General features: G+C 45.0%; 3 protein-coding genes across 3 annotated transcripts; 2 read left to right on the top strand and 1 right to left on the bottom strand.

Moving 5' to 3' along the window:
- Positions 1–28,169: 28,169 nt before the first annotated feature.
- LOC109778910 (protein IQ-DOMAIN 5) lies at positions 28,170–33,926 on the bottom strand. The gene is made up of 7 exons (XM_020337499.4): positions 33,752–33,926; positions 32,514–32,667; positions 31,421–31,651; positions 30,763–30,990; positions 30,091–30,204; positions 28,834–29,335; positions 28,170–28,612 (listed from the first exon to the last, which is right to left on the bottom strand). Exons 2-7 carry the CDS (start codon positions 32,622–32,624, stop codon positions 28,482–28,484), a joined length of 1,317 nt encoding a protein of 438 aa, XP_020193088.1. The 5' UTR covers positions 32,625–32,667; positions 33,752–33,926; the 3' UTR covers positions 28,170–28,481.
- Positions 33,927–48,448: 14,522 nt separating this feature from the next.
- Positions 48,449–52,199, top strand: LOC109769754 (dnaJ protein homolog). The gene is made up of 6 exons (XM_020328478.4): positions 48,449–48,774; positions 50,430–50,595; positions 50,700–50,847; positions 50,938–51,214; positions 51,305–51,503; positions 51,591–52,199. Exons 1-6 carry the CDS (start codon positions 48,625–48,627, stop codon positions 51,914–51,916), a joined length of 1,266 nt encoding a protein of 421 aa, XP_020184067.1. The 5' UTR covers positions 48,449–48,624; the 3' UTR covers positions 51,917–52,199.
- A 537-nt stretch (positions 52,200–52,736) lies between these two features.
- LOC109769755 (large ribosomal subunit protein uL18z) lies at positions 52,737–55,856 on the top strand. The gene is made up of 9 exons (XM_020328479.3): positions 52,737–53,243; positions 53,819–53,888; positions 53,984–54,075; positions 54,183–54,309; positions 54,402–54,481; positions 54,566–54,682; positions 55,069–55,203; positions 55,312–55,481; positions 55,594–55,856. The coding sequence occupies exons 1-9, from the start codon at positions 52,752–52,754 to the stop codon at positions 55,706–55,708; spliced, it is 1,398 nt and encodes a 465-aa protein (XP_020184068.2). The 5' UTR covers positions 52,737–52,751; the 3' UTR covers positions 55,709–55,856.
- Positions 55,857–71,932: the final 16,076 nt, after the last annotated feature.

Below are 71,932 nucleotides of genomic sequence, written 5' to 3'. Positions count from 1 at the left end.
CTTGTCCATCACATCATTCTCCTAATGATGCGATCTCGTTCATCAAATGACAACACATGTCTATGGTTAGGAAACTTAACCATCTTTGATTAACGAGCTAGTCTAGTAGAGGCTTACTAGGGACACTGTGTTTGTCTATGTATCCACACGTGTATCAAGTTTCCGGTTAATACAATTCTAGCATGAATAATAGATTTTTATCATGATATAAGGAAATATAAATAACAACTTTATTATTACCTCTAGGGCATATTTCCTTCAGTCTCCCACTTGCACTAGAGTCAATAATCTAGATTACAATGTAATGATTCTAACACCCATGGAGTCTTGGTGCTAATCATGTTTTGCTCGTGGAAGAGACTTAGTCAACGGGTCTGCCACATTCAGATCCATGTGTATTTTGCAAATCTCTATGTCTCTCCTTGACTTCATCACGGATGGAGTTGAGGCGTCTCTTGATGTGTTTGGTTCTTTTGTGAAATCTGGAATCCTTCGCCAAGGCTATTGCTCCAGTATTGTCACAAAATATTTTCATATTGGACCCGATGCACTAGGTATTACACCTAGATCGGATATGAACTCCTTCATCCAGACTCGTTCATTTGCTGCTTCCGAAGCAGCTATGTACTCCACTTCACACGTAGATCCCGCCATGACGCTTTGCTTGGAACTGCACCAACTGACAGCTCCACCATTCAATATAAATATGTATCCGGTTTGTGACTTAGAGTCATCCGGATCTGTGTCAAAACTAGCATCGACGTAACGACGAGATCTTTGTCACCTCCATAAACGAGAAACTTATCCTTAGTCTTTTTCAGGTACTTCAGGATGTTCTTGACCGCTGTCCAGTGATCCACTCCTGGATTACATTGGTACCTCCCTGCTAGACTTTAGCAAGGCACACATCAGGTCTCGTACAAAGCATAGCATACATGATAGAACCTATGGTTGAGGCATAGGGAATGACTTTCATTTTCTCTCTATCTTCTGCAGTGGTCGGGCACTGAGTCTGACTCAACTTCACACCTTGTAACTGTTGGAAATATGCCCTAGAGGCAATAATAAAATGGTTATTATTGTATTTCCTTGTTCATGATAATTGTCTATTGTTCATGCTATAATTGTATTAACTGGAAACCGTAATACATGTGTGAATACATAGACCACAACATGTCCCTAGTAAGCCTCTAGTTGACTAGCTCGTCGATCAATAGATGGTTATGGTTTCCTGACCATGGACATTGGATGTCATTGATAATGGGATCACATCATTAGGAGAATGATGAGATGGACAAGACCCAATCCTAAGCATAGCTCAAGATCGTGTAGTTCATTTGCTAAGAGCTTTTCTAATGTCAAGTATCGTTTCCTTAGACCATGAGATTGCGCAACTCCCGAATACCGTAGGAATGCTTTGGGTGTACCAAACGTCACAACGTAACTGGGTGGCTATAAAGGTGCACTACAGGTATCTCCGAAAGTGTCTGTTGGGTTGGCACGAATCGAGACTGGGATTTGTCACTCCTTATGACGGAGAGGTATCTCTGGGCCCACTCGGTAATGCATCATCATAATGAGCTCAATGTGACTAAGAAGTTAGCCACGGGATCATGCGTTACGGAACGAGTAAAGAGACTTGCCGGTAACAAGATTGAACGAGGTATTGGGATACCGACGATCGAATCTCGGGCAAGTAACACGCCGATAGACAAAGGGAATTGTATACGGGATTGATTGAATCCCCAACGTCATGGTTCATCCGATGAGATCATCGTGGAACATGTGGGAGCCAATATGGGTATCCAGATCCCGCTATTGGTTATTGGCCGGAGAGGTGTCTCGGTCATGTCTGCATGGTTCCCGAACCCGTAGGGTCTACACACTTAAGGTTTGGTGATGCTAGAGTTGTTATGGGAAATAGTATGTGGTTACCGAAGGTTGTTCGGAGTCCCGGATGAGATCCCGGACATCACGAGGAGTTCCGGAATGGTCCGACGGTGAAGATCGATATATTGGACGAAGGGTATTGGAGTCCGGAAGTGTTCCGGGGGTACCAGGCTATGGCCAGCATGACCGAAAGGTGTTTCGGGAGCCCCGGCAAGTGTTGGAGGGCCTCATGGGCCAAAGGGGAAGGGGCAAACCAGCCCACTAAGGGGTGGTGCGCCCCCCACACCCTTTCCCATGTTACTTGGGGAGGTGGGGCGCCTCCACCTGACTTGGGAGGCAAGCCTCCACCTGCTTGGCTTGGGGGGCAAGTCTCCCTAGGATTTTCCCTAGGGAGATCCAATCTGCTTGGCCGCCGCCCCCTAGGGGAAACCCTAGGGCGCCTCCCCCTCTCCCCTTGCCCCTATATATAGTGGAGGGGTGGGAGGGCAGCCGCACCTCTTCCCTGGCGCAGCCCTCCCTCCTCATACACCTCCTCCTCCTCCTCCGTAGTGCTTAGCGAAGCTCTGCCGGAGAACCACGAGCTCCATTGCCACCACGCCGTCGTGCTGCTGGAGTTCTCCCTCAACTTCTCCTCTCCCCTTGCTGGATCAAGAAGGAGGAGACGTCCCCGGGCTGTACGTGTGTTGAACGCGGAGGCGCCGTCCGTTCGGCGCTAGATCGGATCTTCCACGATTTGAATTGCTGCGAGTACGGCTCCATCAACCGCGCTCTTGTAACGCTTCCGCTTAGCGATCTTCAAGGGTATGAAGATGCACTCCCTCTCTCTCGTTGCTAGCATCTCCTAGATTGATCTTGGTGACACGTAGGAAAATTTTGAATTATTGCTACGTTACCCAACAGTGCCATCATGAGCCAGGTCTAAGCGTAGATTCTATGCACGAGTAGAACACAAAGTAGTTGTGGGCGATGATTTGTTCAATTTGCTTACCGTTACTAGTCTTATCTTGATTCGGCGGCATTGTGGGATGAAGCGGTCCGGACCGACCTTACACGTACTCTTACGTGAGACAGGTTCCACCGATTGACATGCACTTGATGCATAAGGTGGCTAGCGGGTGTCTGTCTCTCCCACTTTAGTCGGATCGGATTCGATGAAGAGGGTCCTTATGAAGGGTAAATAGCAATTGGCATATCACCGTTGTGGCTTTTGCGTAGGTAAGAAACGTTCTTGCTAGAAACCCATAGCAGCCACGTAAAACATGCAACAACAATTAGAGGACGTCTAACTTGTTTTTGCAGGGTATGCTATGTGATGTGATATGGCCAAAAGGATGTGATGAATTATATATGTGATGTATAAGATTGATCATGTTCTTGTAATAGGAATCACGACTTGCATGTCGATGAGTATGACAACCGGCAGGAGCCATAGGAGTTGTCTTAATTTATTGTATGACCTGCGTGTCAATGAAAAACGCCATGTAATTACTTTACTTTATTTCTAACCGTTAGCCATAGTAGTAGAAGTAACAGTTGGCGAGACAACTTCATGAAGACACGATGATGGAGATCATGGTGTCATGCCGGTGACGAAGGTGATCATGCCGCGCCTCGAAGATGGAGATCAAAAGGCGCAAGATGAGATTGGCCATATCATGTCACTTTATGATTTGCATGTGATGTTTGTCATGTTTACATCTTATTTGCTTAGAACGACGGTAGCATAAATAAGATGATCCCTCACTAAAATTTCAAGAGATGTGTTCCCCCTAACTGTGCACTGTTGCGAAGGTTCGTTGTTTCGAAGCACCACGTGATGATCGGGTGTGATAGATTCTAACGTTCGCATACAACGGGTGTAAGCCAGATTTACACATGCGAAACACTTAGGTTGACTAGACGAGCCTAGCATGTACACACATGGCCTCAGAACACAAGAGACCGAAAGGTCGAACATGAGTCGTATAGTAGATACGATCAACATGGAGATGTTCACCGATGATGACTAGTCCGTCTCACGTGATGATCGCACACGGCCTAGTTGACTCGGATCATGTATCACTTAGATGACTAGAGGGATGTCTATCTGAGTGGGAGTTCATTAAATAATTTGATTAGATGAACTTAATTATCATGAACATAGTCAAAAAGTCTTTGCAAATTATGTCTTAGCTTACGCTTTAGTTCTACTAAAGATATGTTCCTAGAGAAAATTTAGTTGAAAGTTGATAGTAGCAATTATGCGGACTGGGTCCGTAAACTGAGGATTGTCCTCATTGCTGCACAGAAGGCTTATGTCCTTAATGCACCGCTTGGTGTGCTGAACCTCGAGCGTCGTCTGTAGATGTTGCGAAACATCTGACATACACGTTTTGATGACTACGTGATAGTTCAGTGTGTGATGCTAACGGTTTAAAATTGTGGCACCAAAGACGTTTTGAAACGTCGCAGAACATATGAGATGTTCCAAAGACTGCAATTGGGATTTCAGACTAGTGCCCACGTCAAGAGGTATGAGACCTCTGACAAGTTTCTTAAGCCTGCAAACTAAGGGAGAAAAGCTCAATCGTTGAGCATGTGCTCGGATTGTCTGAGTACTACAATCGCTTGAATCGAGTGGGAGTTGTCTTCCAGATGAGATAGTGATGGTTCTCCATAGTCACTGCCACCAAGCTATTAGAGCTTCGTGATGAACTATAACATATCAGGGATAGACATGATTATCCTTGAGCAACTCGCGATGTTTGACACCGCGAAAGTAGAAATCAAGTAGGAGCATCAATTATTGATGGTTAGTAAAACCACTAGTTTCAAGAAGGGCAAGGGCAAGAAGGGATACTTCATGAAACGGCAAATCAGTTGCTGCTCCAGCGAAGAAACCCAAGGTTGAACCCAAACCCGAGACTAAGTGCTTCTGTAATGAGGGGAACGGTCACTAAAGCAGAACTACCCTAGATACTTGGTAGATGAGAAGGCAGGCAAGGTCGACAGAAGTATATTAATGTGTACTTTACTAGTACTCCTAGTAGCACCAGGGTATTAGATACCGGTTCGGTTGCTAAGTGTTGGTAACTCGAAATAAAAGGCTACGGAATAAACGGAGACTAGCTAAAGGTGAGATAACGATATGTGTTGGAAGTGTTTCCAAGGTTGATGTGATCAAGCATCGCATGCTCCCTCTATCATCGAGATTGGTGTTAAACCTAAATAATTGTTATTTGGTGTTTGCGTTGAGCATAGACATGATTGGATTATGTTTATCGCAATACGGTTATTCATTTAAGGAGAATAATGGTTACTCTGTCTATTTGAATAATACCTTCAAATGGTCTTGCACCTAAAATGAATGGTTTATTGAATCTCGATCGTAGTGATACACATGTTCATGCCAAAAGATATAAGATAGTAATGATAGTACCACATACTTGGCACTGCTATTTGAGTCATATTGGGATAAAAACGCATGAAGAAGCTCTATGTTGATGGATCTTTGGACTCACTCATTTTTGAAAAAATTGAGACATGCGAACCATGTTTATTGGTAGATATGCATGAAGAAACTCCATACAGATGGATCGTTTGGACTCGCTTGATTTTGAATCACTTGAGACATGCAAATCATACCACATGGGCAAGATGACTGAAAGGCCTCGTTTTCAGTAAGATGGAACAAGAAAGCAACTTGTTGGAAGTAATACATTTTGATGTGTGCAGTCCAATGAGTGCTGAGGCATGCAGTGGATATCGTTATGTTCTTGCTTCACAGATGATTTGAGTAGATGTTGAGTATATTTACTTGATGAAACACAAGTCTGAATTATTGAAAGGTTCAAGTAATTTCAGAGTGAAGTTGAAGATCGTCGTGACAAGAGGATAAAATGTCTGTGATATGATCATAGAGATGAATATCTGAGTTACGAGTTTGGCACACAATTAAGAAATTGTGGAAATTGTTTCACGACTAATATCGCCTGGAACACCATTGTGTGATGGTGTGTCCGAACATCATAACTGCACCCTATTGGATATGGTGCATACCATGATGTCTCTTATCGAATTACACTATCGTTTATGGGTTAGGCATTAGAGACAACCGCATTCACTTTAAATAGGGCACCACGCAGTTCCGTTGAGACGACACCGTATGAACTATGGTTTAGAGAAACCTAAGCTGTCGTTTCTTAAAAGTTTGGGGCTGCGACGCTTATGTGAAAAAGTTTCAGGCTGATAAGCTCGAACCCAAAGCGGATAAATGCATCTTCATAGAATACCCAAAATAGTTACCTCCTATTTCAGATCTGGAAGCAAAAGTGATTGTTTCTAGAAACGGATCCTTTCTCGAGCAAAGTTTCTCTCGAAAGAATTGAGTGGGAGGATGGTGGAGACTTGATGAGGTTATTGAACCATGACTTCAACTAGTGTGTAGCAGGGCACAGGAAGTTGTTCCTGTGGCACCTACACCAATTGAAGTGGAAGCTTATGATAGTGATCATGAAACTTCGGATCAAGTCACTACCAAACCTCGTAGGACGACAAGGATGCATGCTACTTCAGAGTGGTACGTAATCCTGTCTTGGAAGTCATGTTGCTAGACAACAATGAACCTACGAGCTATGGAGAAGCGATGATGGGCCCGGATTCCGACGAATGGCTCGAGGCCATAAAATCCGAGAGAGGATCCATGTATAAAACAAAGTATAGACTTTGGAAGAACTACTTGATGGTCGTAAGGCTGTTGGGTGCAGATGGATTTTAAAAGGAAGACAGACAATGATGGTAAGTGTCACCATTAAGAAAGCTCGACTTGTCGTTAAGATGTTTTCCGACAAGTTCAAGGAGTTGACTACGATGAGATTTTCTCACTCGTAGCGATGCTAAGAGTCTGTTGGAATTATATTAGCAGTTACTGCATTATTTATGAAATCTTGCAGATAGGATGTCAAAAAAAACATTGTTTCCTCGACGATTTTCTTGAGGAAAGGTTGTATGTGATACAACCAGAAGGTTTTGTCAATCCTGAAAGATGCTAACAAGTATGCATAGATCCAGCAATCCTTCTAAGGACTGGAGTAAGCATCTCGGAGTTGGAATGTACGCTTTGATGAGATGATCAAAGATTTTGGGTTTATGAGAAACTTGTATTTCCAAAGAAGTGAGTGGGAGCACTATAGAATTTTTGATGAGTATATGTTGTTAACATATTGTTGATCAGAAATGATGTACAATTTCTGGAAAGCATACAAGGTTATTTGAAAAGTGTTTTTCAATGGAAAACCTGGATTAAGCTACTTGAACATTGAGCATCAAGATCTATAAGGATAGATCAAAAATGCTTAATAGTACTTTCAAATGAATACATACCGTGACAAGATTTTGAAGGAGTTCAAAATAGATCAGCAAAGAAGGAGTTCTTGGCTGTGTTACAAGGTGTGAGTATTGAGTAAGACTCAAGACCTGACCACGACAGAAGAGAGAGAAAGGACGAAGGTCGTCCCCTATGCTTTAGACGTAGGCTCTACAGTATGCTATGCTGTGTACCACACCTGAAGTGTGCCTTGCCATGAGTCAGTCAAGGGGTACAAGAGTGATCCAGGAATGGATCACATGACAGCGGTCGAACTTATCCTTAGTAACTAGTGGACTAAGGCATTTTCTCGATTATGGAGGTGGTAAAAGAGTTCGTCGTAAAGGGTTACGTCAATGCAAACTTTGACACTAATCCGGATGACTCTGAGTAGTAAACCGGATTCGTATAGTAGAGCAGTTATTTGGAATAGCTCCAAGTAACACGTGGTAGCTGCATCTACAAGATGACATAGAAATTTGTAAAGCACACACGGATCTGGAAGGTTCAGACCCGTTGACTAAAAACCTCTCTCACAAGCGAGATATGAACAAACCCCATGGGTGTTGGATTCATTACAATCACATAGTGATGTGAACTAGATTATTGACTCTAGTGCAAGTGGGAGACTGTTGGAAATATGCCCTAGAGGCAATAATAAAATGGTTATTATTATATTTCCTTATTCATGATAATTGTCTATTGTTCATGCTATAATTGTATTAACTGGAAACCGTAATACATGTGTGAATACATAGACCACAACATGTCCCTAGTAAGCCTCTAGTTGACTAGCTCGTTGATCAATAGATGGTTATGGTTTCCTGACCATGGACATTGGATGTCATTGATAACGGGATCACATCATTAGGAGAATGATATGATGGACAAGACCCAATCCTAAGCATAGCACAAGATCGTGTAGTTCGTTTGCTAAGAGCTTTTCTAATGTCAAGTATCGTTTCCTTAGACCATGAGATTGTGCAACTCCCGGATACCGTAGGAATGCTTTGGGTGTACCAAATGTCACAACGTAACTGGGTGGCTATAAAGGTGCATTACAAGTATCTCCGAAAGTGTCTGTTGGGTTGGCACGAATCGAGACTGGGATTTGTCACTCCGTATGACGGAGAGGTATCTCTGGGCCCACTCGGTAATGCATCATCATAATGAGCTCAATGTGACTAAGGAGTTAGCCACGGGATCATGCGTTACGGAACGAGTAAAGAGACTTGCCAGTAACAAGATTGAACGAGGTATTGGGATACCGACGATCGAATCTCGGGCAAGTAACATGCCGATAGACAAAGGGAATTGTATACGGGATTGATTGAATCCCCGACATCATGGTTCATCCGATGAGATCATCGTGGAACATGTGGGAGCCAATATGGGTATCCAGATCCCGCTATTGGTTATTGGTCGGAGAGGTGTCTCGGTCATGTCTGCATGGTTCCCGAACCCGTAGGGTCTACACACTTAAGGTTCGGTGACGCTAGAGTTGTTATGGGAAATAGTATGTGGTTACCAAAGGTTGCTCGGAGTCCCGGATGAGATCCCGGACATCACGAGGAGTTCCGGAATGGTCTGGCGGTGAAGATCGATATATTGGACGAAGGGTATTGGAGTCCGGAAGTGTTCCGGGGGTACCAGGCTATGGCCAGCATGACCAAAAGGTGTTTCGGGAGCCCCGACAAGTGTTGGAGGGCTTCATGGGCCAAAGGGGAAGGGGCAAACCAGCCCACTAAGGGGTGGTGCGCCCCCCACACCCTTTCCCACGTTACTTGGGGAGGTGGGGTGCCTCCACCTGACTTGGGAGGCAAGCCTCCACCTGCTTGGCTTGGGGGGCAAGTCTCCCTAGGATTTTCCCTAGGGAGATCCAATCTGCTTGGCCGCCGCCCCCTAGGGGAAACCCTAGGGCGCCTCCCCCTCTCCCCTTGCCCCTATATATAGTGGAGGGGTGGGAGGGCAGCCGCACCTCTTCCCTGGCGCAGCCCTCCCTCCTCATACACCTCCTCCTCCTCCTCCATAGTGCTTAGCGAAGCTTTGCCGGAGAACCACGAGCTCCATTGCCACCACGCCGTCGTGCTGCTGGAGTTCTCCCTCAACTTCTCCTCTCCCCTTGCTGGATCAAGAAGGAGGAGACGTCCCCGGGCTGTACGTGTGTTGAACGCGGAGGCGCCGTCCGTTCGGCGCTAGATCGGATCTTCCGCGATTTGAATCGCTGCGAGTACGACTCCATCAACCGCGCTCTTGTAACATCCCAAATTTTCAATTTGCTATGTTATACATAGATCATCATTGCATATCATATTTTATTGCATTTTGACAAATCCTCGATAATCCTAAGCAACTCAAGGACCCTCGGAGAGAGTTGGGGATTTTCTCGAATTTTCGTATTTGATTTTTATCAAATAATAAGACGAGGATTTTGATTTTAATTTTTTTCTCTCCGGAAAGTATTTCATTTTAAAAATAAACGAGAGGAGAAAATATGACTTCTCCAAAACAATTGAAATACTGGAGGTAAAATGTTAAAATCATTTATTGAAATTTATTTGGATTTTATTTGCAATTTTTATTGCATTAAAAATATTGCATGTTTTCAAAATATTTATTTTGTGTTAAAAAATGTTCACCCTATTCTAGATTTTCTAACTAGACGGGGAAATTTTATTTTATATTTTTCTGACTTTTATTTATTTTTCTACGAATTTTTCCGCGGAACGTATTTAAAAAAACGCGCGACGCCCGACCGGGCCGAAGCCCAGCCGAGCGCCGGCACGCCCGCGCCCCTCTCCTTCTCCAGCACGCGCCCGCCGCCGCCGGAGTTCGCCATGGCCACGGGAGCAGCCTCCCGCTCGGCTTGCCCCCTCCTCCAAGCTTGCTCCCCCCCCCTTATATATACCCCCCCCCTCTCTCTCCTCTCATCTCGTTCGCCGCCGCCCGCCTTGCCCTCGCCGCCGCTGCCGGAAGCTCGAGCCGCCGCCGCAGCCGTTCGCCGCCGCCTCGCCGCCCCCGAGCCCGCACCCCGCGCCCCTCGCCGCCCCTCGCCCGGAGCCCCGCCGGAGCACTGCCCCGACTAGGTACTGCCTCGCTGCCCGTTCGTCGTTGCCGGTTTTTGTTTAAAAAAACCCTTCGTTTTAAAAAAAACCCTAGATCGGTTTTTTTCGGTTTTATTATTTTGCGAGCGTTCACCGAACCGTTCGTTTTAACGAACGCGTTCGTCGGTTTTTCTCTGTTAACGAACGTCCGTTCTTTAACCGTTCGTCCGTTTTTTCTTTTTCGTCGGATTTGTCTGCGATTATCTCAGATTCGATTTCTGATCGAATCTTCGTTTTTGTTTAACTTCTCGCTCGTTTATCGGAATCAGGCGATTCAAGCGCCTAGAGTTTCGTCTCGAAATTCTCTTTCCGTTTAACCTACTCAAACAAGTTTTTGCTACAGTAAAATTTGACCTAGATCCAGATTAGTAAACGAAGCTTCTTTCTTTCGCCGTTTGACTTTCGTTGTTTCTTTCGAGTTGATTCTTTTTGCAAACCGGAGTTCTTAAGTTGAACTTTCTGGTTGGATCTTTCATTCGAGTTTTACCTGTGCATTAGATGAGTACTGATTTGTATGCTTGTTTGTTTGCGATGGAGTACCCGGAGTGTGCCGCTTGTTACTTCGAATCGCTAGGTTTTGCGGATCATCAGCAAGGCAAGTAACACTTTGATCATATACCTTCCATACCCAGTTTTTATTGCATTAGATCAATCCTCAAACATTGCATGATTAGGATCTAATTAAATTGTGGGTATTGGGAAGTAGTTGAGGTAGTACCTATTTCCTGTTTTATTATCAAACCCTTGGGAGTTACTTCTACGTTTGCTGTTACATTGCCATGCTATGCTCGTAGACGTGGATTGGGTTTGAGAGATTTTCATGACAGATGTGAGATTGTTAGTAATGGTTTACTTAAGGTGGCAACTAAAACTCACATCTGGGTGGATTGAGGTACCTGGGTATTCCAGGATTGCCTGTTTTTCTTTTGGACCGCCACCCAGGTTCAAAGGGATCATGAGATTTTTCATGCTAGAAACTTCCGTGTGCAGCCGCAAGCTATTATGGGCTCTAGCATAGTTGACTAAGTTGTGTGAACTCTTACAGTGGTAGACTAGCAGATGTAGGGGAAAGTAGGTGTAACTGTCTACCCATACGTAAGGTGCAAACACTTCTGAAAGACTGTGTCTCGGTCATCCGTTACTCAAACACCCTGTAGTGCGAGTAATCCAACGGAGGAGATCGAGTCTTGTGGGGAAAAGTGCACAAACCTCTGCAGAGTGTACAAACTAATCATGGTTAGCCGTGTCCCCGGTTATGGACGTCTTGAGTATCTAGTACTTGGATTATCATGTGAATCTCATCACTATGTTACTTTTAATTAATTTTGTTGGGTTATTGATGACATTTAATTGGGATTGAGATGCTGTCAACCATCTCAATGTTTCACAACCACCATGATAGTTAAATAAAATTTATTCCTTTGAAGTAGGATAAAATTTGCTTTTCGCAAAATTGTAACCATAGAGCTTTCCACCAGCCATATATGCATGTAGTATAGCATCATTATTGTTCATTATTCTCTATGTGTTACATTGCCAGCATATCCTATGTGCTGACCCGTTTTCGGGCTGCAACGTTTCATGTTGCAGACTTTTCAGACGACGAGTAAGGTGCCTTAGGTCGTGGTCTTATACTCAGTGATGCCGCTGGAGTTGATGGACTCACTTATCTTCCAAGTCTTCCGCTGTTATCGTTTTAGATGGCCTTAAGCCATGTTTATCATACTTAATCTCTTTGGAGATATTCGATGTAATAAGTGTGTGATTGCTACTCTGTTATAAATCCTCCATTTGTACTGTGCGTGTCAGCATTACTGATCCAGGGATGACACTGGTGCACAGCAGCACAGACCATTTGAGGTCTGGTCGCTACAAAGTTGGTATCAGAGCACACGCTGACTGTAGGACACGACCACTAAGCTTAAGCCCTAGAAAGCTTCTCTCTTCTCATTTCTGACCCCTCTCCACTTTCTACTCTTTTAGGAATGGCGAATGCAAGGAGCAAGTTTATGCAACCAGATGAAGACACGCCGTTTGGTCGACACTTGAAGGAAGTCACCAAGTACTTAAACATAGGAATACCAAGCATCACCGGGACCTACAACGCTACATTACCCGAAGGGGAGAGCTGGAAGATTCAAGTTATCATTCCAGGAAGGATGTTTAGTGCCATAAGATTGGTTTTCGAAGCACCAACTTGGAGTTTAGGGAAGAGCATGGCCGCACACATCGCCATGGGACGCATTGGAGATGTCTACCACCAGGAGCTAGGGATACTATTTACCAAACTTGTGGACGCCGAGACGCGCAATGGGAGATGATCAAGACCAAGAAGGATGGATCAATTGCAGCTTTCATCCAGGAGCAGAACCAACATATTCGTCGCCAGGAGAACCAGATGTGCACGGACAAGGAAGAACTGAAGAAGGCATTAACCAAGATCAAGGAGCTCCAAGAAGAACTCAAGGCTACACGCGAAGATTATTTGGAGGAAATCAACGCACTAGTAGGGAAGAATGACGACCTGGAGAAGAAGATTGGAGTATTCATGGGAAATCCAGTGCCAAAAGCAGAAGTCGACGAATGCACTTGTCCTGATAACTACATCATCATCGACGACACCGACTCGGAACCAAGTGAAGATGACTGGGTTGACGAAGCTGGAGCAGACATCATGGAGTCTTCAACGGATCAGAATTTCTAGTAGACCACCATATCAGTAGTAGTTTTCCCCCATTTAATAGTATAGTTCAAGCACTTTGTAACACTAGCTAGATCGATTGTTTTGCCTTGTTTGAATTGATTGAGTGATATTGATTGCATTTGTCTCATGAGCATATGGGTAGTGTTTTCTCTCTAGACCTCATTCTATTCTCAACTCTCATCTTCTCTAAACCTATCAGATGCCTCCGAGACGCGACACCGGATTTGTTTTCCCGCCAGAGATCACCCAGTTGATTCAGCAACAGAATGCCCTGATGCAAGTGTTAGTGCAGAACCAAGGCAACAACAACAACAACAACAACAACAACAACCCACCGCCACCACCACCTGTTGATCACTTAGCCCGTTTCCTAAGGCTAAACCCGTCGGTGTTTTCCAGTAGCACCGAGCCGATTGTAGCAGATGATTGGCTCCGCAAAGTTGGAAGGGAGTTGACCACTACAGGATGCATAGATGCGGACAGAGTGCGTTTTGCCGCACATCAGCTTGATGGACCCGCAGCATCATGGTGGGAGAATTATACAGCCACGCACCCTATTGACACTGTCACATGGGACCAGTTTCAGCAAGCTTTCCGTACAGCACATGTTTCAGCAGGAGCTATGGCTATGAAGAAGCGTGAGTTTCGCAACCTACGCCAAGGAGGACGCACCGTAGGCCAGTATGTGGAGGATTTCAGTAAGTTAGCACGTTATGCACCAGATGACGTTGCTACAGATGCTGCCAAGCAGGAGAAATTTTTGGAAGGGCTGAATGATGAACTGAGTATGCAGTTGATGGTAGCAACCTTCAACAACTACCAGGAGCTGGTAGATAGAGCTCTCATGATTGAAGGGAAGCAACAACAGATTGAAAACCGTAAGAGGAAGTATGGACAAGGGAAGTATAATTCCGGAGCCCAGCAGAAGCCCTGTTTTACCCCGAAGCCGGGAGGACAGTTTCAGCATACCCATGGAGGAGGTAGTTCGCACAACCATAATGGCTCTAAAAATGGTAATGGGAATGGAGGAAGCAACGGACAGAACCGCACCAACCCATCTACCCCAGCCAAGAGGGACCTGAGCCAAGTCACTTGCTTTAAGTGCCAAAAGAATGGACATTATGCCAATGAATGTCCTGAAGCCCAAAATGGAAATGGCAATGGAAGCTCTGGGAAGAAGCCGAACCCGTTCAACAAAGGACACGTGAACCACGTGAGCGTGGAGGAGGTTGAAGCTCAGCCTGATGCAGTAATAGGTAAGTTTTTGGTTAAGTCATTTACTGCAACCGTTCTTTTCGATACTGGTGCATCGCATTCATACATATCAAGGGGATTCGTGAATAAGTTTAAGCTGTCCACCAAAGTTCTCAGAACCCCTATGTTAGTAACCTCGCCAGGAGCAGAGTATATGGCAACCCAAGGATGTTTTCAGATACCATTGGCCATTGGTAGGCATGTTTTCCCCTCAGACCTCATTGTTTTGGAATCGCAAGGTTTGGATGTGATTTTGGGAATGGATTGGCTATCGTTGTATGGAGGAAACATCGATTGTGCCAGCAAGACGATTTTGCTTACCACCCCGGAAGGGAAAAGGATCAAGTATGTATCCCGGCATATGCCGAAGAGGACTCAAGTAAATTCCTTATCAGGAGTTGTACAGGAGGAAGTACCAGTGGTGAAGGATTATCCGGATGTATTTCCAGAAGAGTGCCAGGCATGCCGCCAGATAGAGACATTGAGTTCTTGATTGAACTTTTGCCAGGCACAGGGCCAATATCTAAGAGACCGTACAGGATGCCCGCAAAAGATTTGGAGGAAATTAAGAAGCAGATCAAGGAGTTACTGGATAAAGGCTATATTCGCCCAAGTTCGTCACCTTGGGGATCACCAGTACTTCTAGTGGAGAAGAAAGATGGATCGCTGAGGATGGTTGTTGATTACCGAGGATTGAATGAAGTGACCATCAAAAACAAGTACCCACTGCCGATGATCAATGATTTGTTTGACCGCCTACAAGGAGCTAAGGTATTTTCCAAGATCGATCTACGATCAGGATACCATCAGTTAAAGATTCGAGAGCAGGATATACCCAAGACGGCATTTACCACCAGATATGGATTGTATGAGTATACCGTTATGTCATTTGGTCTGACTAACGCACCTGCCTATTTCATGAACATGATGAACAAAGTGTTTATGGAGTTTTTGGATAAGTTCGTCGTGGTGTTCATTGATGATATTTTAATCTTTTCCAAGGATGAGGAAGAGCATGAGGAGCATTTGCGATTGGTACTTGAGAAGCTCAGAGAACATCAGTTATATGCCAAGTTCAGCAAATGTGAGTTTTGGCTGAAGGAAGTTGGATTCCTTGGACATGTTATTTCTGGAGAAGGAATAGCAGTAGACCCTGCCAAGGTTGACACAGTGACAAGTTGGGAATCACCCACGACAGTTGGAGAAATCCGGAGTTTTCTTGGACTTGCAGGATACTACCGGAGATTCATCGAGAATTTCTCGAAGATTGCTAAACCCATGACTGAGCTATTGAAGAAGGACACCAAATTCAATTGGACTGAGGAATGTGAAGCTAGTTTCCAAGAGTTGAAGGAACGATTGGTTACATCACCAGTGTTGATTCTGCCAGATCAACGCAAGGATTATGAAGTTTATTGCGATGCTTCTCGTCGAGGACTTGGAGCAGTGCTTATGCAGGAAGGAAGAGTTGTGTCATATGCTTCACGACAACTTAAACCCCATGAGAAGAATTATGCTACGCATGATTTGGAATTAGTAGCCGTGGTGCATGCATTGAAGACATGGAGACATTTTCTCATCGAAAACCATTGTGAGGTGTACACGGATCACAAGAGTTTGAAGTATATTTTCACGCAGAAGGAGTTAAATCTCAGGCAGAGGAGATGGTTGGAGCTCATTAAAGATTATGATATGAGATTGCATTATCACCCAGGAAAGGCTAACGTAGTAGCAGACGCGTTGAGCCGCAAGAGTCATGTCAACACCCTCATGACAGGGGAGTTACCTTAGGAGTTAGCCGAGGACCTTCGCGAGCTATGTTTGGAGATAGTCCCAAGAGGCTATTTAGCGACATTGGAGATTCAGTCTACCTTGATGGAAAGGATCAGAGAAGCTCAGAAGACAGACAAGGAGATTGAAGAGATAAAGGAGAAGATGAGCAAAGTAAAAGCCAAGGGATTTCGTGAGGATGAGCACGATACCTTATGGTTTGAGGACCGCGTATATGTGCCAAATGATCCGGAGATCAGGAAGTTGATTCTGCAAGAAGCCCATGATTCGCCGTACTCGATTCACCCAGGGAATACCAACATGTATTTGGATTTAAAGAATACTTTCTGGTGGACCGGAATGAAGAAGGATATTGCAGAGTACGTAGCAGTTTGTGATGTATGTCAGAGAGTGAAGGCAGAGCATCAGAAGCCAGCAGGATTGCTACAACCATTGCCGATACCCGAATGGAAGTGGGATAAAATAGGCATGGATTTTATCACAGGATTACCCAGGACTCGTTCAGGCTATGACTCAATATGGGTTGTAGTCGACCGTTTGACGAAAGTGGCTCATTTCATTCCAGTGAAGACCACTTACACCAGTGCTAAGTTGGCCAAGATCTACATGACCAGGATCGTATGTTTGCATGGAGTTCCGAGGACCATTGTATCAGACAGAGGAACCCAATTTACCTTGAAGTTTTGGAAGCAGTTACATGAAACATTGGGAACCAGGCTGGAATTTAGTACAGCTTTTCACCCACAGACAGATGGACAGACCGAGAGAGTCAACCAGATTTTGGAGGACATGTTGAGAGCTTGTGCACTAGATTACGGATCCAGTTGGGACGACAATTTGCCATATGCAGAGTTTTCTTATAACAACAGTTATCAGACCAGTTTGAAGATGGCCCCTTTCGAAGCCTTGTACGGAAGGAGGTGTAGAACACCGTTGTTATGGGACGAAGTTGGAGACCGTCAGTTGTTTGGACCAGATTTGATTAAGGAGTCTGAACAGAAAGTAAGGTTGATTCGCGATAGGCTCAAGGTAGCCCAGTCCAGGCAGAAGAGTTATGATGATTCTAAACGAAAGGAGACAGTTCACGAAGTCGGAGACCGAGTGTATCTTCGAGTATCACCACTTCGAGGAGTGAAGCGTTTTGGAGTTAAGGGAAAGTTAGCGCCCCGTTTTATCGGACCATACAGAATTGTGGAACGTATGGGAGAGGTTGCCTACAAGCTGGAATTGCCCGAAGGATTGTCTGAAGTTCATGATGTATTTCACGTTTCGCAGTTGAAGAAGTGCCACGCAGAGATGGTTGAGATACCACTGAGAGATACTGTACCGCTGGAAGCGATTCGTGTTGGAAAGTGATTTGACCTATGAGGAGAAGCCAGTTAAGATTCTTGAGTATGCCAGCCGAGTTACCCGCAGCAAGGTTATCAAGTTTTGCAAAGTCCAGTGGAGTCACCACACGGAGGATGAAGCCACCTGGAAGCGAGAGGAAGATCTACGGAAGGACCACTCCCACCTGTTTTCTAGCCAACCCGAATCTCGAGGGCGAGATTCATCTTAAGGGGGGTAGGTTTGTAACATCCCAAATTTTCAATTTGGTATGTTATACATAGATCATCATTTCATATCATATTTTATTGCATTTTGACAAATCCTCGATAAATCCTAAGCAACTCAAGGACCCTCGGAGAGAGTTGGGGATTTTCTCGAATTTTCGATTTTGATTTTCATCAAATAATAAGACGAGGATTTTGATTTTAATTATTTTTCTCTCCGAAAAGTATTTCATTTTAAAAATAAACGAGAGGAGAAAATATGACTTCTCCAAAACAATTGAAATGCTGGAGGTAAAATGTTAAAATCATTTATTGAAATTTATTTGGATTTTATTTGCAATTTTTATTGCATTAAAAATATTGCATGTTTTCAAAATATTTATTTTGTGTTAAAAAAAATTTCACCCTATTCTAGATTTTCTAACTAGACGGGGAAAATTTATTTTATATTTTCTGACTTTTATTTATTTTTCTACGAATTTTTCCGCGGAACGTATTTAAAAAAAACGCGCGACGCCCGACCGGGCCGAAGCCCAGCCGAGCGCCGGCCCGCCCGCACCCCTCTCCTTCTCCAGCACGCGCCCGCCGCCGCCGGAGTCCGCCATGGCCACGGGAGTCGCCTCCCGCTCGGCTTGCCCCCTCCTCCAAGCTTGCTCCCCCCTTATATATACCCCCCCTCTCTCTCTCCTCTCATCTCGTTCGCCGCCGCCGCCCGCCTTGCCCTCGCCGCCGCCGCCGTTCGCCGCCCCCGAGCCCGCACCTCGCGCCCCTCGCCGCCCCTCGCCCGGAGCCCCGCCGGAGCACTGCCCCGACGAGGTACTACCTCGCTGCCCGTTCGTCGTTGCCGGTTTTTGTTTAAAAAAACCCTTCGTTTTAAAAAAACCCTAGATCGGTTTTTTTTCGGTTTTATTATTTTGCGAGGGTTCACCGAACCGTTCGTTTTAACGAACGCGTTCGTCGGTTTTTCTCTGTTAACGAACGTCCGTTCTTTAACCGTTCGTCCGTTTTTTCTTTTTCGTCGGATTTTTCTGCGATTATCTCAGATTCGATTTCTGATCGAATCTTTGTTTTTGTTTAACTTCTCGCTCGTTTATCGGAATCAGGCGATTCAAGCGCCTAGAGTTTCGTCTCAAAATTCTCTTTACGTTTAACCTACTCAAACAAGTTTTTGCTACAGTAAAATTTGACCTAGATCCAGATTAGTAAACGAAGCTTCTTTCTTTCGCCGTTTGACTTTCGTTGTTTCTTTCGAGTTGATTCTTTTTGCAAACCGGAGTTCTTAAGTTGAACTTTCTGGTTGGATCTTTCATTCAAGTTTTACATGTGCATTAGATGAGTACTTATTGTATGCTTGTTTGTTTGCGATAGAGTACCCGGAGTGTGCCGCTTGTTACTTCGAATCGCTAGGTTTTGCGGATCATCAGCAAGGCAAGTAACACTTTGATCATATACCTTCCATACCCAGTTTTTATTGCATTAGATCAATCCTCAAACATTGCATGATTAGGATCTAATTAAATTGTGGGTATTGGGAAGTAGTTGAGGTAGTACCTATTTCCTGTTTTATTATCAAACCCTTGGGAGTTACTTCTACGTTTGCTGTTACATTGCCATGCTATGCTCGTAGACGTGGATTGGGTTTGAGAGATTTTCATGACAGATGTGAGATTGTTAATAATGGTTTACTTAAGGTGGCAACTAAAACTCACATCTGGGTGGATTGAGGTACCTGGGTATTCCAGGATTGCCTGTTTTTCTTTTGGACCGTCACCCAGGTTCAAAGGGATCATGAGATTTTTCATGCTAGAAACTTCCGTGTGCAGCCGCAAGCTATTATGGGCTCTAGCATAGTTGACTAAGTTGTGTGAACTCTTACAGTGGTAGACTAGCAGATGTAGGGGAAAGTAGGTGTAACTGTCTACCCATACGTAAGGTGCAAACACTTCTGAAAGACTGTGTCTCGGTCATCCGTTACTCAAACACCCTGTAGTGCGAGTAATCCAACGGAGGAGATCGAGTCTTGTGGGGAAAAGTGCACAAACCTCTGCAGAGTGTACAAACTAATCATGGTTAGCCGTGTCCCCGGTTATGGACGTCTTGAGTATCTAGTACTTGGATTATCATGTGAATCTCATCACTATGTTACTTTTAATTAATTTTGTTGGGTTATTGATGACATTTAATTGGGATTGAGATGCTGTCAACCATCTCAATGTTTCACAACCACCATGATAGTTAAATAAAATTTATTCCTTTGAAGTAGGATAAAATTTGCTTTTCGCAAAATTGTAACCATAGAGCTTTCCACCAGCCATATATGCATGTAGTATAGCATCATTATTGTTCATTATTCTCTATGTGTTACATTGCCAGCATATCCTATGTGCTGACCCGTTTTCGGGCTGCAACGTTTCATGTTGCAGACTTTTCAGACGACGAGTAAGGTGCCTTAGGTCGTGGTCTTATACTCAGTGATGCCGCTGGAGTTGATGGACTCACTTATCTTCCAAGTCTTCCGCTGTTATCGTTTTAGATGGCCTTAAGCCATGTTTATCATACTTAACCTCTTTGGAGATATTCGATGTAATAAGTGTGTGATTGCTACTCTGTTATAAATCCTCCATTTGTACTGTGCGTGTCAGCATTACTGATCCAGGGATGACACTGGTGCACAGCAGCACAGACCATTTGAGGTCTGGTCGCTACAGCTCTTGTAACGCTTCCGCTTAGCGATCTTCAAGGGTATGAAGATGCACTCCCTCTCTCTCGTTGCTAGCATCTCCTAGATTGATCTTGGTGACACGTAGGAAAATTTTGAATTATTGCTACGTTACCCAACAGTAACACAGGCAAGAACCCTTTCATTGACTGATCCATTTTGAACTTCTTCAAAACTTTATCAAGGTATGTGCTTTGTGAAAGTCCAGTTAAGCGTCTTGATCTATCACTATAGATCTTGATGCCCAATATATAAACAGCTTCACCGAGGTCTTTCATTGAAAAACTTTTATTCAAGTATCCTTTTACGCTATCCATAAATTCTATATCATTTCCAATCAATAATATGCCATCCACATATAATATTAGAAATGCTACAGAGCTCCCACTCACTTTTTGTAAATACAGGCTTCTCCGAAAGTCTGTATAAAACCATATGCTTTGATCACCTCATCAAAGCGTATATTCCAACTCCGAGATGCTTGCACCAGTCCATAAATGGATCGCTGGAGCTTGCATACTTTGTCAGCACCTTTAGGATCGACAAAACCTTCTGGTTGCATCATATACAACTTTTCTTTAAGAAATCCATTAATGAATGCAGTTTTGACGTCCATTTGTCAGATTTCATAATCATAAAATGCGGCAATTGCTAACATGATTCGGACAGACTTAAGCATCACTACGGGTGAGAAGGTCTCATCATAGTCAACTCCTTGAACTTGTCGAAAACCTTTCGCGACAAGTCGAGCTTTGTAGACAGTAACATTACCATCAGCATCAGTCTTCTTCTTGAAGATCCATTTTTCTCTATGGCTTGCCGATCATCGGGCAAGTCCACCAAAGTCCATACTTTGTTCTCATACATGGATCCCATCTCAGATGTCATAGCCTCAAGCCATTTTGCGGAATCTGGGCTCATCATCGCTTCATCATAGTTCGTAGGTTCGTCATGGTCTAGTAACATGACTTCCAGAACAGGATTACGGTACCACTCTGGTGCGGAACGTGCTCTGGTTGACATACGAGGTTTGGTAGTAACTTGATCCGAAGTTTCATGATCATTATCATTAGCTTCCTCACTAGTTGGTGTAGGCATCACGGGAACAGTTTTCTGTGATGAGCTACTTTTCAATTCGAGAGAAGGTACAATTACCTCATCAAGTTCAACTTTCCTCCCACTCACTTCTTTTGAGAGAAACTCCTTCTCTAGAAAGGATCCATTCTTAGCAACAAAGATCTTGCCTTCGGATCTATGATAGAAGGTGTACCCAAAAGTCTCTTTTGGGTATCCTATGAAGACGCACTTCTCCGATTTGGGTTCGAGGTTATCAGGCTGAAGCTTTTTCACATAAGCATCGCAACCCCAAACTTTAAGAAACGACAGCTTAGGTTTCTTGCCAAACCACATTTCATACGGTGTCGTCTCAACGGATTTAGATGGTGCCCTATTTAAAGTGAACGCAGTTGTCTCTAATGCATAACCCCAAAACGATAGTGGTAAATCGGTAAGAGACATCATAGATCGCACCATTTCTAATAAAGTACAGTTACGATGTTCGGACACACCATTACACTGTGGTGTTCCAGGTGGCGTGAGTTGTGAAACTATTCCACATTGTTTTAAATGAAGGCCAAACTCGTAACTCAAATATTCGCCTCCGCGATCAGATCGTAGAAACTTTCTTTTCTTGTTACGATGATTCTCCACTTCACTCTGAAATTCTTTGAACTTTTCAAATGTTTCAGACTTGTGTTTCATTAAGTAGATATGCCCATATCTGCTCAAATCATCTGTGAAGGTCAGAAAATAACGATACCCGCCGCGAGCCTCAACACTCATTGGACCGCATACATCGGTATGTATTATTTCCAGTAAATCAGTAGCTCGCTCCATTGTTCCGGAGAACGAGTTTTAGTCATCTTGCCCATGAGGCATGGTTCACAAGCATCAAATGATTCATAATCAAGTGATTCCAAAAGTCCATCTGCATGGAGTTTCTTCATGCGCTTTACACCAATATGACCTAAACAGCAGTGCCACAAATATGTTGCACTATCATTATCAACTTTGCATCTTTTGGCATCAATATTATGAATATGTGTACCACCACAATCGAGATTCCACAAAAATAGACCACTCTTCAAGGGTGCATGACCATAAAAGATATTACTCATATAAATAGAACAACCTTTATTTTCTGATTTAAATGAATAACCGTCTCGCATTAAACAAGGTCCAGTTATAATGTTCATGCCCAACGCGGGCACGAAATAACAATTATTCAGGTCTAAATCTAATCTCGAAGGTAGATGTAGAGGTAGCATGCCAACGGCGGTCACATCGACCTTGGAACCATTCCCGACGCGCATCGTCACCTCGTCCTTAGCCAATCTTCGTTTAATCCGTAGTCCCTGTTTCGAGTTACAAATATGAGCAACCAAACCGGTATCAAATACCCAGGCACTACTACAAGCATTAGTAAGGTACACATCAATAACATGTATATCAAATATACCTTTGTTCACTTTACCATCCTTCTTATCCGCCAAATACTTGGGGCAGTTCCGCTTCCAGTGACCAATCCCTTTGCACTAGAAGCACTCAGTTTCAGGCTTAGGTCCAGACTTAGGCTTCTTCCCGGGAGTGGCAACTTGTTTGCCATTCTTCTTGAAGTTCCCCTTCTTTCATTTGCCCTTTTTCTTGAAACTAGTGGTCTTGTTAACCATCAACACTTGATGCTCCTTCTTGATTTCTACTTCCGCAGCTTTGAGCATTGCGAAGAGCTCGGGAATAGTCTTTTCCATCCCTTGCATATTATAGTTCATCACGAAGCCTTTATTGCTTGGTGGCAGTGATTGAAGAACTCTGTCAATAACACTATCGTCAGGAAGATTAACTCCCAGCTGAGTCAAGTGGTTATGGTACCCAAACATTCAGAGTATGTGTTCACTGACAGAATTGTTCTCCTCCATCCTGCAGCTATAGAACTTGTTGGAGACTTCATATCTCTCAACTCGGGCATTTGCTTGAAATATTAACTTCAATTCCTGGAACATCTCATACGCTCCATGACGTTCAAAACGTCTTTGAAGTCCCGATTCTAAGCCGTAAAGCATGGCACACTGAACTATCGAGTAGTCATCATATCGAGCTTGCCAAACGCTCATAACATCAGCATCTACTCCTGCAGCAGGCCTTGCACCTAGCGGTGCATCAAGGACATAATTCTTCTGTGCAGCAATGAGGATAATCCTCAAGTTATGGACCCAGTCCGTGTAGTTGCTACCATCATCTTTCAACTTAGCTTTCTCAAGGAACGCATTAAAATTCAAGGGAACGGTAGCACGGGCCATTGATCTACAACATAGATATGCAAAAACTATCAGGACTAAGTTCATGATAAATTAAGTTAAATTAATCATATTACTTAAAAACTCCCACTTAGATAGACATCCCTCGAGTCATCTAAATGATCACGTGATCCAAATACTCTAAACCATGTCCGATTATCACGTGAGATGGAGTAGTTTTCAATGGTGAACATATCTATGTTGATCATATCTACTATAGGATTCACGTTCGACCTTTCGGTCTCCAGTGTTCTGAGGCCATGTCTGTACATGCTAGGCTCGCCAAGTTTAACCCGAGTATTCCGCACGTGCAAAACTGTCTTGCACCCGTTGTATGTGAACGTAGAGCTTATCACACCCGATCATCACGTGGTGTCTCGGCACGACGAATTGTTGCAATGGTGCATACTCAGGGAGAACACTTATACCTTGAAATTTTAGTAAGGGATCATCTTATAATGCTACCGCCGTACTAAGCAAAATAAGATGCATAAAAGATAAACATCACAGGCAATCAAAATATGTGACATGATATGGTCATCATCATGTTGTGCTTTTGATCTCCATCTCCAAAGCACCGTCATGATCTCCATCGTCACCGGCTTGACACCTTGATCTCCATCGTAGCGTCGTGGTTGTCTCACCAACTATTGCTTCTACAACTATCGCTAACGCATAGTGATAAAGTAAAGCAATTACATGGCGTGTGCATCTCATACAATAAAGCGACAACCATAAGGCTCCTGCCAGTTGCCGATAACTTTTACAAAACATGATCATCTCATACAACAATGTATATCACATCATGTCTTAACCATATCACATCACAACATGCCCTGCAAAAACAAGTTAGACGTCCTCAACTTTGTTGTTGCAAGTTTTACGTGGCTGCTACGGGCTTCTAGTAAGAACCGTTCTTACCTACGTATCAAAACCACAATGGTGTTCCGTCAAGTTTGCTGTTTTAACCTTCAACAAGGACCGGCCGTAGTCAACTTCGATTCAACTAAAGTTGGAGAAACACACACCCGCCAGCCACATTTATGCAAAACTAGTTGCATGTCTGTCGGTGGAACCGGTCTCACGAACGTGGTCATGTAAGGTTGGTCCGGGCCGCTTCATCCAACAATACCGCTGAATCAAAATAAGACGTTGGTGGTAAGCAGTATGACTATCACCGCCCACAACTCTTTGTGTTCTACTCATGCATATCATCTACGCATAGACCTGGCTCGGATGCCACTGTTGGGAACGTAGCATGCAATTTCAAAAAAAAATCTTACGATCACGCAAGATCTATCTAGGAGATGCATAGCAACGAGAGGGGAGAGTGTGTCCGTGTACCCTCGTAGACCGAAAGCGGAAGCGTTAGTTTAACGCGGTTGATGTAGTCGAACGTCTTCTCGATTCAACTGATCAAGTACCGAACGTACGGCAACTCCGAGTTCTGCACACGTTCAGCTCGATGACGTCCCTCGAACTCTTGATCCAGCAAAGTGTCGAGGGAGAGTTTCATCAACACGACGGCGTGGTGACGGTGATGGTGAAGTGATCCGCGCAGGGCTTCGCCTAAGCACTACGACAATATGACCGGAGGGGTAAACGGTGGAGGGGGGCACCGCACACGGCTAAGAACAATTGATGTGTCTAAGAGGTGCCCCCCGCCCCCGTATATAAAGGAGGGAGAGGGGAGGAGGCCGGCCTAGGGGCGCGCCAAGTGGGAGGAGTCCCACTTGGACTCCTAGTCCAATTCGGCCCCCCTTTTCCTTTTACCTGAAGGGAAAGGGGGAAGGAGAGGGAGGAGGAGAAGGAAAGGGGGGCGTCGCCCGCTCCCCTAGTCCAATTCGGACTCCTTCCCTGGGGGGGGCACCCCTTGTGGGCTGCCTTGCCTCCCTCCTATGGCCCATATCTTCCCCGGGGGGTTCCAGTAACACCCCCCCCCCCCCACGGTACTCCGATACGTACCCGATACATTCTGAAACACTTCCAGTGTCGGAATATTATCGTCCAATATATCAATCTTTACCTCTCGGCCATTTCAAGACTCCTCGTCATGTCCGTGATCTCATCCGGGACTGCGAACAATCTTCGGTCACCAAAACACATAACTCATAATACAAATCATCATCGAACGTTAAGCGTGCGGACCCTACGTGTTCGAGAACTATGTAGACATGCCCGAGACACCTCTCCGGTCAATAACCAACAGCGGAACCTGGATGCTCATATTGGTTCCCACATATTCTACGAAGATCTTTATCGGTCAAACCGTAATGGCAACATACGTTACTACCTTTGTCATCGGTATGTTACTTGCCCGAGATTCGATCGTCGGTATCTTCATACCTAGTTCAATCTCGTTACCGGCAAGTCTCTTTACTCGTTCCGTAATGCATCATCCCGCAACTAACTCATTAGTCACATTGCTTGCAAGGCTTATCATGATGTGCATTACCGAGAGGGCCGAGAGATACCTCTCCGATACTCGGAGTGACAAATCCTAATCTCGATCTACGCCAACCCAACAAAACACCTTCGGAGATACCTGTAGAGCATCTTTATAATCACTCAGTTACGTTGTGACGTTTGATAGCACACAAGGTATTCCTCCGGTATCCGGGAGTTGCATAATCTCATAGTCAAAGGAATATGTATAAGTCATGAAGAAAGCAGTAGCAATAAAACTTAACAATCATTATGCTAAGCTAACAGATGGGTCTTGTCCATCACATCATTCTCCTAATGATGTGATCTCGTTCATCAAATGACAACACATGTCTATGGTTAGGAAACTTAACCATCTTTGATTAACGAGCTAGTCTAGTAGAGGTTTACTAGGGACACTGTGTTTTGTCTATATATCCACACATGTATCAAGTTTCCGGTTAATAATATTCTAGCATGAATAATAGATATTTATCATGATATAAGGAAATATAAATAACAACTTTATTATTGCCTCTAGGGCATATTTCCTTCAAACTATTCGAATAGATTTACCCCTGTAGGGTTGCATCAATGTACCCACACGCATCCCTGTCAAAACCAGTTTTTGACCCATTATAGGCATGAACCGAAAGTTTCGAAACGACACGACGCGCCCCTAGCTATATCCAAGACCAGGAGAACCACCGAATGGGTTGACACCCAAATCAAAACTCCGCTCGGCTCTTCGAATCAGACCCAAACGTCTGCAAGAGGTTCCAAGGTAGTTGTTGGCCAAGACCAGGGTCAACCCCTCGTAGATCCGCGTTTTTGGACCACCAGTGGGATTTGGGTGGGTTCTCGCGCTAAGAGGAGAGAGGGAAGGGGCAGCCCTATTAGGCAAGTTTTATTGGGAAAGTTTATTTATTTGATTAACTGGCTACAGTGGCTGCATATTTAATCGTTCGGGCATCAAACGAAACTCCGGTTAACACGCAATTTTAAACATAGCCTTTCTAGACTATAACAAGGCCACGCAGATGTTTCGGGTCATTCAGACTTTGTTTAAATGCCCATTTTGAAAATAGGTTCACTTTCTAAAAGAAAGGGGGTCTGAACTAGAGGTGCGAGATAGGGCCGTCCTAAAATACCCAAATTTTTAGGGGATCTTCGGGTCGGGGGAGTCGTGTGTCTTATTTTGTTTTCACTTTTGGGCATATTTTGTGATGTTGCCCAACATACCTCTTAGTTTCTCTTTTGCACTTTGTGAATTTGTTCGGATGTGGTCGTGGTTGGTACTTTATAAGCAGGACAAAAGCATATTTTGAGACTGCAAATCGTTGAGCTCGTTCGTAGTAGATAACCAAATGTTTTTTTAGGGAAGATGACCAAATGTTAGTATTACAGCGTGCAGGACCATGAAGCTGCACTCCCACATCAGCTGTGGACTGGCGTGTCCGCTAGATAGGTTGCAAGTCCTGCAACAACGTTAATTCATTGGCACACCGTAACTGCACATTCATGCATGCAACAGCGCCACAGGCGATGATAAGCTGCCGCCTGCTACTGCTACTATCATCATATGCATCATCTTTTGTACCGCGGTAAAACGCTGAGCAGCCTCATGGCACACCACGTGATGGAGGGGAGGCGAACAAAGGAAGTGCAGGTTGAGCCTCGTGTTTCAATCATACACAAATCCAGCAAAAGTTGCAGCTTTTCACCTGCTGCATGATTGTACTAGTACTAACCTACCCCCCCCCCCCCCCCCCCCCCCAACGATGCAGCAACAGTACAAGCAGAGGCCGGTGCTTTGCAAAAGCAGAGGATCCACATGAAACCTCCACGTACCCTGACTGATAAAGAACTCAATCATAGAGAGCAGCACTGCAGCAGAAGCTCGTAAATTACCATCGAATAAACTACATATTATCAAAACACACTAACCTCAAAAAGATATGTTCATCGGCAACGAGCCATTGATCAGATGCAGGAATGCTCAAAACAAAATGAAATGAAATGGAGTGAACATGTTTGTCACCAGAAATGAAAAATTAAGGCTGCACAACAGCACAATCACTTGTTTCAGCAGTTAGAACAGCATACAAAGATGGCAAAACATAAGCAAAATCAAGAATGGACAACGCAACAACACCAATGACAGTCGGCAACCCGCAACCATGCACAATGGGAATGTCGAAACAGCCTGTCAACCTAGATGCACAATCTTTTTACCGGAAAAAATTATGTACGGAGATGAAGCCTGCACAGCTGGAGAAACGGCACACCAGGAACGGAACGGAACAGATCTGCCCAGGTCAGATTGGGAACGGTAGTATGTGCAATCAGGCCTGCAACTCGACTTGCTTCCGGGCTTGGTTGGGCGCGTTCGCCCGTGGTTTCGGGTCAGACTTAGCACTGCTCGATCGGTTCATCGGATTCCTGTTGGTTGTCCCCTTTGCTGCTCCCCCGCCGACTGTTAGAAACATCAAAACTGGCTGGATTATGTACTGCTGGTTCATGGAAATGCATGGCAGAAAAAGGAGATATGTACATAGAAATTGAGAGTCTAGTATTTGCAAGCATGCTAGAAAGTGAGTTCATGGAAATACAACTAACAAGATGAGAAATCCTTCTAGGATTAAAGCATGTATGCTATGAAAACGATGGATGGGTTGTGATTATTGTGTATTTTACCGTTATTTGGCAGGGACAAGCGTTTCTTGGCCGATGTATTCAGCTGCGCGCGCCTTTCTTTCTGATTGTGCACAGCCAAGGGAGCTATATCTGTGGGCTGGGAGCTGACTTCCTCAAAAGCCTCATCTTCCAATTTCGGCTTCTGTTTCGATGTTCCCAGAGAGGTGGAAGGCAGTACAGTTGACGATCGCCCAAATGAAGTGAAATTTATATCCGAATATGACTTCCTGTGGCTTGCACCTTTCTTCTTATTGAGGCCATTAGGAGGAGTGGTTGTGCTTGAAGTTGGCGCTTTGCCCTTTGGTGTGACCTGAGGTTTTATTTCCTCATCCTGATTATCATCACACACTGGCATGCTCTCTTTGGCACTGTTGTCAAGTAACCTGTTCTCCCATGGACGTGCAGCCACCCATCTCTCTACCCAGTTTGATCCCCAGTGGTCGTCATCAAGTTCAGATCCCTGCAGATTTGTAGGTTTCTGTTGCCTTGAACCAGCTTGCCGCTGTTCAAGAGAAAAACAGAAGTTAATGACTTCGGAGAGGTTAACAGATATAAAAAAATTTGTACAGAATTGTCAGCATGCGAATCAATCATATCTACATGTGAGGATCATTCTTAAATGCTACCTGTAGTTTCTTTGGTGCACTAACTCAAGCTAAATTGTAGAGTACACTGGTAAAATTTCAACTAGGTACCGTACATCCCCTGAAAATAGTAATTTTTTTCGACTAAAAATTGCACTTTCTATATTTAGTTAATGTAAACCATTTAATATATCCTCACCAGAATAAGAAGAGCAGTACTTTCTCCTTTGTCTTGACTATTTAGCGAGTTTATATGACTGTCTCTTTTCTAGTTTATTATCCGAATCTTAGTCCTCCAAGAGAAGGAAGTGCTTTTAATCTTAGCAGTTGTTTATATTCGCAAACATATGCAGCGCCCAGTGGAAAAAAATAACACCCCTCAGAGAAAAACATAAGCACATTAGATATTCGCAAACATATGCAGCGCCCAGTTGTTTATATTCGCAAACATGTGTTCTTCACTAGACTGTTACGTAATTCACGAGCAGAGCAAGCATGAAACATATCTGCTAATTGACTTCTTGCTTGTGGCATTAACTTCCTGAGCTGACTAATGGATCATGAACAAGTGTACATTCAACAAACAGTTCGATTCTAGATCATCAAGTTAACCTCACTTAACAAGTTTCAATTAGTTATTAATGTGTTCTGGTATGGTACCCTCCAAAATTACCTGATGAGTCAATGCATACGCCATCGCTCTCTCACGTTTTGCAGCAGCTTCCTGCCTTTTCAGTACTTTAGCTTGCATTTCTGCCACAGAACCAATACCGCCACACCAGCCTTCCTGCATTTGTTGTTGCAGAAGTAAACAAAGTTATCCCTTAAACAGCATCTAGTCGATAAACAAAATTATGCCACCCATGTATGACCTGCCTTAATTTTTCATTTCAGAAAGAAAAAAAACTGGTGACCAAAACAATGTTAATGATCAACAGGTCTAATCGCAATGAATATATTATTGTTGCATTTATTGGCAGAATATCAAAGGGTTGAAGTAAAATGGCATTCATTCAGGGCATACAGCTGGGATAGATACACAATAACCGAATATTACGTGGTTGGTGGTTAGGAGCAAGTCAACCCTTAAATAAAATATTTTCTTGTCCCTAACCCAAGTTCAATCCAGGTCAGCCAATGAACCGTGTTTAGTGCGACAGCATGTGTACTTCCATCCTTCAGCATACCACTTGTAATTAAATTTAATATGCTGAATTTGTAAAACTAAACTCTAATGTCCAGTTTCTCTCCTTCCATGACAAGTGTAGTTTGTGTAACTGAATGATAGATCAGGAGTAAGGGACATAGAGCAGCATATTTATTTCTAAGGGATTAGATGGCCTACCTCAATTTCTCGAACATGGTTCTCACAATCATCTTGCCCAGGGACCTTTTTCCGTGCCACTTGATTTTCTAATGCAACACCGGCTTGCCTTGCTCTCACACGAGCTTCAGCTCTTACCAACTCATGCATACACTGAAGTGTTTCTGCTGTCTGCTTTCTCACAATATAGCCCCTCACAAGGGCCTGGAGTAGAACTATACCTTTGAGTGCTCGTAAAGCCCGCCTAGCCTATTATGTATAGAAGCAACATAAGAGATCAAGATGTCAGAACCAGCCAACTATGATGGATGCTAGCAACCATGAGCTAAAATATTACACGAATAATAAATAACTACATATCTAGACAACTTATAATTTTAATTCAGGAGATAAAGATTTGTTTTCACTTTGTCATTTCCTGGTCATTGAAGAATTAACTATGAAACCCTAACAACAAATCTCTGTTTTTATGTTCTTCTTGGATTCTCTTAATAATGTATATAACCGCTTGCCCTTTGTATTTGCTGACAATTTAGGGTTTAGTTAAATAAATAACAGAAACATGAATATGGGCTCATTCACTATATGATGAGTGGTGACATTGCTTTCTCGACATGGAAAAGAGAGTTCATGATGCTATGTATTGTTTAACACAACGGTGCTCAATGATATAGCATACCAAGAATGCCCGAAATGAAGACTGAATAACTGTTGCAGCCAAATCCCCTTCTCTAGGAAGTTCTTCGGTCTGAGGAACATGCGTATCACGTGATGCACTTTCTGATGAAATTGAATTTGAAGCTAACTGTGTGTTGGTGCCATCCGTCGATGTTTCACTAGGCACTGCAAGTTCTTCTACTGTAGGATCCAGAGAATGCTTTCGTTTGTGTAGCTGTCGAGTAGCAGAGCTCTACAATATTTATGACAATCATTATGATCGGAAAGTCAAGTGAGTAGTTAGGAATTCATGCTTGCAAATCAACACTATAGTACGAGGTACACGGCAGACTAGAATACATATCACACTTATACTTAAGGTTGATTTAAGTGGACATAAAATGGAGTAGTGTATCAGAACTCTTACAACAGCTATATGTAAATGAAATAGCAAACGCCTTCGGTGGCTGGAAGTTTAGTTTGGTAAATTTTACAAACTGACGCCTTGAGAACTAAAATAAATAAGATATTTCAAAAATTAAAGACATTACTTGAAAGAATAAAGGACAATACAATCATCATTTTTTTGAAATAGGACAATACAATCATCTAGTGGTGCACAAATCAACCAGCTATCTGTTACAGTCAAGTTAACAAATTAGAACCTTAGTACCAAAATATTAACCACGGTTAGACAGGTTGAAGTCAGCCGTTTTTTAACAGCCCTACCCATCTGCATGGTAATTATAGTGTTGATACAACACTGGCATACACAGAATAGCTCTGATTTTGGCACTATTGACAGTGGAGCAGAGCAGTTGAGCAGCAAGCCCATGACAAAGACATGCCAACAACAGCACTTGTTTGGCATCAGACAAACCAAATTTGGTACACCATCCACTTCTGCAGTTTTGTTCATTCGTTAAGATTTGTTATGTTCCCGAATCCCCCATAGAAAGACAAAAACCAAAAGCATGCGCACCTATCAAGCTGTGCTCATAAGAGAAGAAAACAAAAACAAAAGACAAACAAACTAATCATAGGTCCACACCTCATAGTTCAGCCATTCATTATGATTACACGCTATAAAACACAAGGCGGATACCATGACTTACAGCTTCACTGCTCTCGGCATTTTGTGCCTTTTCTTGATTTTCTGAACTCCGCCCCTTTTCCTGCTTTCTTATGCGAACCAGTGATTTAATCCACTTGGCTGAAATACCCATGGTAACCCAACCTTTCCTTTCTTCTAATCAGAGAGCCAGAGACCTGCATTCAGAATATTGTGATGTTACTGTGCTACACAAGCAAAGCTGCTTCTGCTTGGAACTTAAGTAAAAGAACAAAAATGACTCATCACAACTTAAAACCAAGAAAAACCACATAACAATTGCTAGAATGTCGAGCAATGCATCCTACAATAAGAGCTAGCACATGCAAGTTGCTTCCAATGATTACTGGCAGTCCAGTAAAGAACCTAAGTTGCATGATAAGGTCAGTTAGAAGCAACAAAGATATTCTGTCATTCCTTCACTGATGGTTTGCCCAAAAAGTATACAATACCAGTCAAGACTGCGGCAGCAAACTAGCAGAGATGCTGATAGGTAATCCTACTCCACCACCTAATATACAGTACACGCAAGAATGTTTCGCACGCCAGGCCGAAATCGAAGAACAGTTCAGCAGGCCATCCGGGGATATGCGCCATATATCGAACCCAGAAAGTAAGAGAAACAGAGTTTCAGAAGCTTTGCCATGGTTCTGCAAAATGTAAGCAACATTTGAACTCTGCGAATGCGGCTAAAAACTGAGCAGAACTCACGAATAATTCCCAGCCAAGAGGGATGCATTCCAACACGAAGATTTCAAGGGTTGCAGGCGACGCAAAACGTTCACCTTGAAGGTTCACTGAACTTTACAGCGAATGAGAACACGGCCAGCCCCCAAAAGAAACCCAGCTTTGGTGAGCAAGAAAAAGAGGGGGGCGGAGATTGTCAACAGACCCTCTTTACGGCACTCCGTATAAACACATCGATGGCAGTTCCAAGCAAAAAAATCAACAAAAACACACACCATGTGTACCCGCGACGGCAGTTCCAAGCCACCGAACGCGCGCACAAATCAGGAGTTCAGAACCACAGGCCGCGAGACGAGCGAGCAAAGGGATGCAGAGCTCGAAATTCCCCCCAAAATCTGGCGAAAACGGGACTCGAATCAAAGAGCAGGCCCGCCAATCATTCAGTCAGGGGTCTCGAATTGGACCAAATCGCACCGGGGATGAACGCGCAGCACAGAGGCGCTCGTCGAAGTGCCTACGGAATGGGGGATTCTGGGCATGGAGGCTGGGACTCACCGGGGCGCCGAAGACGAGAGCCTGAGACCGGGAAGCTGGAGAGTGGAGAGCATTCCTTCCCTCCCCTTCCGCCGCTCGCCTCTTGTGTCGCGCGTCGTGAGCCCCTCTTCTTTTCTGCCTCGGGGTGTACTCTTCTTCTCTCCCTCTTTGTTTGCGCTTTTCGTTTCTTGGAAGCAAATAAAAAAAAAAGGACAGGAGATCACATTGAAATGATCTGTTGAGTGCTGACATCGAAAAGTCTGAAACCTCAGTTTTATCTCTTGCCACCCAATTTTATGGGGAGAGTTGTTGAGTAAATATATTTTACCCAAACCACCCATGTACACCTTTTTTTTTATAAGGGCATCTCCAACGCGGACAGTTAAATCGCGAGCATATGTCCGGACCAAGTTGTCATGACGCAGTTTGCCATCCAACATGGTTATGTATTTGTCCGCGGGCACGCCAGGCTGTCCAAAAACCCGCAAATCGAACGCAAACCAGGAGGGGCTTCGCGGGAGTCCGGACCCCCGCCACATACTCGACCCCCATTCTCTCCGCTCCCGATCGTACCCGCCCTCCTCCCTAATTCCCGCGCTTTTCAAATTTCACCGCACCTGGACGCGTATGAGGAGATGCCCGAGCCGGTGGAGGTGGAGGATCAAGAGAATGTGGTCGCCCACAAGATCAACTCGGCAACACAGAAAGCCGGCCGCCTCAAAAGGAAGACAAGGGATCAAGAGGCGGGCCCCTAGTAGGGGCGGGGATGGGGACAGGGGTCAGGCGGGGGCGGAGACGACGGGCATGGGTAGGGCGAGCGCCGCCATCGCCGTCCATGCACACGCGCCCTGGCCAAAGCAATTTCAGCCGCCCTACTTCTACGTCGTCAGTCGTCGTCGACGGGTACGTGTCATATTGCATCGCAGTCAACGCGGCATCGCTCCATTTCGTGGACTCACCATCGCTGCAGCTTGTCTGGTCGCGAATGTCGGGCGTGGATCAGCTTGGTGCTTGCTCTCTGTTCGCCAGTATGTCTCAACTGGGTGAGACTGCATATGAAGACGCGTACATGGAGTTCATGGGGATGATCCTCTAGTGTATGATCGATGAAGCAATTGTCGCACACCATGGCTACTAGGTGTGAAGGGCTGTCGGATCGGCACAACGACCCGTCTCGAGGCTAAGGCCCGAGCCCCGATCGTTATTTGTTGGTGCACGATTGTCGCCTTTCAAGTCGGAAGTTGGTGACCAGGATTTTGCGGAGTTCAGATAGGGCGGCCGGGCTCTGATGTTGACGTTGATCTGGTCGCATAGGCGTGTCTGCATTGTACGTTGGTACGCAACCATAGGGTTGTGTAGCTCAAAGACACCTTCTGAGCCGACGGTCAGTGGTGAAGGCGTTGTGGAGCTCGATGAGGCCCGCCTATGTGATCCGCTGAAGTGGTGGGACGCATACATGGAGGTCAATGTAGTGGTCGAGAACGCCAGTGCGCTGAATAAGACGGTGTGGGCAAGGGAGACCGGTGGGCTAATGTCGACCCAGCCCGTCCCGTCCATCGTGAAGGTGAGGCTTTCTCCTAGTGGATGCCGCCAGCAGGAGAGGAGACCCGATATGGATTCGGTTTCCAGCCAACGCAGCCCCCTGCTTGGCACGCCAACTGAAAGCGCATAAACCCATCGGTACCCTCAATAGGGTTGTGAACATGGTTGGAAGTAACAGATCATAGATCACACGAGGAAGTTGTTGGGGAACGTAGTAATTTCAAAAAAATTCCTACGCACATGCAAGATCATGGTGATGCATAGCAACGAGAGGGGAGAGTGTTGTCCACGTACCCTCGTAGACCGAAAGCAGAAGCGTTAATACAACGCGGTTGATGTAGTTGTACGTCTTCACGATCCGACCGATCAAGTACCGAACGCACGGCACCTCCGAGTTCAGCACACGTTCAGCTCGATGACGTCCCTCGAACCCCGATCCAGCCGAGTGTTGAGGGAGAGTTTCGTCAGCATAACGGCGTGGTGACGATGATGATGTTCTACCGACGCAGGGCTTCGCCTAAGCACCGCTACGATATTATCGAGGTGTAATATGGTGGAGGGGGCACCGCACACGGCTAAGAGATCAATAGATCAATTGTTGTGTCTAGAGGTGCCCCCTGCCCCCGTATATAAAGGAGCAAGGGGGGTTCGGCTGGCCAAGGGGAGAGGCGCGCCAGGAGGAGTCCTACTCCTACCGGGAGTAGGACTCCCCCCCTTTTCCATGTTGGACTAGGAGAGAGAGGGGGAAGAGGTGGAGGGGAGGAAGGAAAGGGGGGGCGCCGCCCCCTCTCCTTGTCCTATTCGCACTGGGGGGGAGGGGTGCGCGGCCCTGCCCTGGCCTCCTCTCCTCTCTTCCACCTAGGCCCACTAAGGCCCATTATGTTGCCGGGGGGTTCCGGTAACCTCCCGGTACTCCGGTAAAATCCCGATTTCACCCGGAACACTTCCGATATCCAAACATAGGCTTCCAATATATCAATCTTTGTGTCTCGATCATTTCGAGACTCCTCGTCATGTCCGTGATCACATCCGGGACTCCGAACAACCTTCGGTACATCAATACATATAAACTCATAATATAACTGTCATCGTAACGTTAAGCGTGCGGACCCTACGGGTTCGAGAACTATGTAGACATGACCGAGACACGTCTCTGGTCAATAACCAATAGCGGAACCTGGATGCTCATATTGGCTCCCACATATTCTACGAAGATCTTTATCGGTCAGACCGCATAACAACATACGTTGTTCCCTTTGTCATCGGTATGTTACTTGCTCGAGATTCGATCGTCGGTATCTTAATACCTAGTTCAATCTCGTTACCGGCAAGTCTCTTTACTCGTTCCGTAATACATCATCTCGCAACAAACTCATTAGTTGCAATGCTTGCAAGGCTTTAAGTGATGTGCATTACCGAGAGGGCCCAGAGATACCTCTCCGACAATCGGAGTGACAAATCCTAATCTCGAAATACGCCAACCCAACAAGTACCTTCGGAGACACCTGTAGAGCACCTTTATAATCACCCAGTTACGTTGTGACATTTGGTAGCACACAAAGTGTTCCTCCGGTAAACGGGAGTTGCATAATCTCATAGTCATAGGAACATGTATAAGTCATGAAGAAAGCAATAGAAACATACTAAACGATCGAGTGCTAAGCTAACGAAATGGGTCAAGTCAATCACATCATTCTCCTAATGATGTGATCCCGTTAATCAAATGACAACTCATGTCTATGGCTAGGAAACGTAACCATCTTTGATAAACGAGCTAGTCAAGTAGAGGCATACTAGTGACACTTTGTTTGTCTATGTATTCACACAAGTATTATGTTTCCGGTTAATGCAATTCTAGCATGAATAATAAACATTTATCATGATATAAGGAAATAAATAATAACTTTATTATTGCCTCTAGGGCATATTTCCTTCAGTCTCCCACTTGCACTAGAGTCAATAATCTAGTTCACATCACCATGTGATTTAATACCAATAGTTCACATCACCATGTGATTAACACCCATAGTTCATATCGTCATGTGACCAACACCCAAAGGGTTTACTAGAGTCAATAATCTAGTTCACATCGCTATGTGATTAACACCCAAAGAGTACTAAGTTGTGATCATGTTTTGCTTGTGAGAGAAGTTTAGTTCAACGAGTCTGCCACATTCAAATCCGTATGTATTTTGCAAATTTCTATGTCAACAATGCTCTGTACAGAGCTACTCTAGGTAATTGCTCCCACTTTCAATATGTATCCAGATTGAGACTTAGAGTCATCTGGATCAGTGTCAAATTGCATCGACGTAACCCTTTACGACGAACCTTTTGTCACTTCCATAATCGAGAAACATATCCTTATTCTACTAAGGATAATTTTGACCGCTGTCCAGTGATCTACTCCTAGATCACTATTGTACTCCCTTGCCAAACTTATGGTGAGGTACACGATAGGTCTGGTACTCAGCATAGCATACTTGATAGAACCTATGACTGAGGCATAGGGAATGACTCTTCATTCTCTTTCTATTTTCTGCCGTGGTCGGGTTTTGAGTCTTTACCCAACTTCACACCTTGTAACACAGGCAAGAACTCTTTCTTTGACTGTTCCATTTTGAACTATTTCAAAATCTTGTCAAGGTATGTACTCATTGAAAAAACTTATCAAGCGTCTTGATCTATCTCTATAGATCTTGATGCTCAATATGTAAGCAGCTTCACCGAGGTCTTTCTTTGAAAAACTCCTTTCAAACACTCCTTTATGCTTTGCAGAATAATTCTACATTATTTCCGATCAACAATATGTCATTCACATATACTTATCAGAAATGTTGTAGTGCTCCCACTCACTTTCTTGTAATACAGGCTTCACCGCAAGTCTGTATAAAACTATATCCTTTGATCAACTTATCAAAGCGTATATTCCAACTCCGAGATGCTTGCACCAGTCCATAGATGGATCGCTGGAGCTTGCATATTTTGTTAGCACCTTTAGGATTGACAAAACCTTCTGGTTGCATCATATACAACTCTTCTTTAATAAATCCATTAAGGTATGCAGTTTTGTTTATCCATTTGCCAGATTTCATAAAATGCGGCAATTGCTAACATGATTCGGATAGACTTAAGCATAGATACGAGTGAGAAACTCTCATCGCAGTCAACACCTTGAACTTGTCGAAAACCTTTTGCAACAATTCTAGCTTTGTAGATAGTAACACTACTATCAGCGTCCGTCTTCCTCTTGAAGATCCATTTAATCTCAATGGCTCGCCGATCATTGGGCAAGTCAAACAAAGTCCATACTTTGTTCTCATACATGGATCTCATCTCAGATTTCATGGCCTCAAGCCATTTTGCGGAATCTGGGCTCACCATCGCTTCTTCATAGTTCGTAGGTTCGTCATGGTCTAGTAATATAACCTCCAGAATAGGATTACCGTACCACTCTGGTGCGGATCTTACTCTGGTTGACCTACGAGGTTCAGTAATAACTTGATCTGAAGTTCCATGATCATCATCATTAACTTCCTCACTAATTGGTATAGGCGTCACATAAACTGGTTTCTGCGATGAACTACTTTCCAATAAGGAAGCAAGTACAATTACCTCATCAAGTTCTACTTTTCTCCCACTCACTTCTTTCGAGAGAAACTCCTTCTCTAGAAAGGATCCATTCTTAGCAACGAATGTCTTGCCTTCGGATCTGTGATAGAAGGTGTACCCAACTGTCTCCTTTGGGTATCCTATGAAGACACATTTCTCCGATTAGGGTTTGAGCTTATCAGGATGAAACTTTTTCTTATAAGCATCGCAACCCCAAACTTTAAGAAACGACAACTTTGGTTTCTTGCCAAACCACAGTTCATATGGTGTCGTCTCAAACGGATTTAGATGGTGCCCTTTTTTTAACGTGAATGCAACTGTCTCTAATGCATAACCCCAAAACTATAGTGGTAAATCGGTAAGAAACATCATAGATCGCACCATATCTAGTAAAGTACGATTACGACGTTCGGACACACCATTACGCTGTGGTGTTCCGGGTGGCGTGAGTTGCGAAACTATTCCGCATTGTTTCAAATGAAGACCAAACTCATAACTCAAATATTCTCCTCCACGATCAGATCGTAGAAACTTTATTTTCTTGTTACGATGATTTTCCACTTCACTCTGAAATTATATGAACTTTTCAAATGTTTCAGACTTCTGTTTCATTAAGTAGATATACCCATATCTGCTCAAATCATTTGTGAAGGTCAAAAAATAATGATACCTGCTACGAGCCTCAATATTCATCGGACCACATACATCTGTATGTATGATTTCCAACAAATCTGTTGCTCTCTCCATAGTTCCGGAGAACGACGTTTTAGTCATCTTGCCCATGAGGCACGGTTCGCAAGCATCAAGTGATTCATAATCAAGTGATTCCAAAATCCCATCAGTATGGAGTTTCTTCATGCGCTTTACACCAATATGACCTAAATGGCAGTGCCACAAATAAGTTGCACTATCATTATTAACTTTGCATCTTTTGGCTTCATTATTATGAATATGTGTATCACTACGATCAAGATCCAACAAACCATTTTATTGGGTGTATGACCATAGAAGGTTTTATTCATGTAAACAGAACAACAATTATTCTCTAATTTAGATGAATAACCGTATTGCAACAAACATGATCAAATCATATTCATGCTCAACGCAAACACCAAATAACACTTATTTAGTTTCAACACTAATCCCGAAAGTATAGGGAGTGTGTGATGATGATCATATCAATCTTGGAACTACTTGCAACACACATCGTCACCTCGCCTTTTACTAGTCTCTGTTTATTCTGCAACTCCCGTTTCGAGTTACTACTCTTAGCAACTGAACCAGTATCAAATACCGAGGGGTTGCTATAAACACTAGTAAAGTACACATCAATAACATGTATATCCAATATACCTTTGTTCACCTTGCCATCCTTTCTTATCCACCAAATAGTTGGGGTAGTTCCGCTTCCAGTGACCAGTCCCTTTGCAGTAGAAGCACTTAGTCTCAGGCTTAGGTTCAGACTTGGGCTTCTTCACTTGAGCAGCAACTTGCTTGCCGTTCTTCTTGAAGTTCCCCTTCTTCCCTTTGCCCTTTTCTTGAAACTAGTGGTCTCGTCAACCATCAACACTTGATGTTTTTCTTGATTTCTACCTTCGTCGATTTCAGCATCACGAAGAGCTCGGGAATTACTTTCGTCATCCCTTGCATAGTATAGTTCATCACGAAGTTCTACTAACTTGGTGATGGTGACTAGAGAATTCTGTCAATCACTATTTTATCTGGAAGATTAACTCCCACTTGATTCAAGCGATTGTAGTACCCAGACAATCTGAGCACATGCTCACTGCTTGAGCTATTCTCCTCCATCTTTTAGCTATAGAACTTGTTGGAGACTTCATATCTCTCAACTCGGGTATTTGCTTGAAATATTAACTTCAACTCCTGGAACATCTCATATGGTCCATGACGTTCAAAACGTCTTTGAAGTCCCGATTCTAAGCCGTTAAGCATGGTGCACTAAACTATCAAGTAGTCATCATACCGAGCTTTTGTCAAACGTTCATAACGTCTGCATCTGCTCCTGCAATAGGTCTATCACCTAGCGGTGCATCAAGGACATAATTCTTTTGTGCAGCAATGAGGATAATCCTTAGATCACGGATCCAATCCGCGTCTTTGCTACTAACATCTTTCAACATAATTTTTCTCTAGGAACATATCAAAAATAAACACAGGGAAGCAACAACGCGAGCTATTGATCTACAACATAATTTGCAAAATACTATCAGGACTAAGTTCATGATAAATTTAAGTTCAATTAATCATATTACTTAAGAACTCCCACTTAGATAGACATCCCTCTAATCTTCTAAGTGATCACGTGATCCATATCAACTAAACCATGTCCGATCATCACGTGAGATGGAGTAGTTTCAATGGTGAACATCACTATGTTGATCATATCTACTATATGATTCACGCTCGACCTTTCGGTCTCCGTGTTCCGAGGCCATATCTGTTATATGCTAGGCTCGTCAAGCTTAACCTGAGTATTCCGCGTGTGCAACTGTTTTGCACCCGTTGTATTTGAACGTAGAGCCTATCACACCCGATCATCACGTGGTGTCTCAGCACGAAGAACTTTCGCAACGGTGCATACTCAGGGAGAACACTTATACCTTGATAATTTAGTGAGAGATCATCTTATAATGCTACCGTCAATCAAAGCAAGATAAGATGCATAAAACATAAACATCACATGCAATCAATATAAGTGATATGATATGGCCATCATCGTCTTGTGCTTGTGATCTCCATCTCCGAAGCACCGTCATGATCACCATCGTCACCGGCGCGACACCTTGATCTCCATCGTGTCATCGTTGTCGTCTCGCCAACTTATGCTTCTACGACTATCGCTACCGCTTAGTGATAAAGTAAAGCATTACAGGGCGATTGCATTGCATACAATAAAGCGACAACCATATGGCTTCTGCCAGTTGCCGATAACTCGGTTACAAAACATGATCATCTCATACAATAAAATTTAGCATCATGTCTTGACCATATCACATCACAACATGCCCTACAAAAACAAGTTAGACGTCCTCTACTTTGTTGTTGCAAGTTTTACGTGGCTGCTATTGGGCTTAGCAAGAACCGTTCTTACCTACGCATCAAAACCACAACGATAGTTTGTCAAGTTGGTGTTGTTTTAACCTTCACAAGGACCGGGCGTAGCCACACTCGGTTCAACTAAAGTTGGAGAAACTGACACCCGCCAGCCACCTATGTGCAAAGCACGTCGGTAGAACCAGTCTCGCGTAAGCGTACGCGTAATGTTGGTCTGGGCCGCTTCATCCAACAATACCGCCGAACCAAAGTATGACATGCTGGTAAGCAATATGACTTATATCGCCCACAACTCATTTGTGTTCTACTCGTGCATATAACATCAACGCATAAAACCAGGCTCGGATGCCACTGTTGGGGAACGTAGTAATTTCAAAAAAATTCCTACGCACACGCAAGATCATGGTGATGCATAGCAACGAGAGGGGAGAGTGTTGTCCACGTACCCTCGTAGACCGAAAGCGGAAGCGTTAATACAACGCGGTTGATGTAGTCGTACGTCTTCACGATCCGACCGATCAAGTACCGAACGCACGACACCTCCGAGTTCAGCACACGTTCAGCTCGATGACGTCCCTCGAACTCCGATCCAGCCGAGTGTTGAGGGAGAGTTTCGTCAGCACAACGGCATGGTGATGATGATGATGTTCTACCGACGCAGGGCTTCGCCTAAGCACCGCTATGATATTATCGAGGTGTAATATGGTGGAGGGGGGCACCGCACACGGCTAAGAGATCAATAGATCAATTGTTGTGTCTAGAGGTGCCCCTGCCCCCGTATATAAAGGAGCAAGGGAGGTTCGGCCGGCCAAGGGGAGAGGCGCGCCGGGAGGAGTCCTACTCCTACCGGGAGTAGGACTCCCCCCTTTTCCATGTTGGACTAGGAGAGAGAGGGGGAAGAGGTGGAGGGGAGGAAGGAAAGGGGGGGCGCCGCCCCCCTCTCCTTGTCCTATTCGGACGGGGGGGGGGGGGAGGGGCGCGCGGCCCTGCCCTGGCCTCCTCTCCTCTCTTCCACCTAGGCCCACTAAGGCCCATTATGTTGCCGGGGGGTTCCGGTAACCTCCCGGTACTCCGGTAAAATCCTGATTTCACCCGAAACACTTCCGATATCCAAACATAGGCTTCCAATATATCAATCTTTATGTCTCGATCATTTCGAGACTCCTCGTCATGTCCGTGATCACATCCGGGACTCCGAACAACCTTCAGTACATCAATACATATAAACTCATAATATAACTGTCATCGTAACGTTAAGCGTGCGGACCCTACAGGTTCGAGAACTATGTAGACATGACCGAGACACGTCTCTGGTCAATAACCAATAGCGGAACCTGGATGCTCATATTGGCTCCCACATATTCTATGAAGATCTTTATCGGTCAGACCGCATAACAACATACGTTGTTCCCTTTGTCATCGGTATGTTACTTGCCCGAGATTCGATCGTCGGTATCTTAATACCTAGTTCAATCTCGTTACCGGCAAGTCTCTTTACTCGTTCCGTAATACATCATCTCGCAACAAACTCATTAGTTGCAATGCTTGCAAGGCTTTAAGTGATGTGCATTACCGAGAGGGCCCAGAGATACCTCTCCGACAATCGGAATGACAAATCCTAATCTCGAAATACGCCAACCCAACAAGTACCTTCGGAGACACCTGTAGAGCACCTTTATAATCACCCAGTTACGTTGTGACGTTTGGTAGCACACAAAGTGTTCCTCCGGTAAACGGGAGTTGCATAATCTCATAGTCATAGGAACATGTATAAGTCATGAAGAAAGCAATAGCAACATACTAAACGATCGAGTGCTAAGCTAACGAAATGGGTCAAGTCAATCACATCATTCTCCTAATGATGTGATCCCGTTAATCAAATGACAACTCATGTCTATGGCTAGGAAACATAACCATCTTTGATAAACGAGCTAGTCAAGTAGAGGCATACTAGTGACACTTTGTTTGTCTATGTATTCACACAAGTATTATGTTTCCGGTTAATACAATTCTAGCATGAATAATAAACATTTATCATGATATAAGGAAATAAATAATAACTTTATTATTGCCTCTGGGGCATATTTCCTTCAGAAGTTGCCTAGATTCGAGCCTCCGGGAAGGGGTAACAATCTATGTCCTGCTTTGTGTTTTGTATTCATGGTGGAGTACCTCATGCGAGAGTTACAATGGGGATGAGGTATGAGACTACCAAGAGTATGGTTCTACGGATGTAGATGGTAATGAGAGCCCCTAGCCTCCACCTTATATAGATCGTGGGGGCTAGGGTTTTGTAGGAGGGTAGATTCAATCTAACCGATGTTGTCTTGACTTGATGACCAAGATGATCTGTGGAGATATATATGAACCTTTGGGCTCCCTCCTATTGCCAGAACCTTGTGGGCATCTTGGGCCCCATGGCAGGCCTGCTGATGGGCTCCCCTTTGAGAAGCCACCCCCAGTCTACTACACAGTCACTTAGCCGCGTGTATGGGTCTCTGATCTTTCCTCCCATGGTTGGACCTTCACCGAGTCCCGTGGGCCCTAAGGCAGGCCTACTGCCCGGCTCCCTCTTGGAGGCCACCTCTAGTGTATTACACCATGAGCATAGTAGAAGTAGACGTTAAGTGCGTAGATAGTTGCGTAAGTGGCATATGGAACTTGAGTGATCGGGAAACCTACCTCTAGCTCCCCTTGGTTTGACACTCCATATACTTCCACACCCCCTGTGGATAGTGCTATAGTAACTCCATGCACTTGGGGATTATCACAAAGCTTCAATCGGTTGGTTGTTCGTGATATTTTTCTCCATCGTACCACTCTTATATAGTTTGATCTAAATGGTGTTGGTTTGTTCCTCAATGTTCCCTGATGATCGAGGTTGATGGAACGTAACCATGTTCCTTGAGCATAGATCTAGACATGGACTATACTTGACAGGACCCTGGAATAAGAGTATCGAAATACAGTGTGCAATTATACATGTATAACTTCATAATTCTTTGGACCCTTTTAACAAGAGATCACTGCTACTGTATGCTTTGTTAATATAGTTGTTGGACCCTCAAGAGCATGCAGTGAGCAGCAAAAATTCCCCTCCGTGAAGAACAAGGGTTATCAATCCGATGGAGCACCTGACTTCAATCAATAATCAACACCTAAACACAATTAGATAGCTTCTTCTTGGTCCCCAACTTAAACGGTGATTGAGATTGTTAATCTCACTGGCCTTGGTAGTTACAAGGATTAACAATTAATCTATTCGGAATTGATGATTGTAAGCAAGTAAATGCAACGATTCATATGTAAATAAATAGAATAAATTTCGATTGAGGTTATTACTCCTATGAAGGATGTTGGAGTACCCGCCTCCTTGGAGCCTCCACGTCGTAAGTTTTGCGTGAGGCTCCCGCTGGTGGCTCCATGGCACTCTCCCATCTGTTCGATCTCCACGGACGCCTCGCACCCAACGGGTTTACTTCACGGGTCCATGACGTGTAGGCCGCAGGCGCGGGCAGGGCCACCTCTCTGTGGTGGTGTGCGTTGCGCTAGCATGCGCCATCTCGCGCGATGCGACGCGACTGACTGGTGCATCAAACCGGCTTTTTAGTCTCGCTATCGCGACCCGTGCACGCATGTTGTCCCATCGACCGTCATGTTCACAATGGGAAGGGCGATCTCCTACACCAACGTGCATGTTCTTGGCCCACGTGGGGGTGGGAACCGCTATGTGGTCTGCAACTACATCCACTTTGATCAGGTTCCGGCATTGCACAACCGCAATCTTATTTGGTGCCATTGAAATGCACTTGCTCTCCAAGTTCTCCTCATATTGGAGGACTTGTTGCCAATGGTCTTCTAGATCTTGCACCCTCGGCCAAATGGTTGTGGTTTTGGGCCAACTTTACAACTCACTTCCACATATTCTCCCGAGCTTGATTGTGGCGTGGACTGTCGAACTCCTCTTCCAATGCCAGGAAATCTTGACCATTGAACTCGATGGGCACCCGAGGTGGTGCTCGTTTCTTAGGAACCTCCTTCGCCTGCAGGTCGTAGTCTAGGTTTTCCACATCAGTGTTATTGCCAGAGCTCTGGCCCGTGGGGTTGGTGTCCACCATGTAGCACTCGTAGGCTGAGGTTTCCTACCACTTGCACAAGAGCACCGTAGCTGACAGCCGGTAGTTCGCAGACTCACCGGATTCCTCTTCCATGTCGTCCTCGGTGGCACCCTCCAGGACACCCAGAGATCCTCGGCGTTGGCGATGAGATGGGTAGTGGGTGGGTCAAAAAATTCAACATCTTCCGGTATCTCTAGGATCAAATTTGGAACCCCGCCCCTTGCTGCTCCTGGATTTGGCTTGATGTCAAACCCCAGAGAATAGCTTTCTGCAGGAATCCGCTGAGAACTCCAGGTTGCTAAATCTGACCAGTCGAGTCAACAATGAAGGTGGCGACGCTGAAAAGAACATCTGCACCGACACGAAGATCTTGCTGGAACCGATATGAGTGCTGATCTTGACTCCATTTGAGCCGTTGAGTTCGTCTAACTGGAGGCCACCACTGCCAATGCTCAATCTGGTAGATCCTTCGGTATGGTACCCCGACTAGGCGATTGGGCTGAATGGTAACAAGAAGCAATGCCTTACCCAGGGTCGGGCTCTCACGGAGGAGATAATACGCCACGTCCTACTCGTGTATATTGCGTTCGGGGTGTGTACAAAGTATAAGTGAGTACCGATAGTTTCTATTGTGTCTATCTACGAGCCCGACCCCTGACTTATATAACACTCGGGGTCCTAATGTTACATGTCCTAATCAACTACGTAGGTGGAGGTAGAGTCTTATACGACTCCGTCTTCTTGTCTTGTAAGCCAAGTATTGCGGAGTCTTCGCATAATCCGCCATTGGCTGCCCAACGTAGTCCAGGATGAAACCGACCGAGTGGTCCTCAACCCGGTCCATCCAGACCACGAATCGACGTGGTGTGAGATCCCTAAACCAGGACACTGTCAAGTGGTGCACGGACAAATAAAGGTTTCATGGGCATGTCCACAAACATTGTTTGCACGCATTCATGCATATACCGGGGTCATATTAGTCTAGTCCATGATGATGATATTTTTTTACCAAACACACAAAATAGTTAACTATTTTGTATTGTATTTTTTCTAGCCAAGGGACATTTCTGTGAGTTGAGTTTAAGAACATGGAAGCACGTGCAAAAAAATAAGCCTTTCAGCAAATCAATTTGTGATTGGATGGTTAGAACAACAGTGGAATCATCAGTCCATCAGAGTTTTAAGTCTTAAACTTGACATTGGTGCTCACATTTTTGTTGACTTGTTTCAGGCCTTCCGGCGATGTATCTAGTGGGAGGAGATGTTCCCGTCGATGATGTGCCGGCTCAGTCTTTCAGAGGTGTTCATAAAGATAGGATGAGCATGTATACATTCATAAGGGTAAGTATATATAGGGTTTCCGCCTCTCGCCGGCGCCGCCGCAGGTCCGCCTCGTCTCCGGTGGCCCTAGGGCCATGGAGGCGCGGTGGATCCTGCCAAGGGCCGGCGGGAGGGCTCAGTTTTCAGTCGTTTTTTCCTGTCTTGTTAGGGTTTGTGTCCTGCTCAGGAAGGCGAGACGGTGGCGGCTCCCTGAAGATGGAATAAAGGTCTCCCCTCCTAGCCCCCGTTCCGGCGGTGCATCTAGCATCGTTGGTGGGCGTGTAGAGGTGTGTCTCCGGCGGATCTATCTTTGGTGGATTTGCTCGGATCTCATCGTTGTTCGTCTATGTTCGCGTGTCTTCGGGTTGAATCCTTCCAACCTACGTTATTCTTCATTGGCGGCGGTTGCTGTTCTGGTGCGCTGGTCCTATGGGGCCTTAGCACGACGACTTCCCGACTGTCTACTACAACAAGTTGTGCCTGACTCCGGCGATGGAGGGGTGATGACGGTGGCGTGCCTTCGGCTCGCTTCAGTGCTTGTAGTCGTCGCTAGGTGGTCTACGGATCTGGATGTAATTTTTATTTCTGGTGTTCGTTGTACTGCCATGATTGAAGATGAATAGATTGAAAATTTTTCCGAAAAAAAAAGATAAGTATATAACGTCTGCATCTGCACTGCGTTAAAGAAAACTTTCTTTCTTCCAAGGAAAAAAGCCTTTCCGATGGAGAGGGGTCCGGTGGCTTCTGTCTTTTGGAACTGTTGTTCCTGGCCAGCTGGCCGCCTGCCTGAATCAGCCGGCGAGGACACAGATGCAGAGCGGCCACCAGGCGGGTGGGCCCCGGTGCTAAACCGTCACAACACCGACCGATCAAAGAGGAGTTCTGGCCCATACGATGGCGCATTTGGGCTGGAATCTCTGGCCAGCGACCTCACCAGGTCCAACAATCCAGGGCCCGGGCTCCCCTCGAGAGCAGTAAACAATTCGGGTCCGCGTCGCGGCCCGCGACGCAGAATACGCCTCCGCAGCCAGCTCACGGACTCCATTCTCTACATTAGCCCTGGCGTATCCAGCGGGGCCAAACCCTCTCTCTCTCTCACTCGCTCCGCCCGGCCGCCCGACTTTGACCGCCTCCTCGTCTCCGCTCCCACGCCCGCGGGAGAGAGGCGACCGGCGGCGGCGCGCGAGGAGGGGCCTACCCACCCATCCCACCACCCCGCCGGCGAAGATGTTCGGCCGCGCCCCCAAGAAGAGCGACAACACCAAGTACTACGAGGTGCTCGGGGTGCCCAAGAACGCCGCCCAGGACGACCTCAAGAAGGCCTACCGCAAGGCCGCCATCAAGAACCACCCCGACAAGGGCGGAGACCCCGAGAAGGTCCGATCCCGCCCTTCCTCCCCTGCGATCATCGCGTCTTAGCTGCTACTTTTTGGGTCCGTTCGGGCGCGATCTGGTGTGATCTGATCTGCCATGGCAAGGTAGAACTAGATAGATCGGGCGCGGGAAGTTCGTGCGGCGCAGGGAGTCAATTCGCGTAGGGGCATCTGTGATGTGGCCGAGCTGCGAATTCTGTGTGGATTCATGACGATCTGGTTCTGCTGGGGTTTGTAGCTCCCGTTGCGTCTTGGAGGATTTGCTGTGGCGATTGGCAGAAAGAAAAGAAGAGGATTTGCTGTGGCTAGTCAGGGGGGAGTGCTTGCCCTGCCTGTTGTGGTTTGATGTGAAGTGGTCATGATCGCGATCTTTCGTTGGCGTGTATTGCTTTCTGCAGAGTGCTGGCTACTTACACGTATAGGAAAGTTTCCCTGGGCTTGAATTTGGCTAGATTCGGGGAACAGAAGTATAGTTGTTTGCATGTTTTTGCAGGCCAGTTATTTTGCATCTTCATTGTTAAGTAAGATTTAGTAGTTTAAAAAATGCTCCTGGTTGGATAGTACTCATTTGGTGATTCATCTAGGGATAATGCATATTTGTAGACCTCTTTTCTAGTCTAGTTATAAGGTGGACAACCGTTTTCTTAGTGCCATGGGAAGACATTTGATGCTTCTTGTTTCTCTGATGTCCCCACAAGTCATACATGAGAATTGTCACCTCACACACCACAATTCTCCCACCCCTTGACAGCGACTGTGCCCAGTTGTTACTTGTTAGGAGTGCATCAATAGGGCAGCAGTGTGGGACATGCAACATTCCCCTATCATGGAAGCCCATCTTTCAGATAGCTTATCACATGGGGTGGTTATACATTCCATTGGTCATCCACGTTGTCCCTGCTGATAATTGTGTATGGGAGTGTCAAATCCCATGCTGATGGCAGAAAATGATATGTGTCTAGTCTGTATTTCATACCATGGATAATTCACCTTATCTGTTTTTGGACTTTTGTGAAGCTTATCATATGACACCTATGTGGAACTTATGATTTCCTACAGCACCCCCATTTTAGCTCTGATGCAGATTCCCTTACTAAAAGTGGTCCACTTGTTTGGACAATGTACTATTAGTTAAATGCTGTGATCTATCAGGGTAATTATCTGTTGGACAGTTTTTAGATCTGTATGATGCCGCTTTATTTATTATGCTTTTTGCTTATCTGCTACTCCCTCCGTAAAGAAATATAAGAGCGTTTAGATCACTAAAGTAGTGATCTAAATGCTCTTATATTTGTTTACAGAGGGAGTATATATTAGGTAATCGTTCTGCTTGACAACTCTAATCTCTTTATTCTGCTATACTCTGCTGTAGTGGAGTGGTACAAACTTCGCTTTTTTGTCTTGCTTATGTCGTGTAATATGATATTTCTTGCTTTGATGTAAATTTAACAAATTTTACTCTTTGAACTGTGAAAGAACTTGTTGGACATTATGGGATTCTGCCTGGAAAGGTCCAAATGTATCTAGTGAGCGTAAATATATCATTGTCGTTTTTCTGTACTGTTTTAGCTCTCATGCTAAATCTATTTGCTTATTTACCATGATCAGCAGAATGGAAGGCTTATTTCAGGTTTATCTGTTGTTTAAATTTTATTTCAGTTCAAGGAGCTGGCACAAGCCTATGAGGTTTTGAGTGACCCTGAGAAGCGTGAGATCTATGATCAGTATGGCGAAGATGCTCTCAAGGAAGGAATGGGTGGAGGAGGAGGTGGTGGAGTTGATCCATTTGACATCTTCTCATCATTTTTTGGGCCCTCTTTTGGAGGTATTGTTTGAAGGCAACCTATTTTCCTGTTTGACCATCAAACTCTGTTATATAGTGCATGATGTCTTGATGTAATAAATTGCATATGTATATTTTGTGCACAGGTGGTGGTGGCGGCAGCAGCAGGGGCAGAAGGCAAAGGAGGGGAGAGGATGTTGTCCATCCACTTAAAGCTTCTCTAGAAGATCTTTACAATGGTACCTCGAAGAAGCTCTCTCTTTCCCGTAGTGTCCTCTGCTCCAAGTGCAAGGGGTAAGTCTGGTTTGTTCCTTCCCAGTTAACCCAGTTGACCATGTGTTTTCTGCAGTGCTGCTCTTGAACATAGTTCCTTGTTTATTTCAGCAAGGGATCCAAGTCTGGTGCTTCCATGAGGTGCCCAGGTTGCCAGGGGTCAGGCATGAAAGTCACTATTCGTCAGCTGGGGCCTTCCATGATACAGCAGATGCAGCAGGCCTGCAATGATTGCAAGGGCACCGGGGAGAGTATTAACGACAAGGATCGCTGCCCAGGCTGCAAGGGTGAGAAGGTTCTTCAGGAGAAGAAAGTTCTGGAGGTTCACGTTGAGAAGGGGATGCAACACAACCAGAAGATCACCTTCCCTGGTGAAGCTGATGAGGCGGTATGCTTGTTCAGTCTATGATATTCTTTACTCTTTATTATTATAGCTTTGCTTCGATGTCCACAAACTAACAGTGTGTTTTGTTTTCAGCCTGACACTGTTACTGGAGACATTGTATTTGTCGTCCAGCAGAAGGAACACCCGAAGTTCAAGAGAAAGGGCGATGATCTCTTCTATGAGCATACCATATCTCTCACTGAAGCTCTTTGTGGGTTCCAACTCGTCCTGACCCATCTGGACAACAGGCAGCTGCTCATTAAATCAAACCCTGGTGAAGTTGTCAAGCCTGGTATGGCCTCATAGATCTCAGTGACCAATCTGTATACTGATGTAAAAATGTACTTGCTGATAATCTTTGGTTTTAAAATCTGAGCAGATTCATTCAAGGCAATCAGCGACGAGGGGATGCCGATGTACCAGAGGCCTTTCATGAAGGGCAAGCTCTACATTCATTTCACGGTGGAGTTTCCCGACTCGCTGGCACCGGATCAGTGCAAGGCTCTCGAGGCTGTGCTTCCACCAAAGCCTGCATCCAAGCTGACCGACATGGAGCTCGATGAATGCGAGGAGACGACAATGCATGACGTCAACATGGAGGAGGAGATGCGTCGGAAAGCCCATGCTGCTGCTCAGGAGGCGTACGATGAGGACGACGAGATGCCTGGAGGCGGTGCCCAAAGAGTGCAGTGCGCACAACAGTAAGATAGGTTGGGCAGCAAGCTTTTTTGGGACCCAAGATCAAGATGCCTGCCCGCTCTTTGGGGTTTTGGCGGTGTTATCGATGAAGCTGATTTTTGCCCGTATGGCGCCGGGGCTGTATCCATGTCTTTTGAAAAATGCTACGTGGCTACTCTTAATGTAGTGTGATACTCGTATAAAAGCAATCTGTTTGTGAAAACTAACGCACGCTGTCTGTCTGTCTCTCTGAATACGTTGTCTAAGCAGTACCGTGGACAATTTTGCAAAGCATGTTTGTGGTTTTTAATCAGGTTTTCTGGCTGGCATCGTAATCATTATCATCATCATGCACATTATTATCCACTTGCATTATTGTCGATCTAAGCACAATTCCATTCTTGGAATAACATACTAGAAGAAATTAGTAGGAGTAGCAGTTGAAAGGAGTTTATTAGTGCAGAGATTGCAGGGCGAGAGGCTGTGTGCTGTGCTAGGCCTGCTGGACCTGGACGTAGATCTTGACGCCGAGGGAGCAGTAGTTGCCGATGGTGCAGACGTAGTATTTGGCGTCGGCGAAGTCGAGGTGGAACACGGCGGGGCTGCTCTTGAGGGTGTCCGAGTAGGGGTCCTCCCACGAGCAGCGATTGTACTCCCACTGCCCCACCTGCACCACGTCGTACATCCCCGCGTCGAACCTGAACACTGCACGCACGCACGCACACATTTCTCGTCGTGAGAGATCAAACACGAACAGCACTCGCACTCGAGAGGGACGGTGGCGGCCGGCTCACCGAGGTTGTCGCCGGCGAAGATCGTCCTGTTGCCCGCCCAGTTGCTGTAGTGGTCGCTGCTCGTGGGGATGGTCCAGAGCGAGCCCCCGACAACGTGGTCCGTCGCCGTCACCGCGCACTGCGGCGCCGGCACGGCGAGGAGGACGCAGCCGGCCAGCAGCGCCGCGAGCAGGGACGGGATCGCCATCGCCATCGCCATCGCCAACGGTGATCCGCCGGAGGGACACGGAACGGAAGACGAGTCGCGAAGGAACGAGCAACCGCTCTCTCCCCTCTGCAACTGCAGCATGCAACAGCGGGCGTCATGCTCTCGCCCTCCAGCGAGCCGAGGCGGAAAAAAACAGAACGAAACGCAATTCATGGGCCTTAGAAGCGGGCCGAAAGAGGCCCACCCATTCGGGGGCGACTCGCACCGCGGCCCAGCAAGCAGCCAGGCCCGCCCCCGCGTATATACAAGCGCCACCACGCTGCCTCCCATCCCTAGCCCTTCCGCCCGCTCGCCCGCCCGCGCCGCCGCCGCCGCCTCCTTCCGCAGGAGCTCCCTCCCCGCAGGCGCGATGGTACGTCCGGTCTCCCCGCCTCCTCTTCCTCCATGGCTGCTGCTTCGGTCCGCGCGCGCGTTGCTGCGCTTCCGTGCGCCTCCGCCGCAGTGGTCGTCGCCTAGGTTTTCGATTTCCCTTCATAGCTTGTGACTCGGGGCTTAAGGGTTTAGCACTTCCTAGTCAGATCTGCGGCGTGCTTGCTCCGTCTCAGATCTGGATTTCTGCTGCTTCATGAGATTCTGTTGCTCGCGAATCATGCTTCGGTAGTATTATTGCCTGCTCTAATTGCCTTGCAACTGCTGTGAAAACAAGTTCCCATTTCGTAGACCAGCTTACGAGGGATGAATTAGAGTGCGGGATTTGTTTCTGCGCGCGACAGTAGACTCGGTTGTATTCAGGAAATAGTACTTGTGATTACTCTAAGTCGGCAGATTCAATGTTTCTCGTCATCGAATACAACTATGAACCACTTTGATATCTTATCATAAAAATGGTTTGTTTGTGCCGCCTGATTGATTACTAGTGTTTCCTGGGTGGCACTCATGTTCCAAACCCAGGTATACTCATATGCTTCTCTTTGATATGTCTTGTAGGTGTACATCAAGAACCAGAAGACAAGGGCGTACTCCAAGCGTTTCCAAGTCAAGTTCAAGAGAAGGCGCCGTATGTCTAACACCTGCCTCTCCATGAATCTGCCACTTCTGTCATTTGACAGCGATTCTGATTGGCTGATTTTCCTTTTCCCCATGTTTTCTCAGAGGGGAAGACCGACTACAGGGCCAGGCTGAGGCTCACAAACCAGGACAAGAACAAATACAATACCCCCAAGTACCGTTTTGTTGTGCGATTTGTATCCTTCAAAGTTTCTTCGTTATAATTTGTGCACTTGTCAATCTTCTATATTCTGCTTATTATTACCTTGGAGGCATGTTGTATCTCTTAACAATAGTACTTTAGACCAACAAGGATGTCACTGCACAAATTGTGTATGCTACCATTGCTGGTGATATCGTGATGGCCGCTGCCTACTCCCATGAGTTGCCTCGCTATGGTCTTGAAGTTGGCCTGACCAACTATGCTGCAGGTTGATTTTAGCTACTGAATGAATGTGCAAATGCATGCTGTGATCTTATGCATGCCTCTTTTCTTATCTAATTTTCTGAATGCATGATGTAGCCTACTGCACTGGTCTCCTTTTGGCTCGTCGTGTGCTCAAGAACCGTGATCTCGATGAGGAGTATGAAGGCAATGTTGAGGTATAATTTGGCTTCAATATTATTTTTAGTGTAATATCCTGATTTGCTGCTTCTGATGGGCACAACTAATATGTCTGTGCTCAGGCCACGGGTGAGGACTTCTCTGTTGAGCCTTCTGATGAGAGGAGGCCTTTCCGTGCGCTCTTGGATGTTGGTCTTATTAGGACCACCACTGGAAACCGTGTGTTTGGTGCCCTTAAGGTATGCGATGTTATTACCGTACAGTTTTATAAGTGCAGATGGACACTCAATGTCACAAGCCTTTGGCATGAAACTATCGGCAAATCACGATTGTTCGTTCCTCTTTAGCTACCTTAGATAGACTTGGGAGTTTAATTGCATGATTGCCCTGTAACTTGTTTATAGCTGCTCTGCTTTATTGTGTCAAGTTTCTAAAGCAACTATTTTTGCTGTTTGACCTAGTGAAAAAGCATTGTTATTGCTGTTTGTTCTCATTTTTTATTTGCATTAAGTGATATGCTGCTCCCTATTCTGCTGCATTTCAGAACTTATTTTGTTTTTGAATGCACAGGTTATATCCCTTGGAGCTTTTTTTGCCCCTGGTGTAATTATTTTTGGTCCTGCAGGGAGCTTTGGATGGCGGCCTTGACATTCCACACAGTGACAAGAGATTTGCTGGTTTCAAGAAGGATGAAAAGTCGCTGGATGCTGAGATTCACCGCAAGTACATCTTTGGAGGGCATGTCGCTGACTACATGAGGGTGTGTTGGAAGCCATTGCTCTCTTGATTCTGTATTTCTCTTGTTCATGCTCTTGTACCTAGTTAGTTGTTCATCTGTTAATGAACTTATGCCTTTCTCTTGTTGCAGTCACTAGCAGATGAGGAACCAGAGAAGTTCCAAACTCACTTCAGTGAGTACATCAAGAGGGGAATCTCAGCTGATGACATGGAAGCAGTTTACAAGAAGGTTCATGCTGCCATCCGTGCTGATCCCACCATGGCCAAATCAACCAAGGCGCCTCCCAAGACTCACAAGAGGTATAGTCGGCAAGCTCTTCATCATACTGTCTTGAGCGTGCATTTACTCTTGACCACTGTTCTTGAACACCTTGCTGTGAGCTGCATTGTGAACTTAGTCTTTTGGATGCAGGTACAACCCCAAGAAGCTGACCTATGAGCAGAGGAAGGCCAGCCTCGTCGAAAGGCTCAACGCCCTCAACAACTCTGCCGGTGCCGCCGATGACGACGAGGACGACGACGAGTGAAATGCGTTTTTGTTAAAGTCTGGCACCCTGCACAACGGACCTGTTCCTTTGAGTTTTGGTTATTATCTTGCTGGAGTTATAGATTGTGTTATCGGGATTATGTGCCGTGCTGGCATTTGGATATTGATCTTAATCCGTTCGTCTGGCACCCTTGTGTTGTTTTTGTGGCTGTGTCGTGCTGGTGTTGGCCTTGGGTCATGGCCTAAAACTCTTGTCATTTCATCGTATTCCTAACCAATGTAGGAATAGATTTTACTATGGTGTCGGACCTTAAATCGCCTGCAGTATCGCTCTCACGGTGGCTGCGAATTTACTGATGGTGCGGTCTTAAATCACTAGACAGGAAAATCTAATGCAAACTTGTGATATTTTATAATGGCAATATAGTTATTTGTGATGTTTTAAAATCGCACTCTAAATACTGATGTCAACGTTTGTACGCCCGAACTTTTAACATTTATTACCTTAAAAATAAGGTCAAAGTTGTAATGTTCCAACTTTTACCAACCACGGTGGGAAATCAAAAGAAAAACGACACACGCACAAGTAGATACTGTATATCTGTTCACTGGAAGAAGGAACATATTATTCTTGGGAATGGCCAGCTCGTACAGAAAGCAGAGCACGAGCTGAGCGGGGGGAGACACGGAAAAGAAGGCCGCCGAGATGCCCCGTGAATTTTTTTTAGGGCAAATCCACAAGCTTTATGTTGTGATTAATTAGCACATGTAATTAGGGGAAAACCTCCACTTACCCAAACGGCGTGCGGTTACATCCGCAACAGACGCCTCTCGGGTCTTTCTTCAAAACCGACGCATTCTTTCCCATCGCGACTCTCCGGATAGTATAAATTGTAATCTGCAACTCCCGATCAATACAAGTTTTCCCATTCGCTTCAACACACGTTATCACACACGCTAGAAGAGCCAGCGAGAGCAAGAGAGCAAAAAAAAAAAAAAAAACAACCGAGAAAGAGAGAAGGGAGGGAGCACTCGCCGTCGGTGAGATGCCTGGCCTTGTCTCCCTCCTCCGCCTGATCCGCGAGGACGGTCGCCGCTACCGCCTCGTTGCCCTTCGCCGCCATGGAGTTGGTGGCCTCCGCCGTTTTCGTCGCCGGATGCAAGCCATCCGTCGGTTCGGCCGCAGCACCGCTGGACGTGGCACCCCTGGCAGCCACTGATACGTCCATTTTGCATCATGCTTATATGTTGATATTTATTGCATTATGGGCTGTTATTTCACTTTATGGTATAATACTTATGTCTTTTCTCTCTTATTTTACAAGATTTACGTGAAGAGAGAAAATGCCGGCAACTGGAATTCTGCACCGGAAAGGAGCAAATCTGAGATACCTATCTGCACAACTCCAAAAGTCTTGATAATTTACGGAGAATTATTTTGAAATATTTAAGAATTATTGGGTGAAGAAACTACCAGAGGGGATCCACCAGGTGGCCACAAGCGCGGGGGGGGGGGGGGGGGGGGCGCCCTACCCCCCGGGCTTGTGGGCCCCATGGCCATCGTCCGGTGCCCCTCTTCTGCTATATGGTTGGTTTTGACCTAGAAAAAAAAGGAGGAAGCTTTCGGGACGAAGCGCCGCCGTCTCGAGGCGGAACCTGGGCAGGAGCAATCTAGAGCTCCGGCAAAGCGATTCTGCCGGGGACACTTCCCTCCGGGAGGGGGAAATCGAAACCATCGTCATCACCAACGATCCTCTCATTGAGGGAGGGTCAATCTCCATCAACATCTTCACCAGCACCATCTCCTCTCAAACCCTAGTTCATCTCTCGTATTCAATCTTGAGATTTTTACATCTGTGCCCCTGGTTCCTTAGCTCTACTCATTCATCCCCGCGTTCTTAACTTTTGCTCAATTTTCCCCACTCTCTTGCCAGAAACCCTCATAACTGGGCACAACGACGTTGCCGTCGGGTCAAAGGCTTCACCGTTAACTCTGACTAGTGGGGCCACGCTGGACTGTGCCTCGTTGGGTGGTGTCGCTGTTCGACCATTGGGCCGTGGTTTCGTTGGCCCGTCCCTTGCATTAAATGTCTGCGCACGCCGCCAGGACAGAAGCCTGCTATGCATGCACCCAGCAAACCCTGCCTGCATGCGTCGATCGAGCCTGCATGCGCCGATGCCAATATGTAGCTTAAATAGCCGTAGTGCTACGTGTTATTTGGTCGTGGCAATAACGGGGTCAAATGTGAAGTTAGTAGCTCGTTTTCAAACCCACCGCAGCATCGGGAGTGTACACGCGTGGGAAACAGTGGTTTGAAAAGGAGAAGAAAAAGAAGCTAATTGCACGCGTGGGAATCTGTGGTCATACCCTATATTATATGAACAAAAAGAGACAATTTTTGAAGAGCTTGTGGCCATTTTGAATGATAAAAATAAATTTGGCCCTTAAAATTTGGTCATTTTACATGATAAAAAGAGATAGAGGGCTTGTGGCCATTATACAAATGCAAAATGACCCATTTTTTGATAGTTTGTGGCCATTTTACATGATAAAAATACATTTAGCCCTTATAAATTTGGTCATTTTACATTTGTATAGAACAAAAAGAACGATGCAAAAAACAGAGCGAACGATGCAAAAATACAGAGTCAGCACGTTCACAAAAAACAGAGTAAACGATGCAAAAAAAAACGACGCAATTCGACGACCCAGAGCTTGGTTTCCTTTTGGGCCCAATAACAAAGTTTTTTTTCACGGAGTCAGTGGTGGGCGAGCAGCCGAGCACAACCAATAGGATCGCCTCTCGCGGATCGCCCCATGATCCAACGATGCGGAGCCGTCCTTGTGATCCAACGGCGCGGAGCCTGCACACAGCCAGCCCACCTAGTTCCTTCTAGAAGGCCAGATCTCAAGGCTGTCGTTTGGCGCGAGGGATGATCGGACGGCTGACGTTGGGAGCTAGGGTTAGGCGAAACCCCGCGGGGTTTAGAGGGGTTTTGAGCTGGTCATGGGGTTTCGAAGGCTTTGACTGAGCATAACTAATTTAAAAAAATCAAAAAAATATGAAATCTTCGCCGTTCGTCGTTTTATAAGACAAACTAACAAGGAAAAATACTAAACTTGGTCCGTGGTCATTTTCCTGAAAAAAACCCTAGCTGGCACGATCGAGGTCAAATGAGCACCATTAATTTGAAAAAATCAAAAAAATAATATAAAACCTACGCACAATGTTGTCTTATGTGATATGTTACCAACCAAAAATCATAAACTTGCTCTATGGTCATTTTCATGAGAAAACCTTCACACATATGAGCTATCATGTACATGATTTCATAGAGTTCAAGGAGAGGAGGTGGTGTTACCTTCTGTTTTTTAAAAAAAAAAATCAAAAAATAGCGAGACTTCGAATCTACACTATGGAAAGTGAATATGTGTTAATAAAAAAACATTTGGCTAGAGTAGGTTCAAAAAAACTTGATTACAAATGGGTTGTTTACCCTAGCTTGGGAGCTCATTTGGAGCACATTTTCTCAAATTCAAATTTATTTGACCTCCTCTAAATCACTTCAAATTTGCGCCCCAAATGCATCGGCGCGGACATCGAACGGACGCCACCCGTGCCTTCTCGCTGTCCGCCGCGTCCCCACCTGGCAGCCGCCCACTTGCGGTCAGCTTAATTTATGACCACGGGCCCACGCGTCAGCGATGGCGGTCGCCCTTTTTTAAGCCGACCGTGCGACGGGGCCATCCTCATCCAAACTCGCCGTCCCCATCTAGGCAAGCTCGCTCCCTCGCCGACAAACCCTAGCAAAAACCCTAGCCAACCCTAGCCAGATGGGGCTCTTCTCCGGCGCCGGCAGCAGCAAGTCCAAGGGCAAGGCCCCCGCCATTCCTTTCCCCTCTGAGTTCGTACCGCCTCCGCCGGCGCCGGCTCACCGGCAGAAGGTGAGAGTGAGCGTGCCAGTGCACCAGGCGGAGTGGCACTGGCAGCACCTCGTCCCTCTGCCGTACCCTGACGTCACCCTGCTGCAGGACTGGCATCTAGATCCAGAGAGGATCCCAGTGCCGGCGGCGCCGCAGTCGACTAGGGCGCAGGCGGAGGAGGTGCGGTGTCAGCGGGCAATGCTGACGCCGAAGCAGCGCCGCGACGCCGGCGGGCAATGTTGATGCCGAAGCAGCGCTGCGACGCCACCTACACCACTGACTCGCCTAGCTGGGTGAGGTGGTTCACCTTCGAGCACGAGGAGGCGAGGCGATGCGGCGTGCGGGAGGTCGACCGCAGTGTGCCGCCGTCCCCGCTCGTCGTCCGGGAGGAACACCAGGCGGCGGAGGCCGCCTACCAGGCGGCCCTTGAGGCGGTTTACCGCGAGAGCGAGGAGGACGAGCGGCGCAGGGTGGAGGCGGTGGAGGAAGACGAGGCTCGCTACGAGGCGGCCATGGCGCAGGCCCTCGCCCTCTCTGCGCCCGGCGATTGCGTCGTGCCGCCGGTGACCCCACGGTTCCCTCCCCGACGGCTCGTCAAGGCTGACCCGGAGCCGCAGCCGGAGCCCAAGCCGGAGCCGGAGCCCATCGCGCGCTTCTCCTGGACGGGAGTGGTGCGCGAGTGAGTGTCCGCGCCACCGGTTTGGATGGGGGCGACCCCGGAGCAGGAGGCGGCGTACCTTGAGATGTGGCGCCAGCGACGGCTCGCGAGGAGCGCCGTCGCAGTGAGTACGAGGAGATGCTCGAGCGCGGCCTCGAGGAGGAGGCGCGCCAAGCCGCGGCTGCACAGGCGGCCGCACAGCCCCCCCGCGCCGGCACTGCCCCTGCCGGAACAGCTGCCCGCTGCCTACACCGCCGCCGCCTGGAACACGGCGTTCCCCTGGGCCGGCCCTGCGCCGACGCTCATCGACCTCACCCACCCCGAGGACGACGACGACGACGCCTAGGGCGCGGGCAGCGCGCCGCCTCGCACTTAGGTTGTTTTTAATTTCTTTTAATGCTAATGTGGACGCGTGGACTCTCGCCGACCTTCCTGGCCGGCTTTAATGTTTAATTAAGTTGTTTTTATTTTAAATATGCATGCACAGTTTTTTTTGTCGGCACCATTAAAATGGGTCGGGCCAGCGTTGGGCGCACGAGCCGACCCAAACGCGTTGGGCGCAGCGAGGGGATTTGGGGAAAATGGTAGGGGCGATGGAGGTGGTTGCCCTCTTTATATGATGTGCTACCCCACGACCGCAGTCTTGCATGCGCCCACGTATACGCGGCCCCACTCGTCAGCTAACAGTCAAAGGCATTGGCCCGACGGCAACGGCCGTTATAACCAGTTATGAGGGTTTCAGGCAAGGGAGTGGGGAAAAGTGAGCAAAAGTTAACAGAGTGGGGATGAATGAGTAGAGCTAAGGAACCAGGGGCACATAAATAAAAATCCCTTCAATCTTTGCTTCAGAACCTCAGATTGGTACCTGTAGGTTGCTAGTAGTGTTGATTACTCCTTGTAGTTGATGCTAGTTGGTTTACTTGGTGCAAGATCATATGTTCAGATCCTTAATGATATTTATTACCCCTCTGATTTTGAACATGAACATGCTTTGTGAGTAGTTACTTTTGTTCCTGAGGGCATGGGAGAAGTCTTGTTATAAGTAATCATGTAAATTTGGTATTCGTTCGATATTTTGATGAGATGTATGTTGTCTTTCCTCTAGTGGTGTTATGTGAACGTCGACTACATGACACTTCACCATGATTTGGGCCTAGGGGAAGGCATTGGGAAGTAATAAGTAGATGATGGGTTGCTAGAATGACAGAAACTTAAACCCTAGTTTATGCGTTGCTTCGTAAGGGGCTGATTTGGATCCACATGTTTCATGCTATGGTTAGATTTATCTTAATTATTCTTTCGTAGTTGCGGATGCTTGCGAGAGGGGTTAATCATAAGTGAGAGGCTTGTCCAAGTAAGGACATCACCGGAGCACCGGTCCACCCACATATCAAATTATCAAAGTAACGATAGCTAATCATATGAGCATGATGAAAACTAACTTGACAGTAATTCCCATGTGTTCTCGGGAGCGCTTTGCTTTATATAAGAGTTTGTCAAGGCTTGTCCTTTGCTATAAAAAGGATTGGCCCACCTTGCTGCACCTTTGCTACACTTGTCACTTGTTACCCATTATGAATTATCTTATCACAAAACTATCTGTTACCGATAATTTCAGTGCTTGCAGAAAATACCTTGCTGAAAACCGCTTGTCATTTCCTTCTGCTCCTCGTTGGGTTCGACACTCTTACTTATCTAAAGGACTACGATAGATCCCATATACTCGTGGGTCATAAGCCACCGCGCCACTGCACGAGCCCCTCGCGGTGCTCACCACGCCCCTGGATAGGGTCACCGCGCTCCTGGACGCGCCCACCGTGGTGCTCCCCTCGCCCGTGGCCACGCCCATGGGGTTCGACCCTTGGCTAGTGGCTGGCCCGAGTGCCCCCATGGTGTGCGGGGCTGCAGCCGCGCCTGCACCGCACCCTGGGTACCCGCCTCCACCCCCTCCTCCGCCGGCCGAGTGGCTCGCGCCGTCGACGCTGACGCCCACCGCTGAAGCTGCTGGCACGCCCGGCTACGTCCCCATGCTGATACGCATCGTCATGGATGATGAGGAGGCGCTCGCCTTCGTTTCAGCGCCTGATACGTCTCCAACGTATCTATAGTTTACGAAGTATTCATGCTGTTTTATTATCATTCTTGGGTGTTTTACAATCATTTTATAGCAACTTTATATCATTTTTTGGTACTAACCTATTGACCCAGTGCCAGTGCCAGTTGCTGTTTTTTGCTTGTTTTTTACATCGCAGGAAATCAATATCAAACGGAGTCCAAACACCACGAAACTTTTTGGAGTTTTTTTGGACCAGAAGGAACCCAATGGGCCTGAGCTGCACCTGGGGGGTGCCCCAAGGGGGGCACAACCCACCAGGGCGCGCTAGGGCCCCCTGGCACGCCCAGGTGGGTTGTGCCCACCTCGGTGGCCTCCTGCACCCCCTCTTTGCACTATAAATTCCCAAATATTCCGAAACCCATCGGGGTTAACCTAGATCAAAAGTTCCGCCGCCGCAGGGCTCCGCCGCCGCAATGTTTCTCCCCTCTATACTCTCGTTGTGATGAATTGAATCTTTACCCTTTGAAGTTTTGTCATATCGGATTGAATATTCAGAGATGAGAACACATGATATATGTCTTGCGTTATGAATACTTGAGGTGACAATTGGGGTATCTTATTGATTCACTTGATATATGTTATGGCATTCAAGTCGTGGATTCCCGCGGTGATATTGGGGTAATCTATGCATAGGGGTTGATGCACGTTTTTCTCTCGTAGAAACTTCGGGGTCTCTTTATAGTTCTTTGTGTGGATTGAGTATTATGAATATGAATTTGCTTTGGTGTTATCTTAGTACGAACTCTTGATTAGATCGATCGGAAAGAATAGCTTGCGTTATTCTAGTACAAACTCTAGGATAGATCGAACGGAAAGAATAGCTTTGAGATGGTTTCGTACCCTACAAACCAATTCCTATCTTTTGTTCTCCGCTAATAGGAACTCGGGAGTGATTCTTTGCTGTACTTTGAGGGATAATCATATGATCCAACTATGTTAGCACTGTTGAGAGATTGCACTAGCGAAAGTACGGACCCTAGGCCTCCTTTTTGCAATACCGTTTTTGTGCCCGTTTACTATTTGCTACCTTGCTGTTTTTATTTATTCAGATTATAAAAATATATTTATACCATCAATATTACACTTTTATCACCATCTCTTCGCCGAACTAGTGCACCTATACAATTTGCCATTGTATCGGGTGTGTTGGGGACACAAGAGATTTCTTGTATTTGGTTGCAGGGTCGTTTGAGAGAGACCATCTTCATCCTATGCCTCCCACAGATTGATAAACCTTAGGTCATCCACTTGAGGGAAAATTGCTACTGTCCTACAAAACTCTGCGCTTGGAGGCCCAACACGAGTCTACAAGAATAAAGTTGCGTAGTAGACATCAAGATCTTTTCTGGTGCCGTTGTCGGGGAGGTTAGGAAAGCGGCACTCACATCCCGTCAACGAAGCTCTTTTCTGGCGCCGTTGCTGGGGGGGTGAGTGCTTGAAGGTATATCTTTAGATCTTGCAATCGAATCTTTTAGTTTCTTGTTTTATCACTAGTTTGGTTTATAAAAAGGAAACTAAAAAAATGGAATTTAGGTTACATCATATTATTGATCATCCTTATAATATCTTTCTTGAAAATGATGGTTCGGAAAATTGTGCTCAATTGTTAGAAGAAGAAGTCAATAAAATGTTTGGCAAAAATTATTTGAATGATGAGCATGATTACAATGTTGTTAGTATGAATTCTTTGAATATCCGTGATGCTAATGATATGCAAAGCTACAAGCTTGGGGATGCTATGTTTGATGAAGATGATGTTTTTAGTCCCCCAATTTTTGATGAGAAAATTTATTATGATGAAAGCATGCCTCCTATTTATGATGATTATATTGATGAAAGTGGATTTGGAGAGGTCATGCCTTTATTTAATGATGATTCCACTATGTTGGAAGAAGTCATAATTGATTATGACAACAAAGTTCCTATCTATGATGACCATGGTGATGACATGTATGCTATAAAGAATAATGATAAACATGAAACTTGTCATCATGATTTTAATTTCCAATCACATGATAGTTATTTTATTGAGTTTGCTCCCACTACTATTGATGAGAATAAATTTGCTTATGTGGAGAGTAATAAAATTTCTATGCTTGTGAATCATGAAAAGAATGCTTTATGTGATAGCTATTTTGTTGAATTCATTCATGATGCCACTGAAAATTATTATGAGGGAGGAACTTATGCTTGTAGGAATTGCAATAATATCAAGTTTCCTTTCTATGTGTTGAAAGTTTTGAAGTTATGCTTGTTTTGCCTTCCTATGCTAGTTGATTATTGTTCCCAGAAGTTGTTTGCTCACAAAATCCCTATGAATAGGAAGTGGGTTAGACTTAAATGTACTAGTCATATGCTTCATGATGCTGTCTTTGTGTTTCAATTCTTATCTTTTATGCGAGCATCATTGAAATCATCATGCCTAGCTAAAAGGCATTAAAGAAAAGCGCTTGTTGGGAGACAACCCAACACTTTTACCTACTGTTTTTGTGTGTTCACATGATTATGCTACTGTATTTATCATGTTTTATTGCTTTTGTTTCAATAAAGTGCCAAGTAATGCCTTTGGGATCATGTTGGGTGATAGTTGCTTTGACCCTGCTGAAAAACAGAAACTTTTGCGCTCACGAGAATAAGTCTCATTTTTAACAGAAGAGTGCTTCTGAGTTGATTCTTTTTGCAGAAGTTTAATATAAAAATTTCTCATGTGGTCCTAATTTTTTTCATAATTTTTGGAGTAGCAGAAGTATGGTAGTTATCCAGATCATTACAGACTGTTCTGTTTTTGACAGATTCTGGTTTCAATGCATAGTTTGCTTGCTTTCTAGTTTCTATGGCTTTTATTACTCAATATAAATTGTGGAAATGATAAGCTACAATAGGCATTGTGTGGCAACAATTATGAATCTTTTCTTTAACAGTACCAAAGTGAAATGGTTTGCTCTTTATCATACTAACGCATCTCACGAAGTTCCGTTAAGTTTTGTGTGATTGAAGTTTTCAAGTTTTGGGTGAGATATCAATATGAGGAGAATAAGGAGTGACAAGACCCTAAGCTTGGGGATGCCCAAGGCACCCCGAATATAATATTCAAGGAAGATCCAAGAAACTAAGCTTGGGGATGCCCCGGAAGGCATCCCCTCTTTCGTCTCCAACATTATCGGTAACCTCACTTGGAGCTATGTTTTCATTCATCACATGATATGAGTTTTACTTGGAGCGTCAATTTATTTTGTTAGGATTTGCTTTCTTTTATTTAGAATAATGTTTTGCATATTTTATATGAATAAAAGTGGCATTGATAGCCTTTACTATGCTTATTTTACAAGTCTACATGTTGCTGTTTCAAAACAGAAAGTTTACCGATGTTGCAAAAATTCCCTAGAAAAGTCAGAATGTGATAAAATGTTGAAACTTTTTGCAAAATGAGCTCTGATAAATTCTCTACAGTGTGGTAGAATTTCATAATGTTTGGATTTGAATAAGTATTGATACTCTTGCATTCTTTACAGACTGTACTGTTTTGGCAGATTGCTGTTATGTTTGCATTGTTTGCATATGCTTGCTTGTTTAATGAATCTATTTGAGGATAGGAGTATTAAATATGCAGAGGCATTTAGTATGCAATGTTGAATAATAATTTTTGTGATTCGCCACAGTAGAGTATGATAAGGTTTTTGCATTGGTTTATACTAACTTATCTCACGAGTTCTTATTGAGTTTTGTGTGGATGAAGTTTTTAAGATTTGGGGAAACCGTGAAATAAAAGGAATTAAGGAGACACAAAAGCTCAAGATTGGGGATGCCCAAGGCATCTCAAGATAATATTCCAAGAATTCTCAAGCATCTAAGCTTGGGATGCCCCGGTAGCCATCCCACCTTTCTTCTTCAACAATTATCGGTTAGTATCGGTTGAGCCTAAGTTTTTGCTTCTTCACATGATGTATGCTATCCTTGGAATGTCATTTTGTTTTGTTTTCCTTGCTGTTTTAATAAATTACTTAGATCTGAGAGTTTTTAATAAGAGAGAGTCCTCAAATAGCTACCTATTTATTTAACTACTCGCATGATCTTCACTTATATCTTTTTGGAGTAGTTTGTCATTTACTCTTGTGCTTCACTTATATCCTTTGAGTAAAATTGTTGAATGAATTGAATATCATGAAATTGAAATCACATCATGCCTAGTGGTAGCTTCACATTTGGGTTTAGAAAGTGAAACCTTTTGAGGCTTGACAATCACAATATTGGTCATACAAGCAATTCACGAATGATTAGTATAAGGAAGAGAACTTTCACATATAAATACACTATCATGGAAATCTTTTGTGATTGTGAGCCCCCACCAAAATATTATATGCCAAAATTGTTGACATTGGACAAGGAAGACAATGTAATGATTTATGTTTGTTCATATTCACATAGAAGTTATATTGTCATAGATCCTTCAACATGTGGTGCTTGCCCCCATCTTTGCTAGCCAAAAATTCCGCACCAAGTAGAGATACTACTTGTGCATCCGAAAACCCTTAAACCCAAATCTTATTTTCAAGAGTCCGCTATATCTACCTATATGCGTTATTCTTTTGCCGTTCTAAGCAAATTTGCATGTGCCATCTCTAATTTTCAAAATAAACTTCTCTTTTGTGTGTTTGTTTCGCTCGCGGAGCGGTGAGGGGTGGCTAATATTTTCCATGCTAGATATGTTATTCTCAAGATGAGTGTTTATTCACTTGTCATTGCACGAGAGTAAGGCAAAGGTATTAGGGATGCCCAGTCCCGAAATGCAAAAATGAATTTACTTTATGTTGTCGAATAATAAATTCCTTGGAAAGTGTTGGTATGGAGGGCACTCGTGGATACGGTTAGCCATGGAAAGTGAAAGTATGGTGGAAAAAGGAATAAACTTTATTTTCTGTTTGGGAACCGCCTGTGATATATCTAGCATGGAAAGTGTTGGGAACTCTATGTCGTTTCCGTTGGTGGGATGGATACACCTCCCAAAATGTTTTTATCTCTAAGATTTTCGCTTTGAGCTCTGGCACCTCTACAAATCCTTACTTCCCTCTGCGAAGGGCCTTTCTTTTACTATTCAGTATTTGCTTTTATGCAAAGAGTCAAAGTTTTTCTCTCTATTCCTTTTTATTTTTCTCTTTTGGCAAGCATCATGTGGTGAGGAAAGATCTAGGCACATATGTCCAGTTGAATATGGGTAGCATGAGTTATTATTGTTGACATCACCCTTGAGGTGAATACGTTGGGAGGCAAAACAATAAGCCCCTATCTTCCTATGTGTCCGGTTGAAACGTTTTGCTCATGTGTATGCGGTGAGTGTTAGCAATCATAGAAGACTACATGATAGTTGAGTATGTGGAGCTCTTACTTAAACTCTGTTGAATAAGTTGAATTGCAATTGCTTGGTGACTAAGAACATAGGTTGTCGAGTTTCAAGAGAGTTCATTGTTTGAACCTTAACATGTGAATTGGTTGCCACTATAACATGAGAAGTTTTATAAGAAAGAATTGCTGTTATGCTTCTAGGAAAAGTGATTGAAATTATCATTGATCAAACTTATGCACTTTGCTAGCATTCGGACTTCATAAATTATTTCTTTTATCATTTACCTACTCGAGGACGAGTAGGAATTAAGCTTGGGGATGCTGATACGTCTCCAACGTATCTATAATTTACGAAGTATTCATGCTGTTTTATTATCATTCTTGGGTGTTTTCCAATCATTTTATAACAACTTTATATCATTTTTTGGTACTAACCTATTGACCCAGTGCCCAGTGCCAGTTGCCATTTTTTGCTTGTTTTTTACATCGCAGGAAATCAATATCAAACGGAGTCCAAACACCACGAAACTTTTTGGAGTTTTTTTTGGACCAGAAGGAACCCAATGGGCCTGAGCTGCACCTGGGGGGTGACCCGAGGGGGGCACAACCCACCAGGGCGCGCCAGGGCCCCCTGGCGCGCCCAGGTGGGTTGTGCCCACCTCGGTGGCCTCCCGCACCCCCTCTTCGCACTATAAATTCCCAAATATTCCGAAACCCATCGGGGTTAACCTAGATCAGAAGTTCCGCCGCCGCAGGGCTCTGTAGCCACCGAAAACCAATCTAGACCCGTTACGGCACCCTGCCAGAGGGGGGAATCATCTCCAGTGGCCATCTTCATCATCCCGGCGGCCACCACGATGAGGAGGGAGTAGTCCACCCTCGAGGCTGAGGGTTTGTACTAGTAGCTATGTGTTTTATCTCTCTCTCTCTCTCATGATCTATTGAAGGAAATATGCCCTAGAGGCAATAATAAGTTGTTATTTATATTTCCTTATATCATGATAAATGTTTATTATTCATGCTAGAATTGTATTAACCGGAAACTTAGTACATGTGTGAATACATAGACAAACAGAGTGTCACTAGTATGCCTCTACTTGACTAGCTCATTAATCAAAGATGGCTAAGTTTTCTAGCCATAGACATGAGTTGTCATTTGATTAACGGGATCACATCATTAGAGAATGATGTGATTGACTTGACCCATTTCATTAGCTTAGCACTTGATCGTTTAGTTTGTTGCTATTGCTTTCTTCATGACTTATACATGTTCCTATGACTATGAGATTATGCAACTCCCGAATATCGGAGGAACACTTTGTGTGCTACCAAACGTCACAACATAACTGGGTGATTATAAAGTTGCTCTACAGGTGTCTCCGATGGTGTTTGTCGAGTTGGCATAGATCGAGATTAGGATTTGTCACTCCGATTGTCGGAGAGGTATCTCTGGGCCCTCTCGGTAATGCACATCACTATAATCCTTGCAAGCAATGTGACTAATGAGTTAGTTGCGGGATGATGCATTACGGAACGAGTAAAGAGACTTGTCGGTAATGAGATTGAACTAGGTATTGAGATACCGACGATCAAATCTCGGGCAAGTAACATACCGATGACAAAGGGAACAACATATGTTGTTATGCGGTTTGACCAATAAAGATCTTCGTAGAATATGTGGGAGCCAATATGAGCATCCAGTTTCTGCTATTGGTTATTGACCGGAAATGTGTCTCGGTCATGTCTACATAGTTCTCGAACCGGTAGGGTCCGCATGATACTTCTCCATCGTATCTATAATTTTTGATTGTTCCATGCCAATGTTATGCAACTTTCATATACTTTTGGCAACTTTTTATACTATTTTTGGGACTAACATATTGATCCAGTGCCCAGTGCCAGTTCCTTTTTGTTGCATGTTTTTTGTTTCGCAGAAAATCCATATCAAACGGAATAAAAACTGACGGAGATTTCTTTTGGAATATATGTGAATTTTGGGAAGTGGAATCAACGTGAGACGATGCCCGAGGGGGCCACGAGGCAGGGGACGCGCCCCAGGGGGGCAGGCGCGCCCCTGACCCTCGTGGGCACCCTGTAAGGCGGTTGGAGCCCTTCTTTCGCCACAAGAATGCTAATATCCGGATAAAAATCGTGTTCGAATTTCAATCCAATAGGAGTTACGGATCTCCGGGAATATAAGAAACGGTGAAAGGCCAGATCTGGGAGCACAGAAACAGAGAGAGACAGAGAGACAGATCCAATCTCGGAGGGGCTCTCGCCCCTCCGCCGCCATGGAGGCCATGGACCAGAGGGGAAACCCTTCTCCCATCTAGGGAGAAGGTCAAGGAAGAAGAAGAAGAAGGGGGGGGGGGCCTGTCCCCCTCTCTTCCGGTGGCGCCGGAACGCCGCCGGGGCCATCATCATCACCGCAATCTACACCAACAACTTCACCGCCATCATCACCAACTCTTCCCCCCTCTATGCAGTGGTGTAACCCCTCTTTTACCCACTATAATCTCTACTTAAACATGGTGCTCAACGCTATATATTATTTCCCAATGATGTATGGATATCCTATGATGTTTGAGTAGATCCGTTTTGTCCTATGGGTTAATTGATGATCGTGATTGGTTTGGGTTGCATGTTTTATTATTGGTGCTGTCCTATGGTGCTCTCCGTGTCGCGCAAGCGTGAGGGATCCCCGCTATAGGGTTTGCAATATGTTCATGGTTTTATTATTGTCTGCGTTGCGTGAGTGACTGAAACACAAACACGGATAAGTGGGTCATGGTGTATGGGAATAAAGAGGACTTGATACTTTAATGCTATGGTTGGGTTTTACCTTAATGATCTTTGGTAGTTGAGGATGCTTGCTAGAGTTCCAATCATAAGTGCATATGATCCAAGAAGAGAAAGTATGTTAGCTTATGCCTCTCCCTCAAATAAAATTGCAATAATGATTACCGGTCTAGTTATTGATTGCCTAGGGACAAATAACTTTCTTGTGTGACAACAAAGCTCTCTACTAAAAAACTAACTTAGTTGTGTCTTCTTCTAAACAGCCCCTAGATTTTATTTACGCGCTCTTTATTATCTTGCAAACCTACCCAAAAAAACCTACAAAGTATTTCTAGTTTCATACTTGTTCTAGGTAAAGCGAATGTTAAGCGTGCATAGAGTTGTATCGGTGGTCGATAGAACTTGAGGGAATATTTGTTCTACCTTTATCTCCTCGTTGGGTTCGACACTCTGACTTATCGAAAGAGGCTACAATTGACCCCCTATACTTGTGGGTTATCAAGACCTTTTTCTGGCGCCATTGCCGGGGAGTTATAGCGTGGGGGTGAATATTCTCGTGTGTGCTTGTTTGCTTTATCACTAAGTAATTTTTATTTGCTGTTCTAAGTTGTTCTATATCTTTAGTTATGGATATGGAACACGAAATACCAAAAAAATTAGGTGTACTTGCTACTCATGGAGATGGGGAACCTCCTACAACCCTCGATGCTCATTATGTGAAAGATATTATGTACTACTTTGATAATCCTGAGAAAACCCCATTCAACTTTGTAATGGGAGACACGCTGGATCAACGTGAGTACTTTAGGGATCGCTTGATTCAAAAAGGGAAACTATTATGGGATCAAATTTATATGTTGTATTGGTATGCTAGGCAACTATGCTTGAGATATGATTATACTTGTTGTTCTAGGATGAAGGCTCCACACCTTCCCTTTTCATGCAAATTTAATGATAATGAAACCTTAGCTTCTTATGCTAATGGTATACATGATTACTATGATATGGAACAAATAGAAGAGTTCGTTGCTTTTATGGGTGCTTATGAAATTGAATCTTTGTTTAAAGAGTTTGAAGATTTTGATGATTCAGTTTATAGACCTGAAAATTTTGCTATACTTAAATATTGCTATGAGAATTATGAATTCAATTCCGATATTGATGATTTTATTGAGAGAGTCTCCTCTGTCCAAGAAGAGACTAATATTTTGCAGGAGTCTATGGAAGAAGAAATTAATGACATTGTGAGCTCATTGGATGAAAAAGATGAGGAGGAGAGCGAAGAACAAAAGGAGGAAGAGCGGATTGATCACCCGTGCCCACCTTCTAATGAGAGTAACTCTTCAACTCATACATTGTTTAATTTCCCTTCGTGCTTACCAAGGATGAATGCTATGATGATTGTTATGATCCCGTTGATTCTTTT

Source organism: Aegilops tauschii, chromosome 5, assembly GCF_002575655.3.
Source record: "Aegilops tauschii subsp. strangulata cultivar AL8/78 chromosome 5, Aet v6.0, whole genome shotgun sequence".
NCBI classification, from domain to species: domain Eukaryota; kingdom Viridiplantae; phylum Streptophyta; class Magnoliopsida; order Poales; family Poaceae; genus Aegilops; species Aegilops tauschii.
The sequence above is the reverse complement of the archived record's forward strand: the minus strand, read 5'-3'. Positions and strand labels throughout refer to the sequence as shown.

What these genes read in the sequence shown, in the direction of transcription:
- LOC109769755 (XM_020328479.3), top strand. Translation starts at nt 52,752, where the DNA reads ATGGTCCAGAGCGAGCCCCCGACAACGTGGTCCGTCGCCGTCACCGCG. An exon ending in CAAGTTCAAGAGAAGGCGCC is followed by an intron (nt 53,889 to 53,983) that starts GTATGTCTAACA and finishes ATGTTTTCTCAG; the next exon opens with AGGGGAAGACCGACTACAGG. An exon ending in ATGTCGCTGACTACATGAGG is followed by an intron (nt 55,204 to 55,311) that starts GTGTGTTGGAAG and finishes CTCTTGTTGCAG; the next exon opens with TCACTAGCAGATGAGGAACC.
- LOC109778910 (XM_020337499.4), bottom strand. Translation starts at nt 32,624, where the DNA reads ATGGGTATTTCAGCCAAGTGGATTAAATCACTGGTTCGCATAAGAAAG. An exon ending in ATGCCGAGAGCAGTGAAGCT is followed by an intron (nt 31,652 to 32,513) that starts GTAAGTCATGGT and finishes TAAATATTGTAG; the next exon opens with AGCTCTGCTACTCGACAGCT. An exon ending in CTTCATTTCGGGCATTCTTG is followed by an intron (nt 30,991 to 31,420) that starts GTATGCTATATC and finishes TATACATAATAG; the next exon opens with GCTAGGCGGGCTTTACGAGC.
- LOC109769754 (XM_020328478.4), top strand. Translation starts at nt 48,625, where the DNA reads ATGTTCGGCCGCGCCCCCAAGAAGAGCGACAACACCAAGTACTACGAG. An exon ending in TTTTGGGCCCTCTTTTGGAG is followed by an intron (nt 50,596 to 50,699) that starts GTATTGTTTGAA and finishes TTTTGTGCACAG; the next exon opens with GTGGTGGTGGCGGCAGCAGC. An exon ending in CTCTGCTCCAAGTGCAAGGG is followed by an intron (nt 50,848 to 50,937) that starts GTAAGTCTGGTT and finishes TGTTTATTTCAG; the next exon opens with CAAGGGATCCAAGTCTGGTG.